Below are 61,139 nucleotides of genomic sequence, written 5' to 3' on the forward strand. Positions count from 1 at the left end.
TCGGCAGTAAGAAATTATGTGTGAGGTGTGTGTGTCCTATACAAAGGCGGCAGATAATCACTTTTTTGACACATTCTTGAAGGGTGCAGGACTTTCATTCCCCTAAAACTCGTTTTACGAACTGTAGTCTGTTATTTGCTTTACTGTCCAAAGCAACTTGCCATTTTATTTCTTATTTTAAAATGTACTGAGTTCATGCAATCCTTAAAGGGAATATTTACATTTTATTTGCTTGCCACGAGCCTGTGCAGTGTATAAGTCTGCTCTCTCGCTGCCTTCAATTCCGACATGACTCGGCACCCAGCAAATTTTTATATTTTTTCCTTGAGCTATCACTTTTGTTATGCTGTGTATGGTGTCACCGAGCATCGGAGTGATTGCGTTTCTACAGTGGAGAGCTGTAAGTAAGCTGAGAGAGTATGTAGATAATATTGTTTTTGAGGTTCTCATTTACTTTTTTTTTACTGCAATGAATACAGCGTAACATTCGGCTGTGAAAATAGACGCACACTGTTGAAGTCTATTTCCTTCTCTTGCCCTCTTACTACTGCGCTTCCTACGTAGGCATTCGTTTGTGTACCATCAGTATAAAAGTCGGTGAAACGATTGTGTTTTTTTCTCGAGTGCTAGAAATTCTTGCAGTATGTGTTTCTGCGGAGTATGGTTTTCGTGAAAGTGTTTAAGAGTGAAATCGCATATCACAGGAAAATTGTACCATGCAGGCAGTGGCCCTCATCTGAGCCCAATGCTAGGTAGTGTATAAAGTACGCCGAGATTTTGGCAAATCTCTTCAAAACACAAGAGGAGTGGCTTGGTAGTTAGCGGTTTGTTAATAAAGAGGGTTTAGATGGGCACTTTGTAACTATTTCGTAACAGATATTTTTCGGTAGGGAGCGGATCTTTAGAAAGTATGAGCATGTGAGCATGCTTCAACATAAATTTCAGCTTAAAGGCTGTTTATCGGCAACGTCTTGTAAGTACCAGTTGAAAGACGTAAACCTAGATTGTGCACTGGGTCGAGTCGTTTCAATTACGATGGCCTTGCTGAACCATACGCTATGCAACCATAGTCTCAAACGGAAGGTACTACAGAGTGATAAATGTGCAAAAGACATGCCCGATCGGAACCTCAGTGTTTGCGTGGAAGGACTTTCAGTATGTTCAAAGACCGTGACGCTGTCTTTTTCAGCGTGTTTATGTGAGGCAGGAAAGTAAGTTTTTTTGTCGAAAGTTATGCCTAAGAAATTGTGTTCATTTTTTACAGGTAGTTGAGTATTGTTTAGGTGTGATGTGGGATCCGTTCGTAGGCCCCGTTTCAGAGAGAAAACTAAGGCCACTGGTTTCTGTGGAGAAAAATGGAAGCCATTTCTGTCTGCCCATGTTGCCAGTTTATTTATTGTTAACTCTATTTATCTTTCGCATGTAGATATGTTGGAGGATGTGCATGCTATTTGAAGATCGTCAACATAGACAGAATACATAATGGACCTTGGAATTACTTTCAATAATAGGATTCATTTTTACAACGAACAGCGGTGTACTTGAAATACATCCTTGCGGTACTCCATTCTCCTGAATAAAATATTTTGAAACAGCTGAGCCTAGGCGTACCTGAAACGAGCAGATAGACAAGAAGTATTTTATGGAGTTCAACATCCTGTCACGGATGCCAAGCTTGGCAAGGTCTTGAAGAATCCCGAACCTCTATGTTGTGTCATAGGCATTTTCTAAATCTAAAAAGACTGCAAGACAGTGTAGTTTGTGTACAAAATCTTCTCTAACAGTATTTTCTAGACAAACTAAGCGATCTGTAGTGGAGGATCCTTATTTAAAATCACACTGATTGATATCGAGAAGTTCACAAGATTGACGGAGAAAAGTTGAGCTTATATTGAGGATACTTTCAAAAGATTTGGCGAGGCAACTGGTGAGAGCTATTAGTCTGTAACTGCTGGGGAAGGTTGGTTCTTTCCCGGATTTAGGAAACGTTACATAATGAGCTTTTTTTTCCAGGCCGCGGGTAGCTTCCCTGATACCCAAATTTTGTTAAAGAATCTTAGAAGTTCTTCTACGGCAGACTGGGAAAGATGGGCTAGCATTTCATAGTGTACTTGGACGTGTACTGGAGCGTTTTTTTTTTTATTGTATTGTATTTATTTCCTGGAGGGTAATTGATGTATTGTATTGTTCACAAGCACCTCCACTTGTTGGGAGTATGTGTTTTTCGGCCATGTTTTTGTATTTTAGAATTGATTGGGTGTAATATGACGAGCTGGAAACTGCAGCGAAATGCTCCCCTAATATATCTGCCTGTTTTCTTATATTTGTTTGCGTACCAGGCGTTGTCAATAGCGGAATTGTGTACGGTGAGAAGCTGCCATTTAATTTTCTTACCTGTTCCCACATTTCTTTTTATGTTATTTGACTGTTAATGGACGACACATAGCTCTGCCATCATGCTTTCTCGGCACTACGACGGATGTAGCGAGCTTTAGCTCTTGCTTTTCTAAAATTTACTACGTTCTCGTGTGTGGTGTACCGGCAAAAAATACCCCAAGCTCTACTATGTCGGTTTTTTTTTTTGCATCCTTGCAATCTTGTGTCTACCAACCTTTGTGATTTTGTCGTACCATTCTCGAAGACATAGGAATAGCCATGTGTGCAGCAGCTAAGATACAATCAGTGAACTTCTCATTTCTTTCATCGATGTCACTATTTTCTAAAACTATTTTTTCTAGACTGGCTTCTGATCTGAAAAGTTGCCAGTCAGCTAAATGGAGCTTCCAGCGTCGCGATTTTGTCGGGATGATTTCAGGTGCTGATGTTGGACCGATTATTACGGGGAGGTGATCGCTAGTATATGGGTTGTCTATGACATCCCATTTAAAATCGTTAAACACAGACGGCGAACCAAAAGACAAATCTAAACAGCTCATTTTTTCCTTAGGCTGGAGAGCAGTATGTAGTTTTACCGGAGTTCAGCAAACAAATATTACCGCTGAAAATAAAATCCTCTATAATTTCACTTCTGTTATCTGTTTCTTTCACTTCTCCAGAAAAAGGAATGTCCGTTCAAATCCCTTACTACCAGGTAAGGCTCTGGTAGTAGTGCTAGAAATTTTTTTGACACTATGTGGGTAACTTTCACGTGCAACAATAGAATAGGTGTGTTGTTTAGCCGTGGTGCCAGCCACCCACTTTGGAGCCAAACAAGGGGGCGGGACAGGAACTTGCAGGCAAGTCCTGCCCACGCCAGCTGTACACCTCAACTATAACCAAATATGACGAAACCCAGGATAGTTCGCCACACAAGGTTAACCCTATCCGCCCGGAAAAGGAAAAACGAAGAAGTGAGTAGGAGATAAGAGAGTTGTAAGAAAGAAGATAGGAAAGTAAAAGATGGAGAGGGGGACAGGAAAAGGCGACTGCCGATTCCCCCTGGTCGGGTCAGGCCGGAGCTGCCGTCTACAGGAAGCTGGGGCCAAAGTGGTGTGTTGCCTTCGCCGAGGAGCCTTAAAGGTCCAAACGCCCGGCATCGGCTCAACCACCAGGGTCCCCTTTTCCCCGGACACGGCGATGCCACGCATGGCTAAGCGCGGGTGCTCGGGTCAGTGGTGATGCACCGTTCACCATCATCCCCTTGCGGGGATGTCCCTGCGTGTGCTCGGGAACCCGGGGTGTCGCCACTCACCAACGTCTGCAAGCTGCAGACGACCCCCTGCGGGGATGTATTTGGATTTCGTCTGGTGATATCGTCCATCACCACAACGAGCGCGGTAGTGGAAAGTCCTTTTTTACAGCAAAAGACTCAAGGAATTGGAGCTAATGCGATGGTGGCAGCTGTGTAATAGCCCTCCAGAGCTAAATATAGCACTAAGGCTTGCCGATGCAGCACTTCAAATGGCTATTGTGCAGCCGAGGGCAGTGAGTTAAGGAGCTCGTTACAGAATGGATACGATAAGGCCACAGCCCACTAAACTATAAGGAATTGACATGATAATGTTACTATATATGGAGCTGTTATTTGAAGTGAAAGATCGTTTGCCTAGTCACTTTGAATAGCAGATAAATTAAGAGAAGGTGGAAGGAAAAACTACCGCACGCCGCCGGTTTAATACGAACCTACGACCGTTCATGGATGCAAACTCCGAATGACCAACATGTTTCCTGCGCCAATGTTTTTCCGTTCAATATATGGTACCGAATCTTGATGACAAAACGCATTTTCATAATGATATTCCTAAAAAATAGTACATCTGACGTTTATTTTTTGCTACCAAGGCTACCATATAAATTGTCTAGGAAAAGCATCTCAATTTCAGCAAGCATTTGTTAATGCCCGCAAAGAGAGTTGCATTTTGCATTGGCCCTATATTCAGGATGATTTCTTTTCCAGGGAATGTTGAGTATGACCTGTCGTCACTGTGTGCTTTCATCGTCTTCAACTCCCACTTTTTCCCCAAATAGCGACAAAGATAAAGCACTCAAAAAGACGGCCGTTAGACGACCGGCCAGGAGAGACGTCTCAATTTAGCTAAATGTACTTATTTGCAGGAAAACATTCCATCAGTGACGGCCGATCGCCCGAGAAGTGCATGGAATTCTAGATTCTTAACGCCGGCTCTGTGTTTGAGTGTATATTTTTTTGCTTCCTCTTTCAGCACTCCTGTTTGCAGAGTGCAAGAGATTTTCACATTGTCTGTAAAGGCAAATATCTTCAGAACCGCTTGATTAGATTTCCTTGCTTCAACTTTAAAGCGCTGCTCCTTTGACCACTGTATGCATACGGAGAATTAATGTGTGGCTCATTTAAAGGTATTTTTGCCGCAAGATGTCAAAACTCCGTTATGACTGTTCAGGTACGACTAAGCAGAAAGTTTCCTTTTGGTCTATTTTGACTATTGCGACATAATTACATTGCTTTATATATGACTGCGAAAACCTGCATTGCATCTTATATGCAATGTTCAAGCGAAGTTTTTCCAATCTTTTAATAACGCCCAGAGAGATTCGACTAGAGGGAGGTTGAAGGTAGTCGTCGTTTTGACCATGTCAAAATATCTTGTAATTGCTTCTGGCCTGCTGATTTAGAGAGATAAATTACCTAACTTTTTATCTTATATCGTTGCCAATATTTCTTACAGCATGTTTCGCACTTACTGTAAAGTTTATTTGAGGTGGTTTCATTGTATTAGTTTTATGTTATGCCCGCAAGATTTGAAACGACTGCAGGTCTTCGCCCCGCTGAACCCTGCTAAAGCTGAAATGCATATTGGCGAGATTTTGCCCGAGACTGTGTAATATTTTTCGAAACGCTGTGTAAAGGCAGCACGCTCTCGGTACACTGCCCTTAAATGCGGCTCCCGAGAACAGCAGTAAAGTTATGCTGACACAATTGACAGACAAAAATAAAAACGGGCATTGTTTATCTTACAGAGGCAAATGCGAAAAACCAAGAGATAGTAAAACCTCCTTGCCAAACTGGCGACTTCCTTGATTCACACTTGATTCATGACATATTTCGAGGCACGAGTGTCCTCGCTATATAATCTAAAATTGGTTATGAGGATATAAAAGAAGCAGTGTCTGACACCGTTTGCGCTAGATGTACTTGAATTTCACAGTTTACACCATAGTTTCTCGGGCGTAGTTTCTCGGAAAAAACGGATGTGAAGCCGCAACAAGAAATATTATCGCTCCCTGCAAGTCCTACCATTGCAAGCCGCCCCACAACATTTTACTGCGTTCCTTTGGAAGCAGTGTTAGAAATTAGTATCTCCCTTTTTTTTACGCGTGCGCCGTTCTTTCTGCACGCAACATTACATACCAATATAAGAAGGCCAGGATCCAGGAGTCGTATTCTATAAGTTGTCCATTTTCCATTGTAAATTTTGCGTGAATTCGGTCATCTGCCTTTGGTCACACAGATATACCCGCGTCTTACAAGCGTAAGCGGGAAGCATCCCGGCCTTTCGGCGATGGGTGACCGCCATTTACCTTTAACTGCCATTGGCTGTAATATGCAGCCAATTGTGATATAACGCAGCCAATGGTGAGATGCATCACAGCGCTCTATCAGCAGCAGGCAGCCGTACCTCACCACTAGCTACCATTGGCTGCCAGAGGGGCAATGGGGAGAGCTGGTCGCTAACCACCCGATGGCCGGGTGTCTTCCCACACACGCTTGAAAGCCGCCGTATATCTGAGTGACCATTGAAAGACGACGAAATTCACGCGAAATCTATAATACAAAATGAGCAGCTTATATCACACGAGCGTAGATATCCTTTCTTGAAGCTAAGTCAGCGAGTGTAAATGTCTTATTACCTAACCAGTGGACTTTCACTTCATCTATGCTCCAGTTAAAAATGGCCATTCAATCTCTGAAGGCGCTCAATAAGTCTATACGTCAAATCTTATTCGCACCAGACTCGACATAGCTATGCAAAAAAAAACAAAAGCTTTGCTGAGCTAGTACGCCTCCTGGATACTCTGTGTCTGTTGTAGGCTGCTTTTACCACCGAATCAAAAATGCCAACAAGCCACTTTTGGACGTAATTTGGGCCACTACTCCAAAACAACATTCTGACCTGTGGCAACTGCTCATAGAGCTATGGAAGATGCCATTAGACGAACAATGAGCAAAAACTGAAAAGAAAAACGTTCACATGTTCGTTCACGCTACATATTCACATGCACGACACACAAAAAACATAGCTGATTTAGAAGCCATGAATATAGCTAAATTCCTCGATGATACAAAACGACAAAGAAAGTGCCTACACTGACGTTTCCAGGATTGTAGGAGGAACACTTCACTTCTTGCATATTTTGAAATGATAACGATGTTTCAAAGGATTCCGGAGCAAGTTTTTTTTTTGGTATTCTTGTACTTTTTTCGAGAAGGATCTCTTTCCTCTCATGGGCACTTGTTTTGTAGCTTCTGTATTAAATGAGGCAGATAACGCAAATAACCTGCGTAAGCTTGTTTTGTGTTGATGGCTACTTGAAATCAAAGCAAATATTCTTGGAAATGCAGGTTTTACTCTCGGCTGTTAATCGTACTTCGAGGTCTGTAGTACACAGGCGCCCTTTTGTACTGCTGATTATCTCCACGACAGCGTCTACAAATACCAAAGAAAAACCAGTTACGAAAACGCTCAAATTTGTGTTGAAACCACTACACTTTTAATACGTACATTTTATTTTGCAATATTGCGGAACTTTCTCCGAAGTCATTTTCATACAACAGTGAAGAGCACGGCTAAGTGAAGATTTGAGAGCATTCAAAGGCATTGAAGCTTTCTCGGCTAAGACTCGAGGTGATCGTTCACAAAACTGAACTTTTTAAAATATAACATGGCGACAATTTCACACTCTGTACTCAGCCAAAGTGAATAATAAATCACATTTTATGGACAGCCTTATGAATTTATTCTACGAAGTAGTTTGTGGTCCAAATCCGGGATTCATTTAATCAGTGATAATTCTTTGCAGCGACGGTTGTATCTCTCCTATCTTTGGGAGGCAGTGTTACTCTATATAAATTTACAGCTACTCTACATACCACTGGACTTCAAAATTTACGGAACAAGCTTAAACGTTGTAAATTTTTTTATGGCTGAAATAAAAGTGATATTCCAGTATCGAACGAAAATAAATAAAACTCTAGCACACAGAAGTGAAAGCAACAATGGTGCGGTTGGTCGTTGAAGATACGAAAGTATTAAACTTAAAGAATTCAAGCGCAGCAACGACGGCACACAGAAAGCAGAACGACGGGACATGCCCTGCGTGCTGCCTTTGTTGCGCTTGAAGCCCCGAAGCTATGCACCAAATTGCCCCGCTAAGTGTTTTACCGAAGGTATTCAAAGTCACCATGAAGGAAATGCGAAGCTAGTACAGCAGAATCTCAACCATGCCATCTAGGTGATACAAATTTCTGCATGATACTATCGTTATAGTTCGCTGAAGAAAGCACATGGCATACGCTGCGCATAGTGTCGAGTTATCCGACAGCACTCGCATGCTACTGCCAATGCCACAAATGCGCGACTAGCCACAGCCGAGAGTAACGCGGTTAAGAGTACATGACCGAAACTGTATTTTGGTCTCAGCTGCTGGGAGAGGTCCTACAGGGTAACAGCGAGGGCAGAAATGCAACTCGGTGTATAGTGGCGAGAAGCGCCGTTAAAACGTCTCGTACTAAATGCCCGATTAGGTTGGCATTATCCACGGACCACGAAAGACGCGACCTATAGTCACGCACAAGACGCCGTCGAACAAACACAGGTGATGTGCTACCCGCTCATCGAGATTTTGCTGTCGTCATTGGCTAATCTTGTGTGCAAGTGTAGGGCATTAAAAAAAAACTTGTACAAAAGTTACATGGTCTACGTTTTCGGGAAGCATTTATTACAACAGACGAACACATAAGAGAGGATGGACAAAGGACAATCATGTTCTGGAACAAAGTTTTAATGGAAAGGAAGTGATCAAAGCTTTTAGATCCAGTGCTTATTATGACGCGGTCATTATGACGCGGTAGATAAGCCAATAGAAGCTATTTTCTCGAAACAGTTTATTGAAATAAGAGATATTAAGCTCCGCCTTTGGAAAGCACATTATACGCGGCATGTGAGGTTATGTAAAGTATATATAAAATCTAAATAAAATCTAAAACTATCAGCAGTTTCCGAATGTAACTGCGTCCAGTATGACATAAAAAAGTACATGACGCCGAAGGGGATCTCGCTTTTGAATACATATGTGACTTTCTAGCCTTTCTTGCATATTATCGTACTTTGCCGAGTAAATTATGTCGCGTCCCACAATTCATTTAGCAAATGCCATCTTCTGAGTGATGGCTGTTGCAATTACGATTCCATTCGTCATTTTTAACAAAGTACTTTCTTTATTCACCATGATGTCGTTACGCATTGCACATGTGCGCTTAATATTTATGCCAAGTAAAGCGTCTTTGCCTTTAGCAATTTCGGACTATCGGCGGACCTCCAATGCAGTTTGACACGGCTTGCATAAATATATTGAAAACCAGGTGGAAGGCACCTTAATAATGCGTGAGTATCTGTTGTGAATTTACGGCAGGGCCCCTGTGAGTGACCTTTATCAAGGCACAAAATTATAACAAGGAAACCATAGATTCTATTTTTTTAAGGGTTACAATGGTGTTAACTTATATTAGCAGGTCAAGTCTTAAAGTGAACCAGATGCCGTAATACGTTGGTTAGTTTAGAATATTCGGAATCGGGCAGGATGAAACGGTTTCGGCGCAGCATTCATTGTCCCTTGTCGGCATCCTGCGGCGTACTTACTGACGGTTTGGTTTAGTTTGGTTCATGGGAGTTCAACGTCCCAAAGCGAATGAGGCTATGAGGTACGCCGCATTCGAAGTCTCCGTCCGGAATAATTTCGACCACATGGGGTTTCTACACGTTCACTGACAACGCACTGACAACGCAAAATGTCGCCTTCGGTTCGCAACAAGTAAGATCGACATCCTGCGCGGGAAATGCTGGGAGGTGCGATGTCTAGATGGTGCCGCACACCGGTAAAGCTGCAGTTTTCTTTACTACTGGACAACCAATAGGCGAGCCAACAGGTAACACAAACCGATCTGAGCACGTATTTTTGCTGCGAGGAGCGATGCCTTGTTCTCGCTTTCCGAATGCCTTCTTCGTTGATTGCATTTTCCAGGTGAAAAGATAAACACTCGAAGCGGCAAGGCAATTGGTAGACTTATCCAAGCAAGATGACTAAAAGGTCCGGTGGCGGAAAAAAAATAATTTTTTTATTCTATTCATTTATTTACCAAATACTGCCGACTGCCCTTTGGCGGCAGAGGGTAGAGTGGGCACTACAAAAACAACAACAAAATAAGCGCACGAGTGACGTTTACATACAGGTATAAAACGAACATGCCTCATAAAACCGTAAAAGAAAACGAAGAAAAAAATAGACACATCAAATGAAGCCAAGCTGCACATGCTCGTTCCCTTCGGTGGACAGCAAAAATGATTTGCATTGTCAAGAAAAGCACAGGAAGGAGTATGTGGAAACAGGCCTTGAAAAGAATATGAAAAAAAAAGACATCCCACGCTCGCACGTGTGGCCACGTGTGGGCGTTTGCAGTGACCCTAGCTCGAGTTTCTTTTCTCATGCCATGAAGCCTCGCTGTTTTAAAATTTTCACGTTGGACTTTTTTTTGTCGCGGCACATTCTGCCCCGCGTTCACCTGAACAGCCTGCAGGCTCTACCCTGAGTCCGCCCGAAGCCGCCCACATCTGTGCCCCTCCGCTAAAGCAGCAACAGGCGCTACCGTCGCAAAATGAAATATTAGCGTGCTTTCTCTATAATATAATTATCTGCCGCACCTCTTAACTACACCTCTACAACGTGCACAATCGGCTTGTTAGGAACATTATAGCTCGTCGGAGCTGCTTTCCTGTTCCCTAAGACGATAAGAGCGCTGTCGTGCATGCCATGGAACAAACAGATCTTGAAGACAACACGGCTGTCGAGTGGCCCTGCTTTCCTGTAAAAAATCATTCATGAACGTATTAGTGTACGATGGCCAAGCTCGACGTCCCAGTACGGGCTCTACACCAAGCCCTAAGGTTGACGTCTTCCCGTGCAATCTGAGCCCGACTGTGTGAATTATGTGCGTTTACAGCTCTGCCGCCATCACATCCTGATATATTTCGTCGTGAGATCGCCGCTTGCAATCGAGGCTTGCAAAGCTCACTGGACCTCGCTTCTTGTTGACAGTTGTCCAGCCATTAATCATTATCGCATTGTTTTCTCGGCTTCAGTTGTCATCATCTCCATTATCGCCATGTGTACCACTGCACTAAACATTGTGGCTGTTGCTGTGCGCCTCAGAATAAGTGATAAAACCGGAATGGCATGCAATTGTTTGTATATGCGTCGAGAGCCACATAAACTTCTCTTGTCTAATTATTGGGAAGTGAGAACGATTGAGCTGGAGGAGGGAGACATTTCCAGTACACAAGATATTATTATGGGCGCCTGTTCTGGTTTTAACAAAGCTACGGAACCACAGAACAGGACTGAAGCCCACAGCCCGCCCTGCTTGTAATAAGAGGATAATATTGATACATGGTGTTTTATTTAAACTCTAGCGCTGCCGTAGTTGCCAAAATAAGCTGCTTCAAAACGTTTTGTATAATTTTGTTCCAGAAAGCCACCGCATATCTACCGCAGAACCGTCAGGGCGAATACCACCTTGTGACACTCCTAGAGTGTGAATTCCATATTATCTTGTGCAGAAATTAGCACCCGCAACCTGGTTGCTATAATTTTCATTAGAGCGAGGCAGGTAACTTGTTAAGAAAAAGATAAATATATTGCTGTATCCTGTGGCTAGAAAGGTATGCGTTGCTGAGTTAACACTAGGATCAAATTGAAAATATTTGTAGGCAAGCCATAAATGGCGTAGAGTCCAAAAATATGCGCCAGTTTTCATTGTCTTGCCTCTGACTAGACCTTGAAATATACAGTAATTTCTAGTACGCAGTCCGCACCCGTTGTAGAGCCTGCAGGGCGCAGTGGTGGCTGAAATAGTATTTTTTTTTTTGCTAGATTGTCAACGCCCTGTGCAGTGTTTAGAATCGCGTAAGGCATTTCATGGCTTGTTGGCAATATTAAAAAAGAAAATCCTGTATATCCCGCAACTATAAATTCTCCTCAAAGACAATTTTTTTTATTTTTAATCTCGTATTGCCCCCCGGCTGTTTACCAGATTGAACGGCCCATAGTCGGCATGACACACCCTGTACGTCATACATAAGATGGCAGCACCGGCTACAGCGGCTGCTACAAGGCTTTCACCAGACGTGCCGACGACCCATGAGCCAACGAGGCTAAACACATGCTTTCTGACGTCTACTCAGAGCCTACCATTTTTTTCTTCTTGTTTTTTTTTTTGTTGTGGAGGCAAGCGGCGCAGTATCGGGAGGGAAAACACGTGCCGAGATCTCATTCAACAAACAGTGTAATGCCACGCCAGTTAGTGGCTTCACCACTTCCTTATGCTTCCGTGTGCGCCATTGTGTAGACAGACACACCGGACCACGACACTCCGAAGGTCCGAAGGCAGGGCAGTGTTGCTTCGGTTCGAAGTTGACTTCCAGCAGTACTATAGTCTACTCCGGAGTGCGATATAGCTGTAGCGAGCGTTAGATGTATTCATTGAAAGTCGAAGAAACGCCAGGCTTCTAGGTCATGTCGCACGTGCAGACGAGGTAAGTTTCATTGAGCTGAGAGGCCGAGAGTTTACCTGTGGTCGAGGGTACGGTACTCAGAGACCACGGATTATATACACATTTTTTTGAAGATCGCTCTGAGAATATGACGGAATACTGAAAATTCCAGTGGCATCTGCACGGACGATGCCAAAGTGACTGTGCTAAAATTTATTCAGAACTCTTAGCAGAAAATCTCCCTTGCCATACAGACACTGTGAAGAAAGCAGTGACCTTTAGAACTAAAGCAGCCGAAAAGTGCTTCGAAATCTGTGTAAAGAAAAGTACTCCTGCCGCCATCACATCCGCGGCCGGCATCGAACCCGCGTCGTTCGGGTCAGCAGCCGAGCGCCATAACCACTAAACTGTGGAGAAATTGAATCTCTGCTAGATGCTATTGGTCTGCCAGAAAAACCATGCCATATCCGCCACCCCCTTCCCAACCCCTTAACGAGTGGGAGGCCGTCCTATTCAATGCAGGCCCTGACGTCCGGAAATGGCTCGTAACCAGGGCCGCCGTAGCAGCTTCGACCAATGGAATCCTGAAATAGGGACTTGAATCGCGGAGATCGTGTTCAGTTTGAGGTCAAAAACCATTTTCAACAACAAGTGCTGAAGGAAGTCGAATGCGCTGTCCAGGTGAGAAATGCAGCTAATGGAGGATCTTCTCAAGCCTCGAAAGCATTTAGGAAGACAATGCATTCACCCCAGATCGAGGATAACAAGCATGCAAAAGGGCCATGACAAGGCAGGAAAGAGAAGAAGACATACATTTGTCTCCTGAAAGCTGGAGTACCGAAGTGCAAGTGTCATTCCGCGAAAGAATATAGCCCTGAAGACAAAGGTGACGAGGTCACGAACTTGACACAAAACAATCGTCCTTTTTTACGACGAAACAAAAGAACGACCCCTCGAGCCGCCGTCCGTCGTCGGTGTTCAGAGAGGGTGGATGGACCTTCGTTCACTGCTGCACTGCTTGGTACAGTGACACAGCAAAGTGACAAAGGGCCGTCTCCTTGCGTTTCCTGCCTAGCCTTGTCTTCGTAACCCCAGAAAGTTGTCCGCGAGTATGACGTGTTTAGGGTTACACTATGTAGGGTCAAAGGCACAACATTACGCGATTGCGTTAAGGCTCCCATTGCACAGAAAATCCGGCGTCGCCGTCGTCAGCGTTGTAAGCGATAAATAGGATGGCGTAGGGAAGCCCAGGCGGCCACTCCCGCAGAAGCAACCTAGGTTGGCGACCTAGATCACGTGCCCTTCAGCCGTCACCCCAAACTACCCATCGGATTGTGAGCAAACTAACCACACTTCCAGGTGGCAACTAAATTGATGGTTTATCATGAGAGGTTGCTCGAAAACAGCAACTTCGGCCGCACAGGACTCACCGGCAGCAGGACCTGCGATCGAAGGGCGTAGGCGCATCTATTACCAGCTGCACAAGAGCGCAAGGAGTGGTATGAGGACTCCCAGGGAGCTATGAACGCAAAGTCGAGAATGACCAGTTCCGCATATATGGGCATTAACTCATTAGCCCAATCGCGTTATATCCTTAAAGCAGAGCTTAAGTGTCTCCTCTAATAATTTTTTCGAATATTTCAACCAAGAAAATCCCAGCAAAAGCTTAGAAAAGTCTTCTGCTTATTGAAAAACCGGAGGGTACTAAAGAACACTGCTGTTCGCAGTCCGCATATCTCTATCTCACATACGGGGCTGATACGACAGAGGAGAAAAACATTTAGAGACTTCAAAAGGTAGCTGGTACGTCAGCTACCTTGTGAAGATGAAGCAAATCATTGTTTTTGGAGATAATTTTAGAACTTGGAATGCCTCAATAGCGAATTTCTTTTTTGATCCAATGAGACACTCAGCTCTGTTTTCTCCCCAAGCGATTCTTCGAAATTGTGTTCTTCTATTGCTGGCAATAACGACTGCTGTGCTAGCAAACAAGGTTCAGATGTGACAGACGGACACCTTGAGCGGTACAGAGTGATCTCTCTTCTGTATTGTCTAAGGCTTCGAAACCAAAAACAGTTCCTATAAAAATGTGTGATTTCTATCTTTGGACAACAAAGTCACCTGCAGGTGGTTAATAAACGCTGCATTGTGTTCATAGCCGCAGAAGTGTCTATAAAGACGGGTGGAATTAGGCTATGGGTTACGTTTCGTGTGAGGCATGAACAAATAAAAAATTAACACCACCAAGCATTCTAATTACAACCGTGTAAGGTACACAAGAATTTCAAGTACGAACCTCCAGAAAGCGGCAAACAAGTGGTTAAGCTATAGTGCCTAGCTAAGACTTGTGGTAGACGGGAGCGGTGGCCTGGTGGTTGAGCACCCGCATCGCATGCGGGAGGTGCAGGGTTCGATCCCCAGTGCCTCAGGGTACCCACCGGTGATATAATGGGCACAACCCCTGTCCCCTACCTGGTGGTCGGCTTATTCAGGGCGAAATGCTTGGGAAATGAGTCTTTTACCCCACCTTGAGTAGAAAAAAAACACCTTGTGCCATGGCGCTTTTTGGCCGCAGATGCCCTTGCGCCATAAAAATTCATTATCATTATTATCATTTAAGTCTTGTGGTCAAAATACTTCAGCTGCTCCATTCACACGTATACTACACCCACTGCAGGGTAAAGGCCTCTCCCATGTCTCTCCAATTAACCCTGTCCTTTGCCAACTGCGTCCACATTATGCGCGCAAACTTCTTAATCTCATCCGCCCACCTAACTTTCTGCCACCCTCTGCTACGCTTGTCTTCTCTTGGAATCTACTCCGTCACCCTTAAGAACCAGCGATTATATTGCCTCCGCGTTACATGCCCTGCCCAAGCCCATTTCTTCCTCGTGATTTCTGCTAGGAAATAGGAACTACAAAGTTGTAAATTGTAACAGTTTATTCACCTGATCGAACTCCTGGCGAAAACGTTTAAATATTGATTCTGTAATGCTGGTTCAAACCTCGTGATGAAATTCTTTAATTTAGAATGCCGATTTAAAAGTATTAGACCAGGAGTCTCCACAAATTTAGGCCAGAAGGCCGGATTTTAGGTTTGTCAATGTGATGAGGGCCGCAGATTAAAATTGATATGTATGAATAAGCATAATAAAATAATGGTAAATAATCACCGGCCTCCGGCCTAAATGACCATATTTGCTTTATTTTTAAAGCAAAGATGGTCATTTATGCCTGTCGTCCGAGCTCGTCCATCCAGAGATTTTAATCACTGACGTTTAAAAACTAGCTGCAATACACTGTCCAAAAGCAAACTTTAAGACCTATATACTTTCGGAAAACTTTGTGCCTCTCTGCTCATGATAAGTATTTTAACAAAGGATGCGCTCAATGTAAATTTCACTACCCAAAATTTCAGTTGAATGTAACATCTTTCAATTGTATTGCTTAATAATATTCGAGCAGCCCAGAAAGAAAGACATATCGAACACATTTAGCAAAACTGAAGGAAGCGTGAAGATGTTTAATGTTAAAGTCCTTTACGCTTTCGGCTATCACGAAAAGAGGCCTATCGGAGAAGAACCTGCAAGCAATGTAACCGTGTTAGCGGGGCCTTAAACAGAAACATCACCGCTGACATTTTGGTAAGTTGGCATGCTCAAACCTAGAGTATTGGCCAACCCAAAATGGTCATTACGAAATCGCAGACACATTAAGTGTTATTACACACATTTACGAATTAAATAGTGTTCATTATATTTGCAGTTGGCTATATGTGATGGAAATCCGGGAGCAAAAGTGGCGTATGGCACTAGCGCTTCGTTGACACTTTCTTGCCGCACCACATGCCTGCAGCGGCTCCTTTGCAGACAGATAACGCCGTGACAGTTTTTATTCAAATGCATGTCATTTCGTTCGTTTGGATGCGTGGCGCTCTAGCTTGGTGTAAACGCTGAAAGGCGCCACAGCACTGAGGCATGCAAACGCGAGTGTTATATACCACTTTCGCACCCTGAAGTACTCATAGCTTATTTCCCGACAATGATCAATACGGAATACGCAATGCAAAAAGGACATTGTAAGCGGGTCAAACTTCCTATATCTTTCTGTTTCCGCAGAATACTTACACTACAAGAGTGGTTTTAAAAGGGGCGCAGCAGAAAGCAAATTAAATATTTCAAGACAATTGGTCATCGAATTCAAGTGGCCAAGTTTCCAACGTGTGGCGACGCACTTTCCTAAAGACGCTATAGCTGCTGTGGTGTTTGTAAAGTTTTCGTGTTCAAAATAGCAGAGGAGAGCGCATTTCCTGTAGCATTGCACAATGTGCCTGTCTCAGTGAATAAACTAGCCGGGGTAGTAGAATTTCACGCAATACCAAATTGACTCGCATTTTCTAAGCTGCTACCTTTTCGACGTTGTTGTACTGATAAATTAATGTTTTAGCACATGTCATCTTTCTTAAGCTCATCTGCGCTAGTGAGCTTACAAAACAGCTGTAGTAATTGTAGATCACCTCTGCATCATACATCTTGGCCGACGAACAGAATTTGTTAGGTTGACTGTTCTATGCTTGCTATGCATGCCCTATAACATTCTGCGGACCTGTCATTCCTAGTGATTTAAGCGTTTTACCATTAAAAAATGCGAGTCTAAAGCTCTAAAGACTTCGCTCTTACTTTCCCAATTTGAATTATCTTATTATTACATAGGAAAGAATCCCGTTCTGCTTAGAAAGCAGATTCGATTTTCAGCTGATAGATCAAATTGCTTGCACTTGTCTTAGAATGTTTGCCTTCCGTTGCAGCCAATAATCCATTGTTCGCTTGCCTAATTGCCCGATCAAATAAGTACCAATATTTAATTGGACAAATTGTTTTCCTGCTAAGCGGCACGCCTTCCCAAGAAAGCAAGAATGCAAGCGGGCTTGTTGATCACTTCAAAACAAGGTAGCTCCAGTGGCATGATTGCCTTGGGGTTATAGATCAATCTTCCCTCTGGCATCAAAGCGAGGTAATTATCCAACCGATATGAAAGTCACAGCACGAAGCGAGGGACTATAAATAGCCTGTGAAACAGCACCCGGTATTCTGGAGAAAGCAAGCGGACCTGCATGTCAGACTACAAGCACTTCGCATAAGCATCCAGTGTAAGTGGAGAAGGTTTTCTGTCTTTCTCTTTCAGATATGAAAGCCTACACTAAAACTTTCTCCTTAGCACTCGACTACAGCGCCCATATGTGCGGTTTCTCTTTGAGGTTATTTGGTCAAAACATCATTTTGAATAACTCTAGATAGCCACTGCTATGCTGGTAGTGTTTTCATCTTCAACACTTGCTTTGGTAGATGCCACTTCCTCTGAATAACAGCCTGACAGAGGCCATCCGGCTCTTAGCTTGAGGATATTGTTACTGCTGGAACGGATAGAAACAGAACCGATACTAGAAACACAGCTGGCTTTGGCTCAAAACTGTAAAGTCGAGCGCTACATATTTTGAATGATTGTGATTTTCCTCGGTCACGCGCATTTCACTAACGCAGGTAACATGTCTGCCATTTGTGCCAACTTTCGAATCTTTTCGTTGTGACTGTTGACGGTTTGAGCAACGGGAGTCACTTTTACATCACAGTTGCTGTCTGGGTAATGGGTTTTGCACAACACATTGTTATTCCTTTTGTTGTCAAAAAGCTTCGACCGAACCGTCAATGTCAGCCTAACGATGACGCATTTCTAAATTTATATTGCCGGTTTTGGGAACTGAACTGACGTGTTAATTACGAATTTGATGTGAATTTCCAGATGAACATTCGGGGTGTTCCTTGCGCCCAAATATGAGGTAGTCGACGTTAAAAGCACGCGAGATGAAATTCCTGGTATAGGTTACAGCACAGTCAGGCAAAGCGTGGTGTTAGTTATCAGGTGCTGATCCCCATGTTGTTTCATTACTTACCCGCACGAAAACTCGATGTAATGCGAGTGCACTAACAATATGAAGAAGGAAGAGGTAGTAGGAAAGGAAAAATGCCCTCTCTCCGGGCTGCTTAGCGAGACGAGACCACAGAGCGTGTGGTTACCGTGTGCTTGGCGCACAACCATCTAGAGATTGAAAAAAGAAAAAAAAACTTTATAGGTCAAACTGAGACCTTTAGGTATTTCCTCATCAGGAGGACCATGGCCAGCTGGTCTGAAAGGCTTCCGCCGCCAACCACACCCGCCAGTGGCGAGGAGGATGGTTAGGGTAATGGAGGGATTTTAGGGCTGAAGGACAGAAGAAAAAGATGTGCTCCATATTTGCATTCAGGGACGGGGCATTGTGATAGGGGGAATCAGAGCGGTAAAAAAAAAAGTGAAGACGCACTGAATTTCTGTATGTCAAGTTTATCTTAATTATTCCATCAAATCCCTCATCATATTTCTTCCATCAAATATATTATTTGAAGTTCCTGCTTTTTAAACCTAATTCCAGTAAATTTAGAAGTTGCGCTCGCGTCTTGTTGTTCTGTTCTCCTCGCCTTATGTCCGTATTGAAACAGAAGTTTTTTTTTTATACTTCTCAAGTACGCTAGCAGCAGCGGCTCTGTCAGTCTTACAAAAACAATGAGAACTCTATTCTGCATTCTTTAAGAGAGCGTAGGATTGAGCCGCGGACTGACAGAGAAATGTTTATTCGTATCTTTCTTTTTCAGATACCTGACACTGGAATACTAAGCGGGATACCTAAAATACTCTAGACTCGCAAGAGCTATGAATGCAGCAATCGTCTGGCTGTTCGCGTTTATAAACGCAGGATTCCAGGTCGTTCACAGGTAAACATCAAAAACTGTGTCTGTCTAGCCATCAGCTTATCAAAACCTAACGGGGCCCTCAATAACAACTGGAAACATATCAGTCACAAGTACGCACGCTAGTAGTACCTCTCCTGTGCTCATTAAAGCCTCTCCTTGTGCTACAAGATTGCTCACTGACTCAACTATTGTTTGATAATTATGTGCATTTTTTTTTGCGCATACATATGTCATCCAAGGCTATTGTACTGCAGATTTCGTTCATTTTCTTACATGCGAAGCAAATATTACTTTTTCCAGCGGAACGGTTGCACCCAGTCAGTAATCGCAAGAAACTCGAGTGCAAGAGATCGTCCAGCCCGTATAAAAAACCATAAAGCTTCGTGACGACCACAGTCAAACGCCTTGGCCAGTAATATATAGTGACAAGTGCGGTTGAGATAATCGACGAAACAAAAAAAAACGTGCTGTAATAGCTTCCTGTTTTAAATTATGGCTTGCTGCTTGTTGACATAAGAGAGTAATTTCAAAGGCAAACTAGTCGCCCTGCTATTTATATATCTTCATTAAAAATAATCTATTCGAGAGATTTGATGAAGTAAGACAGGGCACGTACCATAGTGTACTATAAAATATTGCTCTTTCGCGCCTCAAACTAATATTTGTCTTATAAGGTTCCGGGCCTCTGACAAATTTCATTTCGCGTTACAAACTGCTTTTCAGCCATTGCGTATTGAATTCTGCCCCTTATGCAAGCTTAGTCGGTTTAAGAGTATAGGACTCTTTAATGACAGTTAATTCAGGTGAAAGGGCGAAGAAAGGGCGTTCTCGACGATGGACCTGTATGTCTATTGTTTTATAAATGGAACGAGGCGAGCCCTTCTACTATGGGATGAGAAATAACACGGCATTGCTTTACTCCTTTTAGTTCCATCAATTCGGGGCCGCTTTATCTTACGCCGTTGATTAACAAAGGCCAATGTGAAAAGGCAAGAAAGGATAGCCTTGTGCAGCTCTTCAAGGAACAAGCGAACGCTACAGCCCACTCTGGCTACATCACTGTGAACAGGGCTGCCGGAAGCAACCTGTTTTTCCTCTACTTCAAAGCACAGGTAAAAACAAAAAGTGACAACTACTAGGCTATTGCTTAACACGAACAAACCAGCTGAAGCTGTAAGCGCAGCGACATGCATTCCCGCAGCTGTTTAAATTTGCGAGAATTCTTTTGATCCGTTAGCGCACGTTTAGCAGGCGGCGGCTCCATCGACGGTCCAGTCATGGCTAATAGGACAAAAATTATTCTGGGACCATAAAAAGAACGATAAGTAAACTGTCCCTGCCCGTGCCACGAAGAATAACGTGATTTGGCTAATAGGAGAGCTACACTATTCGTAATGTTCTGGTTAACGTCATGAATATAATAAGCGGACTCCCGCGGTCTACCTACAGCCCCGCTTAGAAGCGGCTACGACCGAGGAACTGTCTCATAATGCATGCGAAGCCCAGCGCTCCAGAAGGGGCAATTGATTTTCCGACCAGTATAGGATTTCTTAGTTAATGGTTACTTATTTCTTATTTATTGATTACTTTTACTTACTGCAGGCACGGTTAAATTAGGGAGGCTTGGGTGCGTTCAGCTTTCTATTTGGCGGCTGTCATGAGTCAATAATTCGTATTGCATGGTTAACGGCACTCTTGATATAGTGCCAACGAGTGGTTTATGAGCCTCGCAGTTCTTGTGTACTAGCGTCATATTTTATTCTTGCTCTTTTGTAATAAAAGCTAATATTTCATTTTATGTTGTTTTTGTCACTGGATGCGTAAGAAACTTAAGTTGGCGCAGCTCTTCAAACACGTTTTATTTTGTATCCATGACATCATCAGCTACAGCTGAATCATGAGTGGGATGAATTTTTTCAAGGTTATGAGCACCAGAACCAAATCCTCAGCGAATAATAAGGCATTCGATGTAATTCCAGGAGCACCCGAAAACAGCACCTCTCGTGTTATGGCTTCAGGGTGGTCCGGGCCATTCCTCGTTGTTTGGCCAATTTCTTCAAAACGGACCGCTGGCCATCGATGCCCGAGGCAGTACTTACAAGAGGAACCACACCATCCAGAGACATGTGAATATAGTCTACCTGGATGCACCCGTTGGGGCCGGCTACAGCTTTACCAAGAACGAAAGTGCATACGCCCGTAATCTTCACGACGTAGTTATTCAAGTGAAAGCGTTCCTGAAGCAGTTCCTGAAGCTGTTCCCAAGACTGAAAAGCAGAGACTTTTACGTCGCCGGGGAGTCATACGGAGGTTCGTTCACTACCTATTCATTTTTTAATGCAGCAACGCTTCATGCTACTTTAGCAGGTCAGGACTTCAGATAACGTTTGTAAAACATATGAAGACGAGTGAAATGTCTTTAATCTGTGAAGTGGAGCACTCAAACACTCCTTGAAGTCTTAATTTGGGGAGGAGTAACGATGACAAATGTTCTTATTTTTGACAACTCTGGGAGCCATAGCGGTGCACAATTAGCCACACTGTATGAAGAGGAGGTTATCTCTCTCTCTTCTATGCCTCCTGCCGAACAAGGCTTCACGCACCAACGCCAACGATAACGCCAGACATTTTTCTGTGATAATCAGAGTTTCGATTTAAAGCATTGAAAAATTATCCCTGTAACACCAGGTCGTGCTCTTTTCGACGATGACTTGGTACTATTTTCATGGACTAGTACCTTCTGATACTGAATCACAAAAATAAACCCAGCTCAGATTGACCGCGGGCAGTTTGCAGTGCAGTGCAAGTTGCAGTGGGAGTGGTAGAATTACTGCATTCGATAGCTCTAATGAAAGCACCGAAAAGTAAGTGGATCTGGTTCACGAGGGCCAGCTGGTCTTGCAGCCGATCCGGGGCGAGCCAGGTAATCCATGAAAAAGATGGTGTGGGGAGCTCAGGAGACTGAATTGCCGTGGGGCTTTCTAGAAATCAACGGGCCGAACTGGCGCAGGATTCAGAGCTTTTATAGAATGCAGGGGGACGTGTTATGTTTTAGGAATAAAGCCCGTGCCGGTACGAATAAGAGGTTGAGATGAATTTAACGAGGAGCCTAACGTATGAAGTAGGTAGGGGAGGGTGTGGAGTGGGTATTGTTTGCCTCTTTTCGCGTAGTTTGTCGTAATGGGAGGAAATATATTTCCTGTGTTACATGGCCCCATCCTGGAAGGTGGAATCACCAAGGACTCGCGTAGGCCAAGCTTATCCAATGTGTCTGCCTGCATCCGGCCGAAGCTCCTCAACGCTAAGCACAAAATGACAGAACAGAAATGAGGTGGAAAAATGCACAAGATGACACAAGTTACTATTTCAAAACGGGCTGTTCATATTCAATTTTTTGTTCCTATTTTCGTCGCTTCTTCCTCTAGCATTAGAGGCATTTTTTAACTTTTTTCAATTCACTGTCAATAATTAGTGCCTGAAAGAAATTATTTGAAATGTACACTGCCACTTGTGTAGATATTAAACAAAATTTTCTTTGGAATATTTAGAATGCATGCATCAATTGCAACTACGGTAATGTCCTGTTAGTAGGCTCTGATTCATCAACTTATACTACATTTACTTTTTCGGACGCGAGAATCAAACTATATAGAATTAGGAAAATTACCTTGAGCAAGCGGAATTGTTTATATGCATTTGTGCTTCTTTCTTTTTGTGTAAAATTTATTTTCACCCTTTTTAATCCCCAGCCAGATTTGCTGCTGCTGTAGCCCACAACCTACTAAAAGACACCAAGATGAAGGTCCTTTTGAATCTCCGTGGTACTATTGGCGGTGTTGGTTTCCTAGGGCCGATCCTCGACACCGCCGACTCCAGCCGATTTCTCTATCAAGCCTCTATGGTCACCGCGCAAGGACGTCACATCTTTTCGCAGCGGTTCCAGCAAATGAAGAGACTCCTGAAGCAGGGAAATGTGACAGAAGCTTTGCAACTCCTGCTGGGCACTATACTCACATTCAGCCCCACGCAGACCCTGTTCCAAAACCTCACGCTTTACGAAAACCATGCAAGTGCCCTCTACACCAAAAGGCCCCCTGAGATGATGCAGTACTTTGTGTATGCGAACAAAACAGACTTCAGGAAAGCTATTCATGTCGGACTGAGCACTGAGTTCCAGAGAGCCAACTACGTTCTTCTAAAGAGTCTTAGTTTAGACTTCTTTACTGACATCAGCCATAGCATAGAGCTCTTGCTCAACAAAACCAGAGTGCTATTTTACACGGCTCAAATGGACACAGTATTCCCATCCTCAAATCTTTTAGCCTATTTCAAAACGCTGAATTGGACATTCTCAAAATCGTACCAAACCGCCGACCGCTTACCTTGGAAGCCGTATAATGAGTACTATGGCAATGCAGGTTACATCAAACAAGTGCAGAACTTCACCGAGGCAGTCATTCTAGGCGCAGGTCATTATGCCTCGGTAGATAAGCCAATAGAGGCCTATTATCTCATGAAGCAGTTTATTGAAGGGAAGAGATATTAAGCTCCGCCTTTGGAAGGCACATTATAGACGGCATGTGCGGTTATGTAAGATGTATATAAAACCATCAAGCAGGGGAATGTTCATGAAGCTTCGCAGCGGCTGCTGCGCACTATACTCACATTAAGCCCCACGCAGACTCTGCAACAAAACATCACGCTTTACGACAACTATGCAAGTGCCCTCTATACCAAGAGGCCCCCTGAGATGACACTGTATTATGCGTACGCGAACGGAACACACTTCAGGAAAGCTATTCATGTAGGAGAGAGCGTCGAGTTCAAAAACCCAACTAAGTTTTCTGAAGAGTCTTAGTTTAAACTTCCATACAGACATTAGCCATCTCATGGAGGTGTTGCTCAACAGGAACAGGGTGCTGTTCTGTAAGGCTCAAATGGACAGGCTCTTTCCATCGGCAAATTGATAGCCTATTTCAAAAGGCTGAAATGGACACATGCGTCGTTGTACGGAGCCGCAGACCGCATAGGTTGGAAGCCGTATGAAGATTACTACGGCATTGGAGGTTACGTTACACAAGTAAGAAATTTTACTGAAGCAGTACTGCGGGGCGCAGGTCATTATGCCGCTGTAGATAAGCAGATGGAAGCATATCTAATGAGGCAGTTTATTGAAAGCAAAATATATTAACCAGCACCTCTGTAAGGCATGGGAATCCTGCAACGTACAAATTGTGTATAATTATTTGCGGCCAAAAATAAATCTCAGAAAATCCACGTGCTCTGGTCATAATTTGGTCCATTTGACATAAATAAAGCGCATGCCCTCGGACAGTAGCGTGCTTTATTCTGTGTGTCTTTCTTGATTTTGTACAGCACTGATAAAAGTCATAAAAGGTATTCCATTTTGCAATACACATGATCTCTCATGTACCGCTGTACTTTACAGATAGTTTCTTCTTTGTGAAGGCCGTTGTCATTACTTATTTTTTTCCTTCGTTGGTGATACAGTGAATGCGAACGGCGGTTTTCTTTTTTTAGTTTCCTGTGACATTTATACGCATTGCACAATGACGCAATGTCGGTGTCCTGCTTTTGCATTAATATAGATTGCATGCGTAATCAGTGCTAAGCCCCATTACTCCACGGCGTCAAATGTATTCAGGTGTTCCTTTACACAATGCATACTTACTTGATGCGCTTGCCTACGATGTCCATTATAGAGGTCATGTATTTTCCGATAATATATCGCTTACGCTTGTAACTACAAGGGCGCTCCTCTGATCTCCAGGTAACCTATACTGGTGATGTGAGCTCCCATTTTAGCCAGTGTCTTAAAGCGCTATCTGTAAAGGAACACTGCCCCTTTCGACGTTCGACGTTTGCACATGTGCAGGAGAGGTGTATGTGTATTAAAGCGATAGCCTTTAATGGCTCATACTCGCGTCTTTCCGTTACATTCTAGGTCACGTGACCTTGTGATGTCACGTGATCTCTCGGTCGCGCTCGTGCCAGCTGCTCCTCCTTTGCCGTGAAATGAATTCAAGAGCGGCAAATTCAAATCAGTGCAATGAGTCGCAAACGGCTTTCGCCTTCCCGCAGTTAAGAGACAACTAACTGCCTCCAACGAATTTTTTCACTTCAGGGTATGTGTCTCGGATTTAGGGTATCTGTAGTCCCTTCAGGGCATGTGCATTCAAAGCTGCACTTGCACCACTGCACTTATGCGGCTTTCAATTTGCATGCCCTGAAGTGAATGGACATACATGCACCTGTGCGGGCTGAAGGATGGAGAAAAATGAGTAGGCACAGGAAGCGCGGTTGGGCGCTCGGCTACTGATCCGGAGTTCCCGGGTTCGAACCCGACCACGGCGGCTGCGTTTTTATGGAGGAAAAACGCTAAGGCACCAGTGTGCTGTGCGATGTCAGTACATGTTAAAGATCCCCAGGTGGACGAAATTATTCCGGAGCCCTCCACTACGGCGCCTCTTTCTTCCTTTCTTCGTTCACTCCCTCCTTTATCCCTTCCTTTACGGCGCGGTTCAGGTGTCCAACGATATACGAGACAGATACTGCGCCATTTCCTTTCTCCTAAAACCAACTATGAACTATTACAGGAAGCGCGGATCACGCGTGGCCGGACACGGAAAAACTGACAACGTAGCTGTATAACGCATTTGAGGCATTAAAATTTCATTCGTCGCGCATCAAGCATTGATATTTTTATTAGAAGTTACTGGAGCATAGATTTTTCATTGACAGGTCACGTTCAAAGAAAAATCAGGTTAAAAGAGATCAATTACCCTTTTCGCTCACTACACTCCCCTCCCCACGTGTAAGGCAGCCAACCGGATATTGGCTTGTTAATATTCTTGTCTTTCCTTCTTTCTGTCTCGCTATTTCTCCACGGAATCACAATGGCACAACTTTTTGTCTGAAACGGGAGTATAGTGACTTGCCAATTATGATGTGCGTTCGAGGAAAGGAAGGGTGAGGGGTTCAACGGAAGCAAGAGACTCACTTGCAAGACACAAGAGCCATTGACGAGAGCCTGCTCACTTTACAACGATTCTGAGCACCATAGCAGCTGTGTTGGTACGAAAGTGGATGAAAACTAATGCCTCCATCAGGTTGAGGTATGAGAATTAAATCGTCGGTTGGTATCTTTGACAATGACTCTGAATGCAGTCCCCTACATGCTCAGTTAGTTAAGAGGTGTTTTTTTATAGATTTTGTGGCAGAAAGTGATCAAATATAAGTGACAAATCTCTACAATTGTTACTGGTCTTAGGACGATAAGACGCTTTGACTTCTGCGTAGACCTGCGCTTTAAGGTTGGATATGCTGAAGAAACAATCCAGCCACTCAGCGAGGTTTTGCGTGCAGTGGACATATGTAGTGCAGAGACACAGAATGTGCGCTAGTAGTTATACACTGCCTCGGGTACACATGGACCAAATAGAACATCATAAATTGTATCTGAAACGAAAGCCCAGAGCAGTGAGATCTCTGCAAGGGTTTACGCGCTTGACTAGAATTATAATCGTTGAAAGAAATCTATAACTAGGTTTTTACGCCAGATGTTTCTGCACGGTAAAACAAACCAAATTTATATATATATATCTTCTGCGAGAGCTTTCATTTTCCGGTCGTCGGTTATCACACCTGTTAAATAGGAGCTTTAACTGACGAAGTATTCCATGCGCAACACGATACTTCACGCCATGCTGCTTAAATACATTTAGGTTTCTGAACATGGTATGGTGAAGCGTGCTCGTGTGAGAGGAAGAAATTCTTTCCTGGTTTGCTATAACGGTATCCACCAGCTGCTTCAACCGACAAGGCTGTGGTTTATTGCCAGTAGGCATAAATGTATACGTCACTTCGCATTTGCTTAGACGAGCGATGTACTGCGCGAGGAATATGGCATTATCATGTATTATAGCAGTTCATTTCATGGCCATGGACCGTAATAGTTAGCAGGAGACAACATCATGCATTTTCAAAACACATAAGTTATAGAACTGACACTATATCTCTCTAGATATATATTTAGCCAAGCAGGACATTCATCGCAGTCTTGTTATGGAGGAGAATGCATCCACGTGGTGGGCAGCTGTCGCTCTGATCCCATGTTATCGTCACTTGGGACGTTATAAACGGCTCCCGACCACTTGCAATTATTCCTACCGTACACAACCTCTCCGAACGTGTGTGACGTTCGAGACCTCTTTTGGACCTGGCTAGCGATGGTTTCAGCACGTATACGCTTCCTCAAAAATGCGGGCCTCTGGCGAAAGTATAATCTGATACGTATAATCCCTGCAGCAGGCGTAGTCAGGCTGATGATGATGATGATGCAAGCATTGTACCGGCTCTCTCTCAGCAGGTGTCTGTGAAAATATACGACGCTGCTTCCAATAAAATCCTAAGCTTCCTCTTCTAGCTTAAACCCCATGCCAGCCTTGTCGAATGCAACAAAGGATCCAATGAACCATGACCAGTGGCCATGTGGTTTTCCGCCCATGAAGTATCATAACAAGAAAACTTAACGAATGTTAACCCTTAACGCGCACCTATAGAGAGCTGCTCAAACACATCACTCCTTCAGCAGCAAAAACAAAATACTTCCTCCTTACTTCTTCGATGACGCTATAAAGCACGTAGTTAGTCCTCTTAACGATAATAATTTCATGCTTATGCAGATCTACAGTATACGACCTGACATGCAGCAGTAAAGAGGGCGGATCTGGTGCAACAGTGAAACAAACCATTGCGGCCTTTAAGAATACAATATGGCTTTGAGCTTAAGCAGCGAATAAAAAAGGAAACCCGTATTTTTGGGTTGCCTGTTTGCAGTTTTGGTTCTCGCTTCGTCTGATTTCAAGTTCGGGACTAAAACCTTGCAGAGGAAAGCCTACAGCGTCATCGTTAACAAAGAGACTACAATAACTGCTTTGCTGTGCTTTGAAGTCTTTCTGGTTGTCTTGTTTACGTGTTGGAATTGTAGGCTTCCCGAAATTGCCGGCGATTAGCACTTTTTTGTTGGGTATCATTTTGTATTTCTTGTGTTTCACAGCTCATTATGCATGTTAATGCTTTGTGCTGCTTTATGTTGCTTCACTTCTGTTGTGCTAAACCGTACTGTCCTTGTCTTGAGGTTATCGCGGCGCCTTAAACTTCCAAAATTTGCAGTCAATTTGAACTTTTTTGTATGCGTTTTATGTTTCCAGGCACACAACGCTTTTTTATACTTATTGACTGTTCAAGCTTTATCTTTCGCTTTCTTTTGCCGTTGCTTAGTGCTCTGTTTTCAGCTCACCAACTGAGTCCCAGGACATGCAGGCCTCGATGGTGGTGTTAGGGCCGACGCCCTAGCCCTAGAATATACTAACCGAGCGGGGCACACCGACTCTACCCCTTACTCCCCTCAATCCATTTTTCAACCCGCCTAGAGATCCTCCGCCTAAATCGGCGTCGCATGTCCCTTCCACAAAAGCAACTTTCCCCGGGGCACGCAAAGACTCACTAAGACGCATCCAAATACTAACTTCCCTAATCTCCGTCACCTACACCGCATTCACCCAATATTCTACGCAGATAAAGTCCATCGTGTGGTGATATTCACGCACATTACATGGGCATGCTCAAATAAGCCGAATCACTTAAAGCCGCACAATGCGGCGCTAGAGCAGTGGGAGGTGACGCTGGCCAGCGGCACCCTGGGAGACCAGGAGGCGCTAGTCGCCAACGCTAAAGCGTCGGCGGAAGCCAGTGGAGTCCTCGACTAAGGACCCCATTCAGAATCCGCAGCGGTCTCCTTTTATGCAGTAAAAATTCTCTCTCTCACCGTATTTCTTCTTCTGTTCTAGACCAACCTCCTTCTGCAATGCTGCACCACATGATCGGATGCCCCGAATGTTGAGCAAACAATAAAGATACATATGTATATTGCTGATATCTAATTACACGACCACTCCGTAAAGATTCTGCACACTGCCAGTTCATTTGGGACATACGAAATATAAACGACGGCTGAAAAGTACAACTTATCACATAATCCTAACCAATTAATATGCGCAGTTTTTTGCACCAGGCATCAGCTTGCAAATTTATGCATGAAAGCACACAGTGAAATTAACCATTCACAGAAAAATTTCGCAAGGTCTGCCTAACTTCAGAACATTTCTTCGTTTTCATTGCACTTAGATCTTTTTTTTTTTCAATAATCGCTCATTCAGATTTCCAAACATGAGTTGAAGTTTTTTTTTTTTTTGCAGCAAGCTCTCATAAACAGCCCTCACGGCGATCCTAAATGATTGTGAAAATTGGTTTTCAAATCATTCCGAAAAATGAAAACGAAGCTGTGGTGGCTGAGCACAGAGGACCTGGCGATATCTCTCAGCACATACCACTTTAAGTGTGAGTGCGAAGCGGCTGTCTCTTCCTTGAAACATTTACAGTGGCGCCAGCTCTCAAGCTGCACCTATAAAATGCTGTTCATCAACTAGCAATCGCTTCATAAAGGCCTCCATCTTTCAAAGAGAGCAGCGAAGAAAAAAATACCGCAGTAAAATGCGTATATTGCAGGTCCGCTCCAGCTGTAGGCAGTAAAATCAATGCGTAAAACGGCGCAGATCTCACTCTCTCCCCAAAAAATGCATTTTTTTCACTACAATGAGCAATATAAGCAGTTTGCTTCCCTACGAGATGCTAGAAGACCACATCAGGACTGCGCTCGAAGTAGTATCAGTGATTTAGGAACAGATCATCGTTAGACAAAGAAGAGGGTTCTTCACAGCAGAGTGAGTGTCATACTCTGCGCACTGCCTATAGATCGCTGAAAATTACTAGCATCAGAGGGTAGCTTGCTATAATGAATAGTGTGAGAGTTAACATTTTGGTCATTTGGCAGCGACGGCTATCCTGTGCAGTCAGCCACCTTACAGAAAACTGTGGCAGTTGATGTTAATTGATAATAATATTATGATGACGCCGGGTTTTTTGGCGCAAGGGCATCTAAGGCCAAAGAGCGCCAAAAATAAGGTTTTTGGAATAATAATAACATTAAAGTAACAGGCCAAAAAACTGACATTTTTTATGCTGAATCAAGGTAATTACGTACGGCATGTATCCGTCGCATGGCACTGATGATTACAAGGATTCAAAGGAGCTCAGCAGAGATAACATGCACGATAGTGACAGCAAACCAAAGTCTTGTCATGTAGATTCTTACTAGAGCATCTAGCTGCTTTAAGGAAGAGCAAAAGAAAATAGGGCCTGGTTTTTACATACAGTGACCAAAACTATGAAGCATAGGGGCTACATTTTTTTTTTTTTGTGGTGTTCATCAATGAGAGATCCACGACCTCCTCATTCGGAGGTCGTGTATTTAGATCCCACCGGCGGCGTGTGGTTGTTTTTCTTCTGCTTTCTAATAAATTACCTTTAAATAATTGCCCTACTAATCTGCCATTGATAAATACCATAAAATAAAAAATATCTACATTCCCTATGCTCCTTAGTTTCGGTTACCGTTGGCTTCCCTGATATACTTCAAGGAAGGTTCATCGTAAGGCGGAAGCGAAATACTAATACAGCGCAGGTGCTAGTGAATTATTTCTTGCGTATCCGGCGTAGCCTACATAGCCAGTGTTGAAGCACATTTCACGACCAACGCCGGTCATGTGACCCCCGCGCCGTGACGAAACCCCAAACATGCAGCCGTCCGAGCGCGCTTCCCACTCGCAGGTCATGTGACTATTCGACGCTTCAGATTGCCTGAACTACAAGCAGCTTCATCTGGTAACCTTCCCCCAAGGTCGCATTACTGCTAGAGCCAAGAAATTGAATATGAAAAAATAAGGCAGCAAAGAATAACGGAGGTGACCGAAAATTTTACAACGTAGAAACCTCATCAGTGCTGTAATTACACATCGAATTTCGCACTCGTTTAGAATTTTATTTACACTACATCATTAAGATGCGGATGATTTCGCATTAAGCTTGGGTCACCATGACCAGAGATTCGTTCGCCAAACATCTATAATCTTCATCGAGCAAAAGTAAATGTCTGCGCGAACTGGCAACACTAGCGACCTTCAGCACGTGTCCCCCAAAGGGTTGCTCTTGACCTCATCCTCAAACTACCTATATCAGTGCTTCTGCAGAGAGGACAGCGAATGGTGAAGCTTACTGAGAAGTTGCACAGGCTGAAATTGCAAATGTTTCTCAATCGTTCAGCACACTTTACCACGGCGGAATGAAACAAGTATCAAGGCTAAGCAAACGTAAGTACTAAGGCAACAAGTGTGCACTATGTCATAACATCACGATTTCATCTCCAGTTTCTTCCACCACGAATGTAAGTGTCCAGTTTTATTTGCACAAGCACTGCAGTCGGCGGGACGTACAATGTGTAGGAATTTTATGAAATTAAAATAATAGAGGCGCCCAACTGGCGTCGGATAAGCTGACATGCTGCGCGAGAAGGTACTGGATACTACGACGCAATCGAGTAGCAAATTTCTTTTTGTTTTTCATCTCGTAGGAATTTCAGGCGTACACGCCACATTATCTAAATCCAGCGGCTTCAAAGTGTTATGAATACTACAATGAATCGGACACTATTTCTTCTAATAACTTATTTCTGGAACTTTTGGAGGTAAGCAAAGCAATGTGCAATTCTATCTTCATTTCATGCCCATCTAGAATACGCTAGTTTCAGCAAAAGGTTTAATTTCAAAAAGGGTACGTTTACATGTATACAACTGTGTACAAAGTGTGTCACATTTTCTCAATTTTATGGCTGTCTGCTCACAGTAATTGTTCACTACATGGTGCCACCTATCGAAGTGTCAGCGAAACGACCAACCGAGCGGTTCTTCGTGCTACTTTCTGCTACTTAATTCACGCAGCAACAGGCCCTTCTCAGTTAAGATAATCTTAATTACAAGTTACGTCCACTGAGTACACAGTCGCGCCTACACTCAGCACCATCCACATGGTAAAGTTCTACGAATAACCTCATCGCAGAAGCTGCCGAACTGCGCAGCCACGGGCTAAGCAAAGGCTATTTCTCGTCCAGTCCATTCTTAGACAACACAGTTAAGGTAACTAAAACGGTCTGTCTAGTCCTCCACAGCCATTTTTGTATTCGCCCTTCATTAATCACAGCCGTGACACGCTGGGAACGCAGGTGGGTACATTTGCACCGAAGTTCAAGTTCTAAAAAAAGTTTGTTCCTAACTACTGGAAAATAACTTCGCATTTTTCGTTATTAGCAAGGCCACCCGATATAAAGGCACCTAATTGTAAGTTCTTTTTTCCCTGTGCAAGCAAACATAGCTAGATAAAGATGTGAATCCATTTGTGCCTGCCGACGGTCATTAAAGTCCCTTAAGGCAGAGTTCCGAGCTTTCAGGGTCAAACCTTTCTCAATTTTAAACTCTCAAAGTCTGCTTCGCTTTTCTACCCTTTGAATATCTCTGTAACAAAACCTAGCTCATAATATGGTCATGTATATATGCATATTTACTTGTAATATTCCCTCACAAAAAAAAACATTTAAAGCCAATTACTCTCTTGGATGATGCAGGAAGTTTCGCACTACCGGTGCAGCTTCGATATGTTTATTTTAATGCGACAGCGTTAAAGATGCCGTGTCGCAGAGAAGCCGGCATCGTCGTCGACGTCGTTGGCCATGAGCGAAAAAAAATTGGCAGTGGCATACGTAGCGAGAGCTGCATTTCCCTCCTGGTTTAATCGCTTGGTCAGTTATACGGCGACCTTTTACATCCTACTCTTCAGTTATTGTCGATGACGATGTTGTTGTCATTGTTTCAACTTGATTTTCTTGCGAAGGAACCATGCGAGCTGCTATGCGCCGCTTGCTACGCTCGGCCTCTTGGCGTCTCCGCTTGGCAAGACGTTCTTTTCTTTGGTCAGGCGTCCCCGCTGCTCGTTTAGCCTTCTGATGTTCATTCTTCTTCTGCAGAGCGGCCAAGTGCCAGGCGCCGACTTCTCGGTCCCAAGAATTGATCTTCTTCTGACGATACCGCCGCATAGCGGCGGCTGGAGTCTCCTTTTCGTCACCCATACGAAGCGATTGTGGTACACTGAGTCGTATCACCTCAGCTTTTATACACACAGCCGCACATACGCAGTTTATCGATACGACCCCACACGCAGCCGCGGCGGCGGCCGAGCTCTGACGTCATGCGCCGCGCACCTGCTTCCCTTCTCCGGTTGACGCGCGGCGCCGGCAGGCGTATTCGGGGCCGGCGCGGCTCCTCGCGCGGCGGCGGCGAACTTTGACGTCATGTGGCGCGTACCTTCTGCTCCTCTCTGGTTTCGCGCATGCGCACTATCGGCCTCCCCGGCTCACGGCGAAATGCTTGACTGGGTAGCGTAGTGTAGACAAAATTCAAAGACAAGCGATCCAGATGACAGGTGCGCTACTTAAGTCATGTGACCTTGTCACGTCATAAAACTTGCATAACTGATTTTGAGCAAGTTGCTCACCGTGGTAGGTAGCAGTTAAATGAATGGTTGGTCGCTAGATGTCACTCCGGAAGAGCAACTCGGTCTCACAAGCCCCACCGGTAGTAGCACCTGCCATCGCAGCGCAGTGGCGCATCGCTTAACCGCTGCACCACTGCGCCAGGAGTGGTACGTGGGTTCTCAGGTATCTATGAATATAAAGTAGATAATGACTATTTCCACATATACGTTAGCGCAATCCGAGCTACTTCCATCCGCGAACAATATATCCGGATACCGGAACCGGAGTGACAATGGAAGCATTAATGGTTAACGATCGCAAAAAAGGCGAAGACGCAGTGAAGACGACGACAACACGACACAAGCGCTCACAAGCAAATGGAAGTGCTAGCGCACCTAATTTGTGTCTGGCCTGACCACGCTAAATATTTCGTCATTTTTTCAGTCGCTGGGTTGGGGTGAAACACTTCGTAAGAGGTTATACAGAGCACAACCCCAGTCATGGCGTGGATGAAGCCCGTCCAAGGTCACCGATGAAAGCGGTCTGGAGAGAAAGATGAGATAATGAATGAAGTTGTGGCGAAGGGAGAAAAATAAAATAAGTAGGGTAAGACAATGTAGGTACACTGTTGCTAATAGAGAGATTGAAAGAAAAGATGAACACAGCGATGCCGCCCACCGCTCGCTGTCAGAGGTGCGATGGCCATCGGACGCGCGAGCCGGTCTAATGGGTTCTGTGTATCTTTCTCCCGCATAGCAGCTGCAGCTAGGAAACGAAGAGCTCTATGAGAAATAGCTCAGGCAAGATTACCTCTGCGAGAAAAACAATACAAACTGAATGACCAGCGAACTTTGATTGTGCTGTAGTTTTTTTTTTCTAACCTTTGATTAGTCCTCTAAAGAGAAAGCTAAAAATAAGCTAAGTGAAAAAGAAGAACCTGGAGCGAGAGCGCAGCAAGCGTCAGCTTTAATAAAGAACCATCGGCTCACGTCGATGGTTTAATGAGGATGTTGCCTAGTTCATCCAATTTTTTTTTTGTTTTTATATCCGGACCATAAGCAATCAATGAGCTTGTCTCCAACTTATAAAAAAAATCATAGCCAGATTATATAGTTTTGCATATCTTTGATCTTCGCAGCTCTGTGGAACCAAGAGGACTGTTCCTGACTGCCCTTATTGAAAAATATGAATATCAAAAAGCAAAGAAACAGAGCTTAGTGAAGATGTTCAAAGAACAAGCAAACGCAACAGCGTACTCTGGCTACATCACTGTAAACAAGACATCACTGAGCAATCTGTTCTTTCTCTTTATAAGAGCGCAAGTGAGTTCTCAATCTTCTGTTGTTGTTTGCTTGTTTTTTGCACAAGCTGCAGAGAACTAACCCCAGTAACCTCTGAGGCTGACATCAATGTAGAAAATGATGCCACTTTAACCCACACCATAATATTTTCAGATAAGGAAATATTTCATTTTTAAAATCAACGCTGCGAAAAAAAATCTAGGCAAATTTATCAGTTAGCATTGTCATTGCAGTTCAGTAATCGAATCTCAATTCCTAACAGTCCTGTGAAAGAGCAGTGATGCAGTAAGCACGTCCAAGGAGCAATCCCATGTGAAGAACAAGATACCCGTTTAAACAAAGTCACATTCGTTTCTCTTCAGGTCTCCACTCCATTAACTTAAAACATCACCATTGCAGCAAAGCCACGCGGTCTTTAACGGCAATTACATAAGTGTAAGAAGCATGCAAACGATAAACTTTGGTTATCTTTTTTTTCCTGCGTCATCGTGTGCATTCTACATTTGTATTGTTTGCTTACTGCATTTTCATCCATAAAAAGCATTGATTTCTGTCTTCCTGCAACTGCCCTTCCCTTTCATTATTCTTTCGTTTTCGGTGTTGTGCTAAGGCGAAATAGAGTATTTTAATTAAGTCAACTAAAAGAAGCTAAGCAATGAAATTGTTACCTACAACAGCGGCAGACAATAAATAATAAGTCTACATAACAACGCTCAACGCATTTCCAGGAACACCCATCGACCGCTCCGCTGATACTATGGTCTCAGGGAGGACCTGGCCTGTCGGCTTTGGCCGGCCAATTTCTGGACAACGGGCCGCTCGGCATCGATGCCAAGGGGAGTCTCTACAGGAGGGCTCGAACCGTACAAAGGACCATGAATGTCATCTACCTAGACCTGCCGGTCGGTGCCGGCTACAGCTTCGCAGATAGCCCGGCCTCCTACCCGCAAAGCCTTGAAAAGATTGCTTTGGAGGCCAGAGAATTTCTAAGGCAGTTCTTGCTGCTATTTCCAGGTTTCAAAAACCGGGACTTTTACACAGCCGGGGAGTCATACGCAGGTTGGTGGGACGCTTAAATCGCACTAGGACGGATAATTGGGCTTGTTACTAATGATGCATTTCGGTTGGAACAGCGCAAAGGACTTTCGTCCGCCTTTTGTGTTTGTTAGTAATCGTAATAGTAGCAATACTTCGTAATATTGCCGCGTTTGCGAGTTAGCGCCCGCTTGTTAGCAATAGCCCAGTTTGGTTGGAACAGCGCGAATAGACAAAGCACCGTTGCGCTATTCTACCCAAATTGACATTGATAGTCGTTTGTGTAGGACTTATTTTTAAGGCAATATTAAAGCTTTTCGCTCTCACGCGACTTTACGGTTTTGCACCTAGCGAACGCCTATTTTATCATTATATGCTGGAGAGCCGTCAGACCTCTAAATATTTTAGTCCTCTTTCTTTCACCATTTTGTTTTATCCTCTATCTTACAGCTAAAATACTTATATCGTTACTTTAGCTACGTAGCCCGCCTTCTACCGTGGAATCTACAGCGTGAGCCGTGAGACCTTAATTATCCCATGAATTAATTTAACTCAGTTATTTCAACCTTATTTACTAAATTTAATCTAATTTCAATTATTTTAATTCAATTTAATTCAGCTAGCATCGGCCAACGGTGACAGGTGGCAGCCACCAACCACGTTTGGCAGGTGGAAAAGTAGAGGGGGATATTCTCCTTCCACATTTAGGGGAGGGGCAAAAGGGCGAGTGCGAGAGAAGAGAGAGCGGGTAGGACCCAATGGGTGGCTTAGTGGCTTAGGAGGTTATGGCGAGAACGACGAAATGTGCCACAGCAAGGTGGCTTCCACAGGAAGAAACCTAAGGGTGACTACCTTGAGTGAGTGAGTGAGGTGTGGTGAGGTGAGTGAATGAGGAGTGAGTCGAGTGAGTGCATGAGTGAGTGAGTGAGGTGTGCTGAGGTGAGGTGAGTGCATGATTGAATGTATATGGTGAGTGAATGCATGAGTCAGTGAGTGAGTGCATGAGTGAAGTGTGGTGAGGTGAGTGAGTTCATGAGTGAGTGAGTGAGTGAGTGATTGAGTGAGCGTATAAGCAGGTGGGTGAGGTGTGGTGAGGTGAGTGAATGTATCAGTGAGTGAGTGAGTGAGTGAGTGAGTGAGTGAGTGAGTGAGTGAGTGAGTGAGTGAGTGAGTGAGTGAGTGAGTGCATGAGTGAGTGAGTGAGGAGTGTTGAGTGAGTGCATGAGTGAGCGCGTGAGTGAGGTCAGTGAGTGGGTGAGTGAAGTGTAGTGAGGTGAGGCGAGTGAGTCAGTCAGTCAGTGTATAAGTGACTGAGTGAGGTACGGTGAGGTGAGTGAATGCATCAGTGAGTGAATGAGTGCGGAGTGAGGTGTGGTGATGTGAGTGAGTGAGTCAGTCAGTGTATAAGTGACTGAGTGAGGTGCGGCGAGGTGAGTGAATGCATCAGTGAGTGAGTGAGAGTGCGGAGTGAGGTGTGGTGATGTGAGTGAATGCATCAGTGAGTGAGTGCATGAGTGAGTGAGTGTATGAGTAAGTGGGTGAGTAGGGGTGGTGAGGTGAGTGAATGTATGAGTGAGTGCAGGAGTGAGTGCATGAGTTAGTGCGCGAGTGCATGAGTGAGTGAAATATAGTGAGGTGAGCGACTGAGTGCATGAGTGAATGAGTAAGTGAGTGTATGAGTAAGTGGCTGAGTGAGTTGTGGTGAGGTGAGTGAAAGCATCAGTGAGTGACTGCATGAGTGAGTGAGCTGAGGGGAGTGATTGAGTAAGTACGAGTGAGTGCATGGGTAGTGAGTGAATGAAGCGTAGTGAGGTGAGTGAATGCATGTGTGAGTGAGTGCATGAGTGAGGGATTGAGTGCATGACTGAGTGAGTGAGTGAGGCGTAGTGAAGTGAGTGCATGAGTGAGTGTATGAGTGAATGTATGAGTAATTGGCTGAGTGAGGAGTGGTGAGGCGAGTGAATGCATGAGTGAGTGAGGTGCGGTGAGGTAAGTGAGAATGCATTAGTGCATGAGTGAGTGAGTTTATGAGTGAGTGAGGTGTGGTGAGGTGAGTGAATGCATGAGTGTGTGAGTGCATGAGGCAGTGGTTAAGTGTATGAGTGAGTGCACGGGAGCATGAATGGATGAGTGAGTGAGCGAGTAGTGAGGTGAGGTAAGTGAGTGCATGAGTGAGTGAGTGTATGAGTAAATGGCTAAGTGAGTGTATGAGTAAGTGTGGTGAGGTAAGTGAATGCATGAGTGAGTGAGTGAGGTGTGGTGAGGTTAGTGAGAGTGCATTAGTGCATGAGTGAGTGAGTGTATGACTAAGTGAGTGAGTGAGGTGTGATGAGGGAATGCATGAGTGAGTGTATGAGTGATGAGGTGTGGTGAAGTGAGTGAGTGCATAGGTGCATGAGTGGACGAGTGAGTGAGGTGTGGTGAAGTGAGTGAGTGAGTGAGTGTGTGCGTAGATGCATGAGTGGTTGAGTGAGTGAGCGAGTGAACACTTATTGAAGAGGATGGCGGCTGGAGCGCATGTGGGTGGGCCCTCAGTCCAGGGCTCCCGAGTCTACTGCCGACCTTCTGGCAGTGAAGAAGCGCTGACTTGGTCGTCGAGGCGCGCGTTGGTCAAACTCACCTCCCACAACTTCAAGGCCAGATTACGCGGCTTTAAAGGCTGGGGACATGTCTATGTGCTATTTGTTAGGGTTGTGGTGTTGCCGCACCATGGACATTTGTCTTCTTAAAGTGTTGGGTGTAAGCGGCGTTCCTTTCCCCCTCCAAGCCATTACCTTGGAAGGAGGAAGTTATGACGAGGGTGGAGGAATGTGTAACCTGAATGTAGTTCGACTGCAGATTGCAGGCCTATATGGCTAAACCAAAGATGTAAATGATTTCGCTGATTCATGCGTTAAGGCGGTAAGCCGAGCTCTACAAATGCCCCCAAATGCGGAAACGCGGAATTCAAAACGGTATTTCCAAACATACAGAGCTTCTTCAAATGGGGCAATAGAGTTCAGTTTATTTTTGCACTGTTCCTCACAGAGTTGTTTCACAGAGGCTACCGGCTCACGCTTACTTTTAGGCTTAGGCTGCACTCAACTTTTCTAATCGAGCTTATAAGACAGAATCTAAGCAATTTAACAAGTTTTCACATTTCACTAGCGCTTATAAGTTAATAAGGAATTCAAATATATACTTGGCCTTCATTCATGTCAGGAGCCCTCTAATCGGCGTATTTCGCAGTAGTCAAAAGTTACAATTCCTCTTAGATTTCACTGAAGAGTCTAACACTAACTGCGGGAATTTTATCAGCATAGCAGAATATACCAACCAACTTCGTAAGGCTTCAAAAAGCTCGTCGTTCAACGCTAAATCATCCGAGCTAGATCGGCTGAAATTTTCTTTTGACCTGAACACTGCAAAAGCATTTGTAAGAAAACGAACTTAACTCTCAATAAAACTTTACCATGTCCAGTAATTAGTGAACAAGCTTTCCGATTTAGTATTGTAGCCATGGTAATCAATTAGAAGTACTATAATGATACTGAAGCTTTTCACAAAGGCGTTCAACGGTAACTATTTTATTCCATTCTTTTCCTATTTTTTCAGCAAGGTACGCTGTCGGCATTGCTCACAGCTTGTTAGCAACTCCAAGCAAAAATGTACCTCTACGGCTTCGAGGAGTCATTGGTGGCAGTCCTTTTGTAGGACCAGTGTTCGATGTAGCAGACTCTAGCGAATTTCTTTACCGAACCGCAATGCTTACACACGATGGTCGCCGGAGTTATTCAGAATATTTCAAGGAAATGAGACGGCTGAAGGATGAAGGCAATGTCGACAAAGCTTTACTTTTGTTGAGGCACACTATTTTTCCTTCTCGAGAAGATCCAAGCTTGTTCGAGAAACTAACGTCATTTGAATGCCACGCAAGCGCTTTGTACTCTGACGTGCCAGGACAAATGCGAAAATACAAGGAGTATGTCCAACAATACGACTTCAGGGAGAGCATCCATGTTTCACAAGAAGCCGACTTTGAAGGAGGAGCAGCGGCTCTTTTCTTCAGCCTTAGCACGGATATGGTGAGGGATATCAGTGGTTTAATAGAACTTCTCCTCAACAGAAGTAGGGTGCTTTTGTACACGGGGTCGATGGATACACTTTTGCCGTCGACCAAGCTGCGAGAGTACTTCCGTACGCTACAATGGACGCATGCTGCACAGTACCGGCGCGCGCCTCAAGTACCTTGGAAGCCATATGAAGGGTGCAGAGGCATGTGCGGCTACACTATCAAGCTGCACAACTTCACCGAGGCAGTTTTGTTGGGTGCTGGTCACTACACTTCATTAGATAAACAAGACGAGATGTATTTCCTCCTGAATGAGTTTATCCAAGGCGGTTAGCTCCATTTAGCTCAATAAGTGGCGCGGACCTGTGCACAGGTTCACGGAGCGCCGCCCAAGAAGAGGAGAAACAAGTTACATATTGTGCCCGAAATATCGACCTTCCTGCAAGAAATAAAAAGTAAAATATCTTTTATTCTCTTCATCCAGCATGTTTTTTTTACGGTTCTACATGCGCTTTGTAGTGCATAAAACCGCGCACAATGCAACACATCAATTACGATGGCACATATATTATTCAGTATTTCCTGTGCAAACACGACTTTCAAATTTCCATTAACAGTTTTAATAATTTGTAAGGTAGCGCTATTTAGAAACAGCTCCCCTTAACAGCGAACAACAGTGTTCCTGTTTCATTCTTGCTGACTGCGTGTTTCCTGCTAACCTTGGGCTCAGGTTAACTGCGGCACTGAGCACGTCTACGAGGGATCCCCGTGTCATTGAAGAAGCGTGGTCGGTACAATGAATTAAAGTTTTTGTGGTCGAACAAAGAAGCTGCAGAAGAAGCTTTCAGAAGAGCAGGAGGAAAACCAGCAGAGTAAAGCCGGTCTACCTGACTGGTAAAACTACATTTCACCATGTGTGGACATGACTTGACAAGCGAGGTTCTTAAACATGAGGTTGCGATTCCCCTTTTTTCGAGCTTTGAGTGGCACGAATCATAAGGTAGAAGAGCCTTCTTAGATCTTGGTAAATAGGCCCAGCATAAATGGCCCTCTGTATGAAAAAACAATTTCAAGTCTAAAAACTGTAAACAAGAGCTTTCCGGGAGCTCAAAAGTAAAATTCAGATTAGTGGCTACGGATTTGAAGGTCGCCAAAATTTCATTCACAAGACCGGCTTTACTCTGCTGGTTTTCCTCCTGCTCTTCTGAAAGCTGTTGCGGAATCTTTGATGAAAACCCTATGGTTGAAACAAAACCAACAAGAACTCACTGAAAGCGAGAGGAGGAAGTTTGAAGTCCTTCCTTATGTGTACAAGACTTCGCACGGTTTGAAGAAGGTGGGAGAGAAATTTGGGGTCAACGTGTTCTTTTCCGCCCCATGTAAACTGTCTCGTTTATGCCGATTAACTAACAATAACCTGAAAAAGAAAGTAGGGTGCGGAGTCAACCACAGACCTAAGTTTGTAGCCTGTAAGATAGGAATTATCTACGAGATCCCATTCAGCTGTGGTTCCGTTTATGTAGGGCAGACGGGGCGCTGCATTAATAAACACCTTCAGGAGCACAATAACTCTTTGAGCCAACACGGTGGGCAGCATTTAGCAAGGCACTGCCAATCTTGTAAGATCAATGACAAGATGAAAAAGTGTTTTGTACGCGGCTTTTCAAGCAAACAAAGATTATAGGCTGCGCGAAGGACCGGAAGGCACGCGAGATTTTTGAAGCCTGTAAAATTGCTAGATACGGTGCGAAAAAATGTGTTAGTGAAGCATCAATTCACCTGTATCAGAAGGAACTTGACTTTTTGGGTTGATAAGATTGTGTAATTTTGCCTTGGGCGTTAAGTTTGGTTGCGCATGCGTTGCTCTTGAAGGAAGCTTGTGTTTTTTCGTCCAATAAATCAGTTGTTAGCCTACGCTCGTCCTGTCTGCATCTTTTCTTTGTCCTGTCTCCTGCGTAGTTTTATGTCTTCAGTTGATCAATACTGTATATGGACAAGAGTAATGGGCTAAAGTACTGAAACTTGTGGTACTCTTACGCTAATAGTAAATGGCTGAGATAAATAATTTACAAACTTAACCATTTCTGTCTTGTTATTCTAGTAACTGGAATAAGAGTTATCAACTAGGTAATAAAAATCCCGGCTTCTAACTTTAAAAATAGCATGTCATGTATACCTTTCTAATGCTTTGCACCAAGTTATAACGAAACTGTTCAGAGTTACCGGTAGATTCTAGTAGGATAAGTTGCAGTGAGTAGTGATTACAAATCCAAACTGCTGAGATGTAAAAACATGGCATTTAAGAAGAAAGCTCACTTCACTGTCGACAACCAGTTTTTCAATTATTTCGCCGAAAGAAGTTGGATAGCTACACGTCCATAGGTTGGTATATTTTTGGGGCAGCGCTTCTAAAAAAGAGAAGATATTTCCCTTGCTTCAATACTGCTGGAACCGAACTGCTTTAAAAGCTGTTTTGGAGACATAATTTAAACATTTAAATAAACACTGCACAATCATCATCAGATAAGTACCCATGATTTTATATCGCGTATTTTCTCCCACAAATCAGTGCTCAATCCGTGCATGCGTAAAACCCACTGACATATAAGACAGTAAGCTGCAAAGATTCGGGCGGGTAACTAAGACAGAAGCCTCACCTTTCTCAGTGCACCGATGGGTTGAATCCAGGCCTGGGGTATTTAGTCCTCTTAGCGAAATACCGCAATGATCTCTGATGCAATGCACTATAGCTGCTACGACACAGTAAAGCTCCCTCAGTGAAAAGAACCTGCTTTTCGCCAGAATACGCATTCGCCATTTGTAGGCAAACTCGCCACCGCCCCCTCGCATGAGCCGCTCAGTATCGTTTGCAGGAAACTTCAAAAAGGGGCACAGGCGCCTTTGCCGGCGGTGGTATTATATTCGACGCAACAGATAATTCCCAGAAACAGCTGCAAGTTCTGATAAGCAGGCGCTGAACACTGAACGTAGCCCAGCTCGTTGAACCAAGGATGCCGTCGGGCCCAGAATACATATTTCTTTTTGACGTCATCGGGTTAAATGGCGACGTTGGGGGCACGCTCTCTTGAAACGTGTTTCTTTACGACGAAGTCATGTGGTTGGTGTGCTAAGCAGTATACACAGCCTTTTGTTATCAGTTATGCTTAAAATTTCGCTCGTACGATTTTCTGCTGCCTTGCACTTTGATAAAGAAGGTTAATAACGCTGTGCACAATTCACGTTTTAGCAATGCGAAGACAATGCCAATTCGTATAATTACCTACCTTCACCTTGTGTGTCCAAAGTTTTCGTTCAGACACCAGCAAGTTGTAAGTTGGCCAGCGTGACAAGGACTCCCACCTTTCCTGGATACTAGCGCCGATCCATTAACTCTGCTGGATATCACCAACTACCGCCATCTGTCGGCCGCCAGTAGCGAACGCCATGTAACTCCGCGGAAACGTTTCTATTTGTAGTTGAGAAAAAAATAAGCACTACGGTATGAAGGTGCAGGAAGATATTGATACCGTTGGCCTGTTCATTCTGCATGTCGCAGAATCTGATTTATAAAGAGGTTCCTGCGCTCACACCGACTGAGCTCCCACGACCATCGAAGATCAATAGGCTGCTCTGAGCACTTCAAAATCCAGCGATTGCTTCTTATGTCAAGCGCCGAGCAGCACGCGGAGGCAGCCTCATTAGCCAGACGCCTATATCCAGATTTTCTGGGCTTCCAAATTTCATACACCAACCCTGAGAACCATACGCAACAAAAGGATCGGGTATCGTTGAACATGATTACTCAGCTGGTCCGAAAAGGTTCGTCACTTTGCATGACTTAGCCGGTTTATCGGGCGCCGAGTGAATGACTACGATGTTAACGCGTTTTGCTATCATCATGAGGTGGAGTGAGGTGCTGCGAAAGTACAGAATAACAAGATTTCGGTTGGTATTTCCAGCATCGGGGGAAAGGGGGGAAGATGTTCTGTTGTGTTTTGTTGTGTTTCATAGCATATAGGCAACTAAGGTCAGCATGCGCCAAACACATTTTCGTTAGCACCTCCACTTGTTGGGAATCTGTTTTTCGGCTCTATTTCTGTGTTTTAGAAATGGCTGCGTATAATGTGATGAACCAGGAACTATAGCGAAGTGCTCCCCCATTATATCTGCCTGTTCCCCTATGCTTATTTGCGTACCAGGTGTTGTTAAAAGAGGAACTGTGAAATTTGAGTAGCGGCGATTTAATTTTCGAACTTGCTACCACATTTTATTTATGTGCTTGAGCTGTTTATAGAAGAGTTATAAGCTTGCCATGATGTTTTCTTGGCCTTGCGCCGAATTCCCCGTACATGTGCTCTCGCCTTTTTGAACAAAATAAGGTTCTCGTGAGTTGGGTATCTGCGAAAGACTCCCCAGGCTTTATTCTGTTGTTGTTTTTTTTTTGTCTCCTCATATTCTCGTGTGTACCAAACATTGTAGTTCTAGCGTACCACTCCTGTGGATTTTGGAATTGATACATGTGCAGTAGAAAGAATGCATGTTGTGAACATTTCGTTTATCTCATCTATGCTATGGTTTCCTAAAATTATATCCTCTAAACTGGCTTTTTTGCAAACAATGCCCAGTCAGCTAAATGTAGTTTCCAACGCCGCGGTTATGTCAGAATAACTGTTAGCGAGGGTGACAGACCTATTATAACAGGGAGATGATCGCTTCCGTATGGATTGTCTAACACACTCCAGTTAAAATCACTAAAAGCAGACGGTGAACTACAAGACAAATCAAAAACACTAATTTCCCCTAAGGTGGGGAACAGTATGTTGGTTTACCCGAACTCCGCAAACAGACATTAGTGGATAGAATAAAATTCTCAATAAGCTGCCCTGTAGCGTCAGTTTTCTCGCTTCTCCAGAGACAAGAATGTGCATTAAAGTCGCAAACTACCAGGCATGGCTCTGGTAGCTGAAGTCCCTCTAAGTCGAGGAGTGTTACCTTCAGCTATGTCTCAATATATACAGAGCACACTGTAATGGTTTTATGTGGAAGCAGAGTAGCTGCTACAGCCTCTAAATATAAGCTCACTAGCCGGGACATCGTTTTTCAGTATGATGGCTACACCTCCTGACAGCCTGCTCTCCTTTTCTCGGTCGCTGCGCAAAACAGTATAATTCTTGAGAAAATTATTTTTCAGGACCTAAATTTGTCTCTTGTAGACATAACGCAACAAAAGCGTGTGCTCCTAGGATATTTTTTATGTCACTGTAGTTATTTAGAAGTCCTCTACAGTTCCATTGAATTATGAAAGCCAATTTAAATTTGTTTTTTGTGCAGTGAAAAACTAGATCCAGTTGTTTATGGCCCCGTGACTCGAGGCTTGTATTTTTTTGACCGACCCAGAGAGCTCCGCCTACCATCCGACGTGGACGGCACGGGGCTGCCCTGAGTCGTGTCCATAGCCTCTGCAGAAACGCTATACGACCGTGCAGAGGGCACGTGGATGTTAGAGTTGGACCTCGACCTGTGTAAGGAGGTCTTGAGGGCCACCGACGCGGGGGTCTGCGGGGCCTCCTTTTTGGTTGGCGGAGTAGTGTTAGCTACTCTACCCAGGGGCGCGGATGGCCCCGCCACAGGCTCTTTGCATGCGAGTGGTCTGAGCAGGTGCCGAACCTGATGTGGTGTGTCGAGCCCACGCACCACATCGGCGAAGTTTGTTTTTGCGGTGAAGGAGAATGTGTTTGTCTGAGAGCATCGCCTTCTTGCTTCTTTTAAAGAAATGTTTTCATTAGTTTTCAGTGTGATTATTTCTTTCTTCCAGAATGGACATGCCATGGAGTATGCAGCATGGTCTCCTTCATCGTTTGCGCAGCGCGGGACGCCGTCGCAGTCATCAGAAGAGTGATCTTTCGAAGCGCATTTCGCGCAATTTTTGCTACCGCGGCAACTCTGTAAACCGTGGCCGAGCCTCTGGCAGTTAACGCATTGTCGAGGGTTAGGAATGTGGGGTCTCCCTTTTATTTTCAGATAACCCACTTCAATTGAGTCTCGGAGCGTACTATGCGCAAATGTAAGGACTATGTGTTTTGTCGTGATTTCTTTGCCCTCTTTTTTATTTTTATCCTGTGAACATCAACGACGTTTTGTTCACCAATCCCTTCTTTGATTTGTTGTTCAGTGAGGTGGAAAAAATAATTTTCAGAAATTACGCCACGTAATGTGTCTAGGGGTCAATGGGCAGTGATGGAGGCAGGTATATCAACCATGGACACAATGTTGGAAAGTTTTGAGTGTTGGATATTATCTCGGAGTTCGAACAAGGTGTCTCCACTGGCCATTTTCGACACCTTGTAGCCTAAGCCCAAGACACCCGTCAGGCATTTTTCGACAATAAACGGGGAGATTATTCTGACGGATTTCTCTGTTTGTTCACTATGTGTTACATAGAATTTAGAAAAACTGCTTTTTTGCATGAACTTTTCAGTTACATCGATCCGCCCTCTTTTAATAGGGCGATCAGTTGATGAGAGAGAGTTAGCCATACAATATGTATGTTTTCCGGCTACGGTGCTAGACACCCACCATGGAGCCCAACTTGGGGCGAGACAGGAACTTGCAAAGCATGTCCTGCCCACGCCAGCTGTACACCCCAACTATAACCAAATATGACGCAACTCAGGGTGGTTGGCCACCCAAGATTAACCCTCGCTGCCAGGAAAAAGGAAAATAAAGGAAGTGTGTAGGTGACAGGAGAGTTGTAAGGAAGATATAGGAAAGTGAAAGATAGAGGGGAGGACAGGAAAAGGCGACTGCCGATTTCCCCCTGTCGGGTCAGGCCGGAGATGGGATGGCGTCTACAGGAAGCTGGGGGGCCAAAGTGGTGTGTTGCCTCCGCCGAGGGGCCTTAAAGGGGCTCCGAAACACATTTTCAGTGCATTGTTTTACCTGTTGGTTGCATAGAATGATATAGTGATGCTATTAGCATCGGTCGTGCGGCGTATACTGCGGTTTTTAATATTTTAATTAGCTCGCAAAAACGAATTCGTGGCGCTGACGGTGTCACCATACAGTGGTGGTTTTATCAGCGGATATGACATCACGGAGAGCGAGCTTTATGATTGGACAAAGAGTAAATATACTGCAAATTGAGTTAATAACTACAGATACGTTTTGTCAGGTTTTTGTTTTATATTACTTTAACAAAACCAGCTTGTTTGCCTTACATAAAAGCACTGTAAATCAAGTAAAACAAAAACACGTCACCAGAGGTACTGGCTACTTTTTGCATCGAAGGACTTTGCGCCTCTCTGTAAACATCCTACGACCTAGCAGACAACACTTATGGCTACTCTCTATGTATCTGAGAACGGCTTTGCGGCATCGATCCGATCGAGCCATTCAACTCTATAAGCGTTCGTTTCGGTCCCAAGGAAGGATGTGTTCGTTTCACATTTAGCAGGCAGTGCGCATCGTCAGCTTGTGGAGGATCACCGGGCGGCGGCGCCAGATGGCGCCACGTTCCCGTCAACAGCGCGCGGTCCTTGCTCGCCGTGACCAACCAGCGCGCTAGGAGGGACGAGCGATGGTTGGCGATAAGCAGTAGCGGTACGCGCTATGCTAAATGTGTCTGATATTTTGCTCAGGCTGTCACAGCGTCGCAGTATCTTGCGCTCGAGTTCGGATCAATAAGTAAGAGAACGTCACTGATCAGTGTTTCCTTCTGCGCCGTCGACTTGATGGTGAAGCATCGCTGGGTCAGCTAGGTGTTCACATGGTCGTTGCAACCATGCAAACGGCGCTGCCAGCCTTGGCATGAACGAGTTACAGAGATCAGAGAACCATGGAATGCAAACCTCTGGCACGTGATAAGATAGGCTGTTTTGATTGGTCGCTCTCGGTGTCGTCATTGGGATAGTGAAATGGGAATGGGAAGCTGCGCGAAAATCGAGCTGAGGGCAGCATTTTGTTTGCTTGTATTTTGAAATTTCTTATTGAATAACTCCCGTTCCTATGCATCGATTTTCATAATTCTTTTTGAGTCAGCATCTGTGTGACATAAAGAATCCATCTGAAGCGTAACCCGCATCGGTTCAAGCGTTGTTTCGCAGCCTCTTTAAAGGTCCACACTCTCGGCATCGGCTCAACCACGAGGATCCCCCTTTCTCCGGACACGGCGATGCCACACACGGCTAGGCGCAGGTGCTCGGGACCATGGTGACGCACTGCTCACCATTATCCCCCAAGAGGGATGTCCCTGCGGATGCTCAGGAACCCGTGGTGTCGCAACTCACCAACATCTGCATGAAGCAGATGCCCTCTGCGGGGAAAGGGTAGGATGAGGGCATCTTTATTTTGTCTTTCTTGTGCCGCGCATCCATGTCTCTCCTTTCCCTTGTTTGTGTTCACATAGGCTAGTCCTTTGTAAGACCGTTCTTTTCCAACACAATTCCAACATTGGGCCGATCGATGTCCTGTGCTGCTTGGGTCCGCGCCCTTGATCTCCGCCTGTTCCCGAAGCGAAGAAGCATCAGTAATCGTTACACGGCACCTACACTCCCAGCCCCTAAAGAGTAACCCAGCTTCCAGGCCCAAAGGGAACATTCCACAATAGATGGCAGCACATACCCGAGGACCTCCACAAATTCCGTGGCCCTGCCCCACCAACATATTATGATTCTTGTGTAGATGAACAAATACTTTTGGTTGCGGCCAACCTAGGCGTTATCCTTTGTCATAGCTCTTTGTTCCTATGGTTATCAAGAAAGTGCAAGTCAATTTTTTGGATTTCTTCTCTGTTGAAAAAATTACATGTAGGAAACTGCCATCTCTCTGTGCGAATTTTTTAGCACTGCCCCGACAAATGCACTACACGTTCTCACCATACGTCTCGTGCTCTACATTCCAACACCAGCACCGTAATCGATTTAGGCCTGTGCCGAAACTTTCACCTAATAAGTACGCTGTGCCTCAACCCCGTCAATGCTACGCCTGCGAATTTCTTGACATCTTCACTTACTTGAGCAGACAAAGTAATGCAATGAGGCACTCGTGACATACACATGAAGGACGTCAACTGTCACAAAAACCAATGAGTATAAAGGAGAGTGGCTCGAACATTTTTTTTTAATCTGTGGTGTTGATCAAAGGGAAATTATTTGTTTAAATATTCATCGCTAAAAGATAATTCCTCGGTAAATAGAATAAAGAACAACCATATGCCACCGGTGGGATCCGAGCCCCCGTCTCCGAATTTCGCGTCCGGTGCTCTGCCAACTGAACTACGGTGACAGATGCCCAATCTTCTACTTTCTGGGGCATTTATATGCAATGCAACCTAACCTTGAGAGTGTTCACCAGCGCCACCATCGTCCATAGTGGCGAACGTAGTACGGCCTGTAGCACACCTCGGCTTTGGACCGCCGCCAGACGAGAAAAAACTTAGCGGGAGCGCACAAAACAACTTCGAGGTTTTAGCCTCCACCTACTTTTTTCAGCCAATGCAAAGTGCAATCCAAGCCCCCCTTGTGTAGAGCGCTCGAGCAGTGCATACCTGGTAACAAGAAATTAAATTAGACAGCAGCACCCGATGTCTGGGAAAAGTGCTCTTGTCTACTATGTCTGCCGGTTTATCTGGTACTACTTCCGCGCAAGTGTTACCCTTGGAACCCAGCGGCTGCGACAATATCCTGATTTGTTTGCATGGAAATGCACCACCCGAGCGCTCTACACAAGGATGACGCGGACTATACAATAAACATACAAGACTAAAAACGCAACGGTGAATATGCTAGCCCTCATCATCCGCATTACCACGAATGTGTAGTCCCTGTACATTTTTTTCTCCGTACAACATTTTTCTACTCAGTTTCTCTTTGTTTTCTTCATTTCACGTACATATATCGCTAAATATAACTCGTTCTCAAATTTAAATTCACTTTTTGCCGTCATGCAAATTATTTTCCACTCTAGTAGCGGTAACACTCCTTCCGGTTTCCTTCAAAGCTTTTTCGTTACTTTCCAAGAAAGCCTCCGAGGTAACTACTTAGACACAATGATATCTATGGTAGTATTAGGTAACAACAGTCACGGTGATTCCATGAATGACTATTTCTTTGTGACAAATTTGTGACAAACTATGACGATTACGTCTAGCTTCAATCTCAAATTTGTACACATTTCTTGAAACTTCCTAAAATTTCAAAATTTATTATCATAATACGGTTCCCTTTCAGTACAACAATATCGCGAGGTTGCCTAAGTCACAAGTTTTATAAATTTGCCAAGTTCAAATTTAACAGATCGGCATTAAGTTTTTTTTTAATTTCACAGAGTGATCGATTGTAAGCAGATATCTGTAAGAAAATCTTGCAGTATATTGATACAAATAAAGTGCTTATTAACATCATATATACGAGAACACCCATCCCATCTATCGCCGGTGGCTCGCTGCTAAATTGTCGCTGTAAAATCTCGGGACCAAAAAGGTGGCATTTTATATATTGCACATACTAAAAGTAAACCGTATGGTTTCTTGTGAGGTATTTTGATAATTTGATGCTCATGAACGAACTAAAATAACGCAGCGAGAACCGCTTAATGGTCAACATTATCCGTTAGCTCAATGCTTTACCTGGAACTGTAAGATAATAACACCAGACAATATAAACATATATCGCTTTCAAAAAATTCCGAATAGGCTATTGTGCGGCGGCAGTGCAACGCAAGGCACGAACTGCGTTAACAGCCTACTGTACACACTTCTGCACAAAGAAAAAGTGTGACAGAACATGGTTTTCTCATACAGTAAAGCCCTATCTGGAAACGCCAGATAGGTAGAATTCTTGTAGTTACTTCGGCGAAAGCGCCAGAGAAGAGAAAGTGCTTACTCATGCGTCTGCCGAAAAACGATCCCGCATTGCCACCCGCGCTGCAGACATTTATGCAGTCTCTTCTCCTGCTCCTGAGCCTACGGTCAGTCGGTAAAAAAGCTTGGTGACCACAGGTAAGAAGCTCCTTTTTAAATATGGAGTCAGAGCTAGTAGAAACTGGCAAAAATCATTCAGTCAAAACAAAGGTCATTCGCTTTGGCGTATATACCGGAATTAAATGTTCTGCGCAATGCTATTAAAACTAATTTCGTTTTTCAGGAAAATTGACGTAATAACTAGATAATAAAAGATGGAACCATTTCCGTGCTCAGCTTTGCCTTCTCCCGGAATCTGTCAGGCAGAAAGCTTTCTACAAACTAGTTGAAGTTGCACTACTGCGACACCTGTTGCAGCAATACAGTGTTATCGCTCAAGAGATTCCTAAAACCCAAAACCCGACAGTCTACAAAAACAATTGCGTATCTAGTACAATCCCCTGTGATTTGTGCCTTTTGTTATTTATTCCAGCGAATGCAAAAAAATCACACTTTTTTTTATTCATTTCACCTGGCTGGTGCATGTTCAGGACCGGGCACTGTAAACAATTGCGTGCGTTGAAAACCTAGCTGTGCGCGCTCCTCAGCCATGCAGTTTGAGTTCTGCTTTCGTGCAGGGCAAGAATACTCCCTTTCACATTTTGAGGGGACTCTGCCGTGCACCCAACACCTCAACGATGCAAATCTGCTCGTGCAGATCATACATAATAAATGTACCAAGTTAGAGGACGCGCTTCGTTTCCGCTCCACCTCAGTCCCCCCGGCTGTAATATTTCGTCAACTGGGGAACTTTTGTCCAGCGTTCTTGCACAAAAATTTCGATTATTAGAATTTTCTAAGGTACTGTCATGAAAATATTGAAAATTGTGGTCCATTCTTCCGATGGGTAGCAATATTTTTCTTTTCATTCTTTTCAGTCGCTCGCATCGAGCAGTTAAGACTGCCATACACAAACCAATAGGGGACGTTTTGGACGATAGCAAAAACGTTATCAGCCAAAAAAAATGTAAGCCTGCCTAGTGGAGATCTGCAGATATATTCATTTGATTGCGAAATCTTGCAATATATGAAACATTTGCGTTCATAAACTCTTTCCGTTGAAAAGTACCCTTGTACAGAATTACTGGGTATGGTTAAGAAGGAAGACCTTGGCTTACGCGAGGTTCCATTTAAGAGCGCGATGCGCCGCGTACGATCATGGAATTTAGACGATCACGAGCGCGCCGTCCGCCATTTCTATTCGACGGCTAGCCATACTCAAAAGGGAAAAGGAGAAGGCGTTTAGGGCCTATTTAAGCAGGAACAGTAAGGGTTGTGCCTTTAAGTTTAGAAATCTCTTGATGATCGCGCAGAAACTTAAAGGCGATCGTGTACCTACACAATTCCGTTCGGTAAAATCCAAGCACGCCTGCGCTCCGATATATTCTCTTCCACATTTTTAGCTAGATCCGCGTAATTTCGCATGCATGGCAGTTAGGCTTGGCTCGCAACTCCTCCAGGAGTGACGAAGCGTTTCTGTCAACGGTGTACAGAGGTTGCTGAAGCTGATAACTGTTTCTCTTTCAATGAATGAACAAAGCACCTTACGCAACACCTGGGTCACACTAGGGAGATGCTTTGCGTCGAATGCCACAGCACTGCATGTTTTATTATGCGAAATCAGTGGAAATTTTGGCGGCGAATATCTCAGAACACGTGAGCTGTAGAGTAATTCTACCAAATGGAGTAGTCTATAAATGCCACCGCCTCTTTGTTTAAAATATAAACATTCGGGTTAGCAACAGTGGTTAAAAGTTCACTGTTGAATATAAGTTAATTATGTGCTTGACGGCCACAAATTAGACTTACTTTTGATCACCCTGTATAGTGTCCAATACACGCAAACGGATGCAGACTTCAGAGGGCATACTCGTTTGTCAGCTGCTGTCTTGTTTCAAGCAAAGAAGCATCACCCTCACAATGCGGGAAGATGCAACGATATTCTATACCAGTTCACCATGCGTTACCTACAACATGTGCCCGGAGAAAAATTCTCTATCCATCTCATGAACGCGGCCTCAAGATGCTCATTCTGCGGGTGTTTGGTTACAGAAATTCGCATAAAATAAAATTTCCTTGCTGGGTTTAGACCGCACTACGTTATGCGGGTGAGAAAGTGGAAGCATGAGGGCCACGAAAACAAATAAGCTGTCACGGGAACAAGACAAAATAGCACGTGCGGAGCTGCTGAGAGTTCACGTCGGGTCGCAACTAGTAACTCGAGTGTTTCGTTTCATAGCGCAGGATTCAGCAAAGAGAGGCCGCACCAACTGCACTGGTGCGCTCAGACAGAGTCCAGGCATGGAACTTCACGCCATCTGGTCATTTCTGATTTTAGCAGCTGGTGTGAAACCCGTTTTGAGGTAAGCCCGGCCGTGTTCGACAGCTTTTCCGATTGATTTAGCTGAACGCCAATGCCCAGCAGGTTCCGGTGACCGAAAGGGTTGTTTTTTCTTTATAATAATGCATATACACTTCCTCTGCCGGGCTGAAGGATTTGCCTGAATTCCGAACTGCGTCTTAACCCCATGGGCAGAAAAACAAACATGTGGTCGCATTGATAATGCGTAGTTGTGTGAATGCGCTAGATATCATTAGTTTTCTTCCTAGAACTGAAGGGCTCTGGATCCTTGCTAACGAGTATTTTTCAAAACATGTGTAAAAGGCAGTGCTCGAGGACAATTGTTTTGCTGAAATTGACTTTCCCGACAAACTTTCATCCGACCCACTAGCCAAGGAGCTAAAGCTAATAACGCTAAATTTATTCTCGTTCTTCTACACAGCCTCGATTTCAATCAGCTTATAGTGATAGCTATGCCATTTCTCACAATCTTCAGCTACGAAATGAGACGGCAGTGCTGAATTAGTGAGAAAGTAAAAATATGTTGATTTATTTATTATTTTGGTGCATGGTTATAGATTGCCCATTATACGGCTCAATTCCTTGTTATAGTGCGTGCTAAGCGTCAAGACTTGTCCGCATGTACTGGCCGCTAAGGACTGCTGTCGCTTTGCTTGACACAAAATTTAGTAATCAAGATGTCCACAGGGCTAACACGGCACAGAGTTGTCAACCCTTTTAAATACTTAGGAATTCAGATAGTCTCAGACCTTCGATGGAACGAGCACATATCGTGTATAGAAAAAAAAGCTCTAAGACAACTGCACTACTTGAGAAGAACGCTGGCACAATCCACACAAGAAATAAAGCTTTTAGCTTACAAAACATTTGTTCGGCCAATGTTGGAATATGCTGCGGCAGTGTGGGATCCCTGGACCGAAAGTAACAAACTTAAAATAGAAAATGTCCAACGCAAAGCTGCTAGATTTATCTTTAATTGTTACAGTTGGAATATTTCCCCAACAGCCCTACTGCAAACCGCAGGACTTGAACACCTGGCCATGCGTCGTCATCGAGAAAAATTAAAGTTATTCTACTTGTATTATCACAATAAACTAACAATAGAGGAAGGAATTTTAGTTGAGCACACATCTCGACACCCTACACGCTCTTACCATACTAAGAAAGTTGCCGCGTTTTCATGCAAAACTAATGTATTTAAGTATTCGTTCTTTCCCCATACTGTCATTAAGTGGAATGGTTTACCTGCTGATGTTGTCAATTGCGAATCGGTGAATTTATTTTTACAAGCTCTGAAGGATGTATAGGGCTCTTATGTATCCTTGTTTTGGGCCAAGTCCGATGCCTTCGTTTGCTGCCAGGATCGATGTCACCATATGTTCTATGTCTTTGTATTCGATTTTATGTTGTATGTACTGGTTTTTGCTCTGTTCGCTATCTGCTTCTTTTGCAATGTACTTGTCATTTTTATCAATATGTTTGTACCACACTCCTGCCTAAGGCCAGTAACACAGGCCGGTAGTATTTGCTAAATAAATAAATAACGCAGTTTCTGAACCTCACAAGCTGAACATTGGATGCTTCATTCCAGCAATCCAAACTATTCAGGCCCACTGTTCTTGACGCCGCTAATCGAAGAGCACCAATACGATCACGCAAGAACGCGAAGCCGAGTCAAACTCTTTAAAGAAAAGGCCAACGTCGTTGCGCACTCCGGATACATCACAGTGAACAAGAGGACAGGAAGTAACCTCTTCTTTCTTTACGTGCGGGCACACGTGAGTACTTGTTGGTTCCTGAGCAGGGCTTAGAGTTGGACATTGCAAAGTGTTGAATTCTTGTACAACTCTCAGAGCAGTAAAATTTATATATGTCTTTTGGGACACACTCTAAACAGGAAATAGCCTACATAAAATTACAAAGGAAGTAAGTTGTCCGCTTACTCCCTTTGGGTAGAATACCCTGGGGTATTCTGCCCAAACCCTGGGGTACATTTACATCGCTGAAAATAGGGAGCACTAAGGTATGGCAAAGGAAAGACATTCCCTTAGCAAAAGATGCGAAATTTGAGCGGCCACAAATATTTTAACTTAGGTTGCAACCCTCTCTGATAGCTATCCTCAAGACTTCCAGTGCAGCGTTGAAAGGCCTCCTCTGATTGCAAGTTGTATTAAATCCAAGAGTGGAGTCAGCCGGGCCAGTTGGTTCATGACAGAAACAATTCAAAGCGCTACAGACGGGACAAGGTGGAAAAGGAGACACAACACACCAGCGCTGGTGTGTTGTGTCTCCTTTTTCACCTTGTCCCGTCTGTAGCGCTTTGAATTCTTTCTGTCAAGTTGTATTAAGTTACAATGTTTTGCGGTGGAAATATGCCTCCGTTTCCAAGAGTAAAAATTCCGCATATTAAGAGATAGAAAGCTATCCCAGGAGTTGGGCAGGACATCCCGTCCCTAAAAGGAAGAATGCTAAAGAACATCTCACTCGCTTTTTGCTCCCATATAGGCTTTGCGTCGAAGGGAATCAGGTCTGGTATAACCGAACGATTGCTACCCAATTCGATTCTGAAGTTCTTGTTTTGTTCGCTTTTTGTGACTAGTTCGAGTGATGCCTCGCACAAGTCACTGCCCTAACTTCTTTTCCGGTGACAATGTATAGTGTGGGGCCAGTTGGTCAGACATACTCAGACAGCAAACGGAAAACGCGAGGACGGGACGGTCGCTACTCCTGTCCTTGCTGTCTCAACGCCAGGTACTTCTTTCAAGGAGCAGCCTTTCCGGTACATCGACTCATAATTCGTTCGCACGGAAGTGCAAACTACAAGAACAAGAAAATAGCTCCCAGACCTGTGCGGGGCACTAGGAATGGGAATGGCGCGCCTGTGTAAGCTAACAAGATGTGCTTGTAGCTTTCTTTGCACAGCAGATAAGTTTTGAGACGCAGTAAAAGTGAGATGACGAAAGTAATTCCTATAATAAATGAAGGAAGGTTACCTCCAAAATGAGGAGTTGAAACGAAGCGATGAAAGACACACATAGTAGGCAAGTTTCTGAGGTGAAGTTGGTGTACCTATTACTTTACATTCCTCATAAAAATAGTTATGTATAAACCATTATTTCGCCGCCGCGGTTGCTCAGTGGTTCTGGCGCTCGGCTGGTGACCCGAAAGGTGTGGGTTCGATTCCAGCCACGGTGATCGAATTTAGATGGAGGCGAAATTGTAGAAGCCCGTGTACTGTGCGATGTCAGTGCACGTTAAAGAACCCCACGTGGTCGAAATTTCCGGAGCCCTTTACTACGGGGTCCCCACAGCCTGAGTCGCTTTCGGAGGATAAACCCCCAGAAACCAAACCAAATCATTTTCTCTTTGAATTACGACATTGTAAATCTCAATTCTATAGAGCTAGAACTGCTGATAATCACATTTTGAAACGCTAGAAAAGGTGCGACGCAACTACTTCAGTGCTCGCGTGTCAAAGTGAAAGCGTGAAAAGTGTCGCAATTAAGGCAGCAAAATGATGGCTAAGACTGACACCGACGCCGTTTTTCCAGAAGGAATCATCGAATGGTCCATTGATGCTGTGGACTCAGGGTGGTCCAGGCCTGTCTTCGCTTTTCGGCCAGTTCCTCCAGAATGGTCCGCTGGCCATCGATGCCCAGGGAAAGCTGTACAAAAGGTACCTCACGATACAAAGGAGCGCAAGCGTGATCTACCTTGACGTTCCGGTCGGCGCCGGCTACAGTTTCACCGAGAAGCACTCGGGTTATGCCCGATGCCTTGAGGACGTAAGCGAGTCTGTCGCAGAGTTTCTGCGCCAGTTCCTCCTTGTCTTCCCAGAATACAACGGGCGGGACTTCTACGTCGCTGGAGAATCGTACGGAGGTGGGTACAGGTGTCACAAAAGTCTCGTTTACATGAGTCCGACGCAAGCAGCTCGAGTCTGGCCGCTCCAGATGTTGAGCTGACTAAGCCCGACTCAGCCGCGTTTATGTAAGCCCGCTTCTGTCGGGTCGAGATCGCCGCTACACCTAGCGTCGAGCAAGGAAAACACGCGCAGACGCTAGAGGAGGAACGCCCGGATGAACACGGGCTGAACCACGGAATGCTCTAAATCTGACTAGAGTTTTAAAACAGTCTCAAAGCCACGCTCCTGTTGGTTAGCCCTGACAGTGTGTCAGGGCCGCCCAACAGGAGCCGCGCTTTGAGACTGTTTTGAGACTGTCTTCAGAATGACAGCGTTCCGTAATTCGTTCCCCGTGCTCTACCCCTCCACAGCACGAGCCCGACCAGAGAGGAAGAGCTGGATCGATTCGGCAGTCTTTACATGCACCTTCCAAACTGCTCAGGCAGAGTAATCCTGCCCCCTGCCGCCTGGCTGAGCCCTGCCAGACCTGGCGGTCGCTTAGCCAAACACCCCAAAAATTATACATGAGCCCGACAGCCGGTTTTCAGCCCGTCAGGCCTACTCGAACCGACTTTGTCGGGCTCATGTAAACGACCATATAGCGGCGCTGTTGTACCTCATTTGGCCAAAAAAGCCTCCCGTTATTTTGCTTCGTATGTTCAGAAGAAAAAGAAGCATTTTTTTCGAAGGTTGAGTCGGCAACTGAGTTTAAGATTGCAATTTCCCATAACTTCGTTTCAGCACGCCGTTCGATTCTTGTTTTCCGATTATAGCAAAATAACCTTGAGGCAGCAAACACGGGTAAAGTGAAATCGTTAGAGTTATGCTGCAGAAATCAGCTATTTGGGCGTCGTGGTGGTGACGTGAAAGGTTTTTTTTTTCTTTCCCGCAATGTGCGGAACCCGTGTAGACTGAGAATAAGAGTATATGGTAAATGATCATGCATTACCAAGAGGTTCCCGTCATAACTGGCGAAAACAAACTGTCACTATCTCCTATAGACCACTCCAGTAATGGTACCTTCTGCATCACCACATTGTTAGTTCGATTGTCGTGCATACCCCGCGCTAATTTGCAAGAAGCGGCAGCGACATCGGTTTCCAACAGTCCAAAGAGCGGGCCAAGCGACATTTCCCTCATCTTATGAAAACGGCTATAGAGTGTTCAGTGCTGATTCGTGCAGCTAATTTAGTCCTAACTGATGTTTTTAAACCTCTGCCAACTTATCATTTATTTCCTATTATTGCTGCTGTAGTGTTGCAAATATATCTCGCACAAACTGTTACCGTGGTGCACTTGTCTCCTCTCTGCCAAGCAGCTAAAGTTGTTTATTCTAACCTAGAATACTATCCAGTTACCCTATGGAGGAGTAATATAAACTGAATTGAAATCAGCACGTATCTGTCATTCGCCTAACTACAGCCCCTGCAGGACAAAAGTTTCTCGCTGGGCCACCTGCGGTACCCACCAGCTGTTTAGTCTCATGAATCCACCAGACTCTCCGCTGCCCCCTGATAGGCTTGCCTTCGTATTACACTATTTGTGCGTGGCCAATTCGTCTTTATTACAAGTACGATATCATTAAATTGCCTTGGTTCTATAACTCGCTCTGCTCGTATTACAGCCCTGACCTGTGTTCGCTCTGAGAGTGTTAGTCTGTGGTGATATTCTGATAAGAGCTAACTCTTTTTTTCTGTTCTTTTCAGCAAGATACGCTGTTGCCATCGCTCATATGCTCCTTACTAAACAAACTGCCCGTATAGCCCTCAATTTCCGAGGAACAATAGCAGGAAGTGGGTTCCTGGGACCAATCTTCGAAATAGCCGACTCCGCTGAGTTCCTGTACGAGACCTCGTTGGTCACTTACGACGACCGCTACGTCTTCGCGGCCCGATTCGAAACCATGAGAAGGCTCCTCGCAGCGGGTCACGCCGATCGAGCCTTGCTTCTCCTGCTGGACACTATCTTCGCCGATACCTCCAAGCGTACATTGTTTCAGAACCTCACCTCTTGCAACAACCACGCGAGCGCCGCCTACTCCGAACGGCCGCCGCACATGGTCAGGTATCGCCACTATGTAGACACTGTTAGGTTCAGGGAAGAGATACACGTTGGGCGCGGAATTCAGTTCGAACCACACACGCAAATTTTCGTGCACAGTCTGGCTTCGGACTACGTGAGAGACATCAGCGGTATGATAGAGTTGCAGCTCGACAAGAGCAGGGTACTCTTCTACTCGGGTCAGCTGGACTCGCTGTTCCCATCGGCTAACCAGCGGTCGTACTTGCGCACTTTGAACTGGGCTCGCGCTTCAGAGTATCGGGAGGCCCGCAGGGTTGTCTGGAAGCCTTACGACGGTTGCAATGGCATGTGCGGTTACGTGGTTCGAGTGCGTGGGTTCACAGAGGCGGTTATCCTGGGTGCGGGACACTACGCCGCTGTGGACAAGCCAGATGAAGCGTACTACCTCATGACGGAGTTTATGCACTCCGAAGCACTTAAAATAGAGGACTAGCCTCGATTACAGTGACCTGCACTAAGCAAAAGATGGCGCACGGTTGTGGCTCGTCCTGTATAATCTTCCGTGATCTTCAAGAGACTGGTGGCTGGAAAAACGGGACAGGTTTTACACACGAAGAGCTTTCTTAATTCCGGCACGGGCAAGATTAAGACAGCCGTACCTACGAAAAGCTAAATTGTTCTTGTGACACTAAGATACACGGCTTCAATCCCGTTGCTCTGTATGTAGACGCTCTCGGCTGTGGTCCTTGTTATCTATTAATAGGTCAACTGAAATTTATTTCAAATAAATCAAATAACAATTTATTTCGCACTGAAATGAAATAGAACGTACGCAAGGGGCAGAATAAAAACTTTTTGCCTTCTCTCTACAGTGTTTCGGCCATTTCTTCTGCAATACTACTAGTGGTAAACAGGAAGGGAGCAGTACATAAAGTTCACGTATGCTTTTGAGCATAAAGTCCAACGCTTCTTTTTTTACACTATGTTTTACTAAAATATCACTGAGAAATTCGCTTTCAAAGTTATCGCAGGGCCTGCTATGTAAAGATTATGAAGGATGCTATATCGGCCTTCCTATATTTTCTAAAAATGTTTTAGAGGGCAAGTCTGGTCCTTGTTTCCCTTGTTCCCGGCGAAAAAAAACATAAAAAACTGGCTTCCGATTTGGCTGTTTAAGCCAAATGTGACTCAGGAGCACTAGCACGTTTGCCCTTCTTAAGTTTTGTTTATCTTTGCTTAACTTTTTATAAGCTGCAAGATTCTAGTTGCATCCGAATGTTCTTACTGTAGAGGCTTGGGCAAGTTGGTGTGACATTGTTTTTCAGGAGCGCAGGGGACAAAAAACAAAACAAGTGCACAGACATGGCGCTGACGTCAACGCCGTGTCTGTGCACTTGTCTCGTGTTTTGTCCCCTGCGCTGCTGAAAAACGAATGTTCTTGCAGTCGTTACATGGCTTTCATATTGCGATACGCCTCTTGAGGTGTTCGTTGCGATTCGAGTCGTCGTTCCCTCTGACCGGCGGCCTTTCAAGGCACTCGTACTCGTCTCTCGACTGCACGGTCCTTCAGAGATTTCATCATTCGCCTCTTCTTTCAGGAATCGGCATGAGCACGCTGCCGCTGACGCGACGCCCTCTTCCCATTGGCTGCAGCTGGCGTGACACATTTTCGTCCTTACCCGAGTACCTCCGAGCTAAAGCTGAACATAACAGTTTTCTCGCTAGTCTTCGGTCCCTGTTGGAGCTAGTGTCAGCTTCTTCCTCGTCAAAAGGCGACCGGCAAAAAGGATGGATAAAAAAATGGGCGTCTGTGCGCAATGAATCCTCAATATATGAAATAATAATATTTATTTATTTATTTATTTATTTATTTACTTATTTATTTATTTATTTATTTGTTTATTTATACCGCAGCATTAATAAGGCTAGAGCAGGAGTGGGCATGGAGAGAAAAGGTAATGTAGAAAAATACAAACG

General features: G+C 44.5%; 3 protein-coding genes across 3 annotated transcripts; all 3 read left to right on the forward strand.

Annotated features, from left to right (window-relative positions):
• Positions 1-18,413: 18,413 nt before the first annotated feature.
• LOC144108059 (venom serine carboxypeptidase-like) lies at positions 18,414-23,765 on the forward strand. Its single transcript, XM_077641339.1, has 5 exons — positions 18,414-18,474; positions 19,030-19,048; positions 19,956-20,139; positions 21,007-21,337; positions 22,777-23,765. The coding sequence occupies exons 1-5, from the start codon at positions 18,414-18,416 to the stop codon at positions 23,571-23,573; spliced, it is 1,392 nt and encodes a 463-aa protein (XP_077497465.1). The 3' UTR covers positions 23,574-23,765.
• Positions 23,766-35,706: 11,941 nt separating this feature from the next.
• LOC144108060 (putative serine carboxypeptidase CPVL) lies at positions 35,707-40,251 on the forward strand. The gene is made up of 2 exons (XM_077641340.1): positions 35,707-35,890; positions 39,461-40,251. Exons 1-2 carry the CDS (start codon positions 35,707-35,709, stop codon positions 40,249-40,251), a joined length of 975 nt encoding a protein of 324 aa, XP_077497466.1.
• Positions 40,252-53,093: 12,842 nt separating this feature from the next.
• LOC144106922 (putative serine carboxypeptidase CPVL) lies at positions 53,094-60,029 on the forward strand. The gene is made up of 4 exons (XM_077639883.1): positions 53,094-53,237; positions 54,828-55,014; positions 56,788-57,118; positions 58,847-60,029. Exons 1-4 carry the CDS (start codon positions 53,176-53,178, stop codon positions 59,653-59,655), a joined length of 1,389 nt encoding a protein of 462 aa, XP_077496009.1. The 5' UTR covers positions 53,094-53,175; the 3' UTR covers positions 59,656-60,029.
• The last annotated feature ends 1,110 nt before the right edge of the window (positions 60,030-61,139 follow it).

This window comes from Amblyomma americanum, chromosome 10, assembly GCF_052857255.1.
Source record: "Amblyomma americanum isolate KBUSLIRL-KWMA chromosome 10, ASM5285725v1, whole genome shotgun sequence".
In the NCBI taxonomy this organism is placed as follows: domain Eukaryota; kingdom Metazoa; phylum Arthropoda; class Arachnida; order Ixodida; family Ixodidae; genus Amblyomma; species Amblyomma americanum.

Excerpts from the sequence above, each read along its gene's own strand:
- LOC144108059 (XM_077641339.1), top strand. The coding sequence starts at position 18,414 with ATGGCCAGCTGGTCTGAAAGGCTTCCGCCGCCAACCACACCCGCCAGT. Across the intron at positions 20,140-21,006 it reads TCCTCTACTTCAAAGCACAG|GAGCACCCGAAAACAGCACC; the intron begins GTAAAAACAAAA and ends ATGTAATTCCAG. Across the intron at positions 21,338-22,776 it reads CGCCGGGGAGTCATACGGAG|CCAGATTTGCTGCTGCTGTA; the intron begins GTTCGTTCACTA and ends TTTAATCCCCAG.
- LOC144108060 (XM_077641340.1), top strand. The coding sequence starts at position 35,707 with ATGAATGTCATCTACCTAGACCTGCCGGTCGGTGCCGGCTACAGCTTC. Across the intron at positions 35,891-39,460 it reads AGCCGGGGAGTCATACGCAG|CAAGGTACGCTGTCGGCATT; the intron begins GTTGGTGGGACG and ends CTATTTTTTCAG.
- LOC144106922 (XM_077639883.1), top strand. The coding sequence starts at position 53,176 with ATGGAACTTCACGCCATCTGGTCATTTCTGATTTTAGCAGCTGGTGTG. Across the intron at positions 55,015-56,787 it reads TTCTTTACGTGCGGGCACAC|AAGGAATCATCGAATGGTCC; the intron begins GTGAGTACTTGT and ends CCGTTTTTCCAG. Across the intron at positions 57,119-58,846 it reads CGCTGGAGAATCGTACGGAG|CAAGATACGCTGTTGCCATC; the intron begins GTGGGTACAGGT and ends TGTTCTTTTCAG.